The sequence below is a fragment of the Lepidochelys kempii genome, chromosome 1, assembly GCF_965140285.1.
Source record: "Lepidochelys kempii isolate rLepKem1 chromosome 1, rLepKem1.hap1, whole genome shotgun sequence".
NCBI classification, from domain to species: Eukaryota; Metazoa; Chordata; order Testudines; family Cheloniidae; genus Lepidochelys; species Lepidochelys kempii.
In genome coordinates, this window is record NC_136380.1 from 150,854,704 (window position 1) to 150,926,792 (window position 72,089).

General features: G+C 42.0%; 1 protein-coding gene across 1 annotated transcript; it reads right to left on the reverse strand.

Moving 5' to 3' along the window:
- Positions 1-21,392: 21,392 nt before the first annotated feature.
- Positions 21,393-55,113, reverse strand: TMEM47 (transmembrane protein 47). The gene is made up of 3 exons (XM_073358061.2): positions 54,681-55,113; positions 37,460-37,600; positions 21,393-23,098 (listed from the first exon to the last, which is right to left on the reverse strand). Exons 1-3 carry the CDS (start codon positions 54,904-54,906, stop codon positions 22,920-22,922), a joined length of 546 nt encoding a protein of 181 aa, XP_073214162.1. The 5' UTR covers positions 54,907-55,113; the 3' UTR covers positions 21,393-22,919.
- Positions 55,114-72,089: the final 16,976 nt, after the last annotated feature.

Sequence of the window (72,089 nt, forward strand, 5' to 3'; positions counted from 1 at the left end):
CTCCTTCAGTTCTCTTTCAATGGCCTCTTACAATTTTACTGAGTTTCTGCTGCATTTCTTGTGATACAAACTTTCAAACGGACCAAGAGTTGAAGAACAAGGATAATTTTCGTAAAAAGGACAATTCTGCTCTCTGTACAATGCTAGGGCTGATTATGGTGAGCAAGGAAAACCCTACCTGTGGATAGTAATTTCTAAACCTAATCTACATCATGGATGGAAAAAATACCCAAACAAGCCTGAGGATCTGTCAGTGGGAAGAGTTTGAGTGAAATTATAAACTGGGGGAAACACTCACACCACCAGAATATGGAGCATTTTGACATAGCTTCATGTGTACTGGACTCCTTGGTTAAAAGCCTTTTGTCCTCATAAAACCCACAAAGCCATCCAAAATGAAAGCGAGGCTACAGTGACAATCTGGGAGACATGCCTGTGTATGTGGGATCCTGTCTTCATGTACCATACGTACTGTTACTGGGATTTAGGGCCCTTATATTCCTACTGTGAAGTGCAAATCTTTTTTTGGTGAGGTTTTGTTGAAGCTGTTTTAAGGATAGCTGTCTGTGCAGCATACAACTGAGTCTGAGCCCATTACTACTAAGTGACACCAACACTGCTCCTCATACACACCCTCATTAGACTTTGCTACTATGTCGGCAATGGTAGCAGCAAAGATATAGCCATATGAAGCCCAATCTTATTTCCACTGGAGCTGATGCCAAAAGCCTTCATTTACTTCAAAGGTTGCAGGACTGGAACCAGGATAAAAAAACGGGAAGCACATGGAGTTTATTTTTTATACCTACTGAGTAAACTTGGGCAATTGCTCTGAGTAAAGCCTGGTTCCTTCTTCAGAGTCTGATCTGCTCATTTTAGGGACTAAAATAAGTTTGTACTGTGTTAGTCCTGCAGAGTCAACACAGTGCATAGAGAAAATTAGCTTCTTTCCTCCTTGTGCATCTTCAACAGATTTATTTTCTAAATTCAACTCAGCTAAACTGCTGGAGATCTATTCTGTCTATTTAGGTGATTATATGGTCTCCATTATTATAGTATCTGAGCACCTAGCAAATAATGTTTTTAGCCTCACAAAGCCCACATCTTCTCCCTGGAAATAGAAAGGTATAGTCTCATCATCCTTGTTGTACGTATGGAGGAAGCTGAGACACAGAAAGGTTAAGCAACTTGCTCACGGACACACAGGAGGTTTCTGGAAGAGGCAGGATTTTCATGTATGTCCCCTAACTTCAAGTCCAGCACCTTAATCACAAGGCCATCTTCTTCTGTCTTTTGAAAGCAGTGGGTGAAATGTTCAAAGTACCTAAGAGAGTTGCAATGGCTGTTGGGAGTCTAATTCTATTAGGCTCTTTTCAAAATCCCACCCAATCGGGGTTCACAAGTGGGTCTAATTTAGCCTTCAGAATCTTTATTGCAAGTGATATTGTGTGAGAAAGAAAGAGCCTCTCTTAACTCTCATATCCCAGGGTGAGTGTGCCGGTCTGGCAGCTTGGAAAAAAGCATCATTTTTACTTGTAAACCAGGGGTCGGCAACCTTCGGCACATGGCCCATCAGGGAGCTGCAGCTCCCATTGGTCGGGAACGGCGAACCGCGGCCACTGGGAGCTGCGGGGGGGCCGTGTCTGTGGACGGTCAACATAAACAAAATGTCTCATGGCCTGCCAGCGGATTATCCTGATGGGCTGCATGCTGAAGGTTATCGACCCCTGTTGTAAACTAAACAATTTTCATCTGAAATCACTAAGACATAGCAAGCATGGAACCTCACAAGGCCATGTTTACAGAGTCATCTTTCAGAGCACAGCCACACACCACACTTTAAGCATTACTTTCAAGTCACAAGACCAACCAAGGAGTCAGGGGTGCTACCGACTGAATTTCAATGTTACAAAACAACAACAAGGTTTCTTAAATCTGAATTTCAATGGGATGAGTGGGCCAGCAGAGAGGCACATCTCCAAACAAATGTATAAAGCTATATCCCTGCTGCTGTAAAAGATATGAGGAAAACTCTTTACTATGTAATACAAAAAAAAAACCCATCCCCTAGCTGTTGACTGGTAATGATAAATGTTTTGAATGCTTTACTTGGAATAAATTATCTCAACCACCTGATTCCCACAATAAAGTAAAAATTGGATCAGTTTGAAATGTATGCTTGTGGGGGAAGATCGAAATCAGCAAAGTGTGACCACATCTTTAAAAAATGTGTAGGTAGTTCTCATCTTCAAATTATATGGGCTTGCAAAGATTAGATGATGTGCTAGAGTGGTTAGGAGGGGATTGGGAATCCTATCTGCTGTACTTCTTCAACAAGCTCAATTCTCAAGCTAACCTGTTAATAAAGGAAGCCCCTGGACCATGGAGAGAGTTGCTGAGGCATAGCGAGGTGTACTGGCCATGTTCAGCATTAATGCCAATTGTGAATCACCAATTATTCATGACTAGCTGGAAAGGAAAAGGATATTTCTACTGTTAAGTGAGTAGGGGGGTTGTTCATTTGTTGATTGACTCTGCATGACTAAGGGACATTTACTTCTTCCTGTTCAATAATCAGCCAAAGATATAAATTGCTCTTCTGAGCTTACTGATATGAAGCAGCAGACATTTTTCTTAGTAAATATCAAGGAGGCACACTTGAGGAAAATAAATTTTTTAATGTAAGAAAAGGATTTCTTACTGATAAGTCAAGTAAGAGAAAGTTCAAGATTTAGAAGAGGGGGAGAGGAAACTGGACCAAACTGAACAAACTTGAGGGCTGTGGTCTCATTTCTGCAGTACCTGTAGCATCCGTAAGTTATGTGTATGGGGTATGTGTGATGCCAAGTCAAATAATCCATGTGTGAGCCTGTAATCAGTCCCACTTGCATTTATAAAGGCATTTGGCTTCTCCTGCTTGTGACCGGAGGCAAATGAAACATTATAAACCAAAGCAATTTACAACAGTATATTTCAGTTGTGATCTTTACCCAGGAAACAGAACTCCCCTAAAGAGTATGATCTCTGGGTTTCCCAATGCTAATAAATCTGCAAGAATCTGGCCATGTACAAAAAAAGGAATTTGCACCAGAGTTTTATGAAGCCTTATATTCAGCTGTAAGCATGTAAGATAGCAGGGAAGCTGTGGGATAAAGATTTGAAATGGAGTGCACAAAACAGGAAAAGCTACAAAACCCTGGTTAATATACATACAATAATCATTAGTAGGCATTGAATCCTTGGGAAGAAAGCAGATGCACAAGTATTTTTACTGTAGATAAATGAAGTGTGGCTGCTGCTGAACGTAAACCACAAAGGGCAACATTTTCTTCTAACTCTGAGTCATGCTTGATGATTTTTCAGCACTTTTGGATGAGAATGAAGTAGAGATATAATGGAAATTAATGTTTCACCTAGTCCACTCAATCTCATTTTCACGATGGGATGAAGTAAAGCATCTTTGTTGTCTGAGAGGCAGTGAGAAGATGCAGACCTAATGATTTTTGGCCTTTGACTGTGTGAGAAAGTTGTAGAAAAAAATCACACAGAAAACCAGTTACCACAACTGGTGATCAAAATAATAAAAAATAATAGCCATTCCCCAGTTTTCTCTGCTGCAGGCTAGGAATTTCTCAATCACTGTACTTCTGTGATAAACTGAAATACCACAGGGAAGAGTAGACATCTAGCATTTTGAGAGAAAGCAGTCTGAAGCCCATAGTGCCACAAAAACCTACAAAGGAAACACTTCCTGGGGGGACAGGGCTCCGGGTGGAAGTGACAAATATGTCATTTCCAGGACCGCCCACACTGGTCCGCACCCTGCAGCCCACCCGGGCAATTTAAAAGGGCCCAGGGCTCCCAGCCACCGCCACCGGCCCCCAGGCCCTTTTAAATCACCCGGGCCCCAGAGCAATTGCCCCCACTGTTGGTGGGCCTGTGCTGACCTAAATATTTTTGAGACTCTGGACCTAGGAGCCCTGTTTCTCCGACTCTCCCTATCTGATGCCTGACAGATAGGGAAGAGCCCACCGCGAGAACCAAAGGGGATACCACGCATCACCACAAGGTACCCACTCTCTGGATGACCAGTCACCTGTCACCACAGCAGTTACTGTGAGGAACAGCTGCAGGTAGGCGAGTCATCTAGAAATACCCCTGTAAAGTGCACAGAAAGCATGGCAGGCCAAAGATCACTGAAATGGAGGGGAGAAGACTATAGGATTAATTTGGGAGGGCAGGGGTGGGAATGGGAGGAAAAGGATGCATTTAGGACCTGGGAGTGGGGCAGAAGCAAATGGAACACACAGCATCACTGACTGAGGCAGAACAATTCTGAGGGAGCCCGTAGTAAAATATCGGCAGCACATCTCTAGTTATGGATGCTCTTGGAACTTATGAGATAATGTTAGCGTTTGTTGCAGTTCCCATATCTTGATGTGGACAGGAAGCAGGAGAGAGGAGTTCCTTACTATCTTTTTTGTATATATACTGCAGACTGTTTGGTGCAGGGCTGGTTAACAGAATAGCAAACATCTGTTTACACTGTAATAGCTTTGTAAGCACATATTTGCAACAGAAAAAAAAACCAAAAACCCTGACACTTCTAAAAACAATAGCTTAACATGCATAGAATATTCCGGAAGACCATTCAACTTTTCTTTTGGTGCACAATTTTTGCCTGTCAGCGTTAGATTGTTCTTAGGATTGTGTCATGTGTGCATTTCAGTGACCCCATTACAATCTTCTTCATGCAAGTTGTCCTAAGAAGCACTTGATAAGCAGCAGCCCTCTATGGCTATGGGGCTAGGCAAACAGTGTGCAGTGATCCTATGAAGTCTGTAGATTTCATTAGACTGCAAACATCTTAGAAACCTACTGAGCATGCTCCAGAACGTTTTTGTAATCATTTATAAAGTATTTTTAGCTCTCCCCATGAGTACTGAGTCTCATGCCAAGTTCCAAACTTCAGGATCTTTTGTAACTATTCAAGAAAAAGCAGGGTTCAGAACTTTTTTTTAAAGTTTTTTAATCCCCACTCCCCTGTAAATCAAAAGCAACGGAATGTGTTTATATTCGAACTTTACCCAAACACACAAAATCACACTCTTGGACAGAGATCAGCATAGAAGATCGAAGGTGAATGCCTCAGTAACAATTTTGAAAACTTCACTATAGCAATCACTAACAGAGTCCTATAATAACAGCCCTAGTCTTCAGGAAATTCTGGTGTGGGGTGCCTGGGCCAAAAGCACACAGCACCATATAAAATAGCAGGGGAAAGAGAGCGAGACAATTCGGGCAAAAAACAACAACCCCGTGACCCTTTTCTCCCCAAAAGTGCCATACATTCTTTATGCCTGTGCAGAACAGACAGGACCTCAGATTTTAAAGAGGCCCACACAGAGTAAACTGCATGGAACTCAAACTTCCTTGCAAGGATGGAGGAATGAGCTGACTGCACTGGGATTTGGAGCATGCTATAAAAACCTATATAGAATGAAACAGAACCTGTGGTTTCAGAGAGCCTAGGGTATTTAAAAACCTGAGGCTTAAATCACTATGATGTCCCCCTTTGCTTGCTTTAAATACTGCCAGACAAATAAAAAGGTGTACATGTGTGTTAGAATTATAAGACGTTTGGAGCAGAATATATTTCCACTTCACTTAAATCAGGTAAAGGTTGTCTGCAACCAAGTGGAGTGCAATCTGTTCACACACACACACACACCCTTGAAAGGTCTTTCCCCTTTCTTGCAAGTTGTTTTAATTCACTGTGCACAATCCACTTCTCAGAAAACACTTTATGCTTCTACTTTAAACATCGAAATGGCTATTCAGTGTGGGATTGAAAAAAAAAAAGAATTTACTGAATTCAACAGCCTCAAAGCTATTGAAATGTTTCACACTGGAAATAAGTTTTTCCATGCAGGACTTCTTTTCTGTTATATATAGCTAGATTTAAGTCCTTTAGGAAGAACCTACTGGCTTCTCTTTAAGCAATCTTTATTGAAACAATAATTTAAACTGCTTCCAGGTAGGCTTCAGAAATTACACATGACAAAGGTTTCCTTTAGAAATATGTCAACTTAGAAGTGCTTTGTTATACCTTTTTATAGCCCCCCACACTTACACTTTTTTTTAAACAGAAATCCTGTAAGAAATATTCCTTACTTTATGGCAAGCAGCATATAAATAGAAAAAAAATGTGTGAGGGGTGCATATTTCTCTGTTGCTAATCCTTTTACTTATTATCAGATGTTTTTGTAATTAAATAAGCCCTCAACTATGTATTGCACAGAACTAAAACTTCTCACTGAACCCCATTATACTCAGATAAAGTCAGCATTTCATTTTCTCATTCCAGCTTTCTCATTCTGTCGATTCCCAAGCAGCTCATGCTGGTTTCTCTCTTTCCTGTTGATAAGGAAAATAAATAAGAAGCTGAAGAAAAACCAAAACCAAAAACAACCAGTGCAGCAGCATTGATTCTGAAACAAAGCTGGTATAAAGGAAAAACCCTGTAAAGAGTTTTTTAAATAAGCATTTAGAGCGAGGGTGGGCAAATTTTTTGGCCCAAGGGCCACTTCAGGGTGCAAAACTGTATAGAGGGCTGGGTAGGGAAGGTTGTGCCTCCCCAAACAGCCTAGCCCCTGCTCCCTATGCGCCCTCCCACTTCCCGCCCCCTGACTGCCCCCCTCAGAATCCCCGACCTATCCAATGCCCCCTGCTCCTTGTCCTCTGACCGCCCCCTCCTGAGACCCCACTCCCGATCAACCCCCCCTGCTCCCTGTCCCCTGAGTGCCCCAAACCCTATCCACACCCCCACCCCCAGACAGGCCCCCCAGGACTCCCATGCCTATTGAACCACCCCCTGCTCCCTGTCCCCGACTGTCCCCCCCAGAACCTCTGCCCCATCCAACCACCCCCTGCTCCCCGTCCCCTGACTGCCCCGCCCCCTATCCACACCCCCCCGCGACAGCCCCCCTGGGACTCACACGCCTATCCAACACCTCCTGCTCCCTGTTCCCTGACTGCCCCAGGACCCCCTGCCCCTTATCCAACCCCCTGCTCCCCACCCCTTTACCATGCAGCTCAGAGAGGCAGGAGCTCGCCGCCTGCGCTGCCCGGGAGGAGCAGCAGGCCAGAGTGCTGGCAGTGCGGCACGCTGAGGCTGCGGGGGAGGGGGGACAGCAGGGAAGGGGCCGGGGGCTAGCCTCCCAGGCCAGGAGCTCAGGGGCCGGACAGGACGGTTCCACAGGCCAGATGTGGCCGCGGGCCGTAGTTTGCCCACCTCTAATTTAGAGTAATAGAAATGTAGGGCTGGAAGGGGTCTCAAGATGTCATCAAGTCCAGCCCCCTGTGCAGAGGCAGAACCAAGTAAACCTAGACCATCCCTGACAGGTATTTGTCCAACCTTAAAACCCTACAATGATGGGGATTCCACAAGCTTCCTTGAAAGCCATTCCAGTTCTTAACTGGGATGGGGCATGGATCAGCATTCACGTTGCACTCCCCATCACTACCCGGCCCAGGACAGGGAAGCTAATGATCCAGCCAGCAGACCAAATTTAGTGATGAATCCTTGTCATGTGTCACCCGAGGCATGTTGTGCACACTCTAAGAAGTACTTAACTATCCTTATAGAAAGCTTTTCCTAACACCTAATCTCAAGTTCCCTTGCTGAAGATTAAGCTCATTTCCTCTTGTCCTACCTTCAGTGGACATGGAGAACAATTGAACACCGTCTTCTTTATAACAAATACTTGCAGTATTTGAAGTCAGTTATCAGGTCTACCATGAGTTGTCTCAAGACTAAGCATGCCCAGTTTTTTTAAACTTTCCTCATAAATAAGGTCATCTAAACCTTTTCTCATTTTTTGTTGCTCTCCTTTGGACTCTTTCCAATGTGTCCACATCTTTTTTGAAGTGTGGCGCCCAGACCTGGACACAGTGCTCCAGGTGAGGCCTCATCTTTGCCAAGTAGAGCAGGACTATTACTTCCCCGTGTCTTACCTACGACACTCCTGTTAATACACCCCAGAACACTAGCCTTTTTAGCAACTGCATCAGATTGTTGACCCATATTCAATTTGTGGGCCATTATAATCCCAGAACCTTTTCAGCAGCACTATCACCTAGCCAGTTATTCCCCATTTTGTAGTTGTACATTTGATTTTTCCCTCATAAGTGTAGTACTTTGCACTTGTCTTTATTGAATTTCATCTTGTTGAATTCAGACCAATTCTCCAATTAGTCAACATCATTTTGAATCCTAATTCTGTCCTCCAAAATGCTTTCCTCCCCTCCCATCTTGTTGTCATACACAAATTTTATAAGCATACTTTCCACTCCATTAGCTGAGTCATTAATGAAAATACTTACTAGTACCAGACCCAGGACAGACCCCCATGGGACCTCACTCATTAAGTACCCCCAGTTTGACAGCCAACCATTGATAACTGCTCTTTGAGTATAGTCTTTCAACCAATTGTGCACCCACCTTAAAGTAATTTCATCTAGACTGCATTTCCCAAGTTTGCTCATGAAAATGTTATGTGGGACTTAGTCAAAAGTCTTACTAAAATCAAGATCTAACACGTCCAGATCTTCCCCAATCCAGTAGGTCAGTAACCCTGTCAGAGAAGGAAATGAGGTTGGTTTGGTGTGATTTGTTCTTGAAAAATATATGTTGGCTATTATCTCTAGATGCTTACAAATTGATTGTTTAATAATTCACTCTAGTATCTTTACAGGTATTGAAGTTAGGCTGACTGGTCTATAATTTCCTAGGCTCTCTTTATTCCCCATTTTAAAGATAGTACTACATTTGCCCTTCTCCAGTCATCGGGGACTGCACCCGTCCTTCCTGAGTTCTCGAGGATAATCACTAATGGTTCCAAGATTGCTTCAGCTAGTTCCTTAAGTATCCTAAAGTGCATTTCATCAGGCCCTGCCTGCTTAAATATATCTAACTTATCTAATTGAAGATTGAAGGTCTGGAGTAACAGATATCGACCCTGCGTTGCATACGAGAATCTGAGGATTTCCTGGACAAAAGTCAGGATATGCTTCTACGGGCACAAAGCTATAAAGATTTAGAGCAGGTTGCACAGTGGAGCCAAGAGGCCAGTGAAGAAGCTTGGCAACATGTGACCTCCAGAAGAAGAAGGGGGAATGTCCGGGTACCAGCAACGCAGACACAGGTAAGTAACCGTTTTCATGTTCTCTCCACAGGTACCATTGCGGAGAGTGGACCAGATGATACGTCTGGGGGGAGAAAGCAGAAGGAGACTCCGCTGGTTGGAAGGCATGAGATGCGCTGTCCTGAGGTTGGGGGTTCCACGACCACCACTCCCAAGAGAAGGAGGCGGGTGGTGGTGGTCGGGGACTCTCTCCTCAGGGGGACTGAGTCATCTATCTGCCGCCCTGACCGGGAAAACACTGAAGTCTGCTGCTTGCCAGGGACTAAGATTCGCGATGTGACAGAGAGACTGCCGAGTCTCATCAAGCCCTCGGATCGCTACTCCTTCCTGCTTCTCCACGTGGGCACCAATGATACTGCCAAGAATGACCTTGAGTGGATCACTGTGGACTACGTGGCTCTGGGAAGAAGGATAAAGGAGTTTGAGGCACCAGTGGTCTTCTCGTCCATCCTCCCCGTGGAAGGAAAAGGCTGGGGTAGGGACCGTCGAATCATGGAAGTCAACGAATGGCTACGCAGGTGGTGTCGGAGAGAAGGCTTTGGATTCTTTGACCATGGGATGGTGTTCCATGAAGGAGGAGTGCTGGGCAGAGACGGGCTCCATCTTACGAAGAGAGGGAAGAGCATCTTTGCGAGCAGGCTGGCTAACCTAGTGAGGAGGGCTTTAAACTAGGTTCACCGGGGGAAGGAGACCAAAGCCCTGAGGTAAGTGGGCAAGCAGGATACCGGGAGGAAGCACAGCCAGCAACGTCTGTGAGGGGAGGGCTCCTACCTCATACTGAGAATGAGGGGCGATCAGCAGGTTATCTCAAGTGCCTATATACAAATGCACAAAGCCTTGGAAACAAGCAGGGAGAACTGGAGGTCCTGGTGAAGGCAAGGAATTATGACGTGATTGGAATAACAGAGACTTGGTGGGATAACTCACATGACTGGAGTACTGTCATGGATGGTTATAAACTGTTCAGGAAGGACAGGCAGGGCAGAAAAGGTGGGGAGTAGCACTGTATGTAAGGGAGCAGTATGACTGCTCAGAGCTCCGGTACGATACTGCAGAAAAACCTGAGTGTCTCTGGATTAAGTTTAGAAGTGTGAGCAACAAGAGTGATGTCGTGGTGGGAGTCTGCTATAGACCACTGGACCAGGGGGATGAGGTGGATGAGGCTTTCTTTCAGCAACTCGCAGAAGCTACTAGATCGCACGCCCTGGTTCTCATGGGCGACTTTAATCATCCTGATATCTGCTGGGAGAGCACTACAGTTGTGCACAGACAATCCAGGAAGTTTTTGGAAAATGTAGGGGATAATTTCCTGGTGCAAGTGCTGGAGGAGCCAACAAGGGGAGAGCTTTTCTTGACCTGCTGCTCACAAACCGGGAAGAATTAGTAGGGGAAGCAAAAGTGGATGGGAATCTGGGAGGCAGTGACCATGAGTTGGTCGAGTTCAGGATCCTGACACAGGGAAGAAAGGTAAGCAGCAGAATACGGACCCTGGACTTCAGGAAAGCAGACTTCGAGTCCCTCAGGTAACTGATGGGTAGGATCCCCTGGGGGAATAACATGAGGGGGAAAGGAGTCCAGGAGAGCTGGCTGTATTTCAAAGAATCCCTATTGAGGTTACAGGGACAAACCATCCCAATGTGTCGAAAGAATAGTAAATATGACAGGCGACCAGCTTGGCTTAACAGTGAAATCCTTGCGGATCTTAAACATAAAAAAGAAACTTACAAGAAGTGGAAGATTGGACAAATGACCAGGGAAGAGTATAAAAATGTTGCTCGGGCATGCAGGAGTGAAATCAGGAAGGCCAAATCACACCTGGAGCTGCAGCTAGCAGGAGATGTTAAGAGTATCAAGAAGGGTTTCTTCAGGTATGTTGGCAACAAGAAGAAAGCCAAGGAAAGTGTGGGCCCCTTACTGAATGAGGGAGGCAACCTAGTGACAGAGGATGTGGAAAAAGCTAATGTACTCAATGCTTTTTCGCCTCTGTCTTCATGAACAAGGTCAGCTCCCAGACTGCTGCGCTGGGCAACACAGCATGGGGAGTAGGTGGCCAGCCCTCTGTGGAGAAAGAAGTGGTTAGGGACTATTTAGAAAAGCTAGACGTGCACAAGTCCATGTGGCCAGATGCGTTGCATCCGAGAGTACTAAAGGAGCTGGCGGCTGTGATTGCAGAGCCATTGGCCATTATCTTTGAAAACTCATGGCGATCGGGGGAAGTCCCGGACGACTGGAAAAAGGCTAATGTAGTGCCCATCTTTAAAAAAGGGAAGGAGGAGGATCCTGGGAACTACAGGCCAGTCAGCCTCACCTCAGTCCCCGGAAAAATCATGGAGCAGGTCCTCAAGGAATCAATCCTGAAGCACTTACACGAGAGGAAAGTGATCAGGAACAGTCAGCATGGATTCACCAAGGGCAAGTCATGCCTGACTAATCTAATTGCCTTCTATGATGAGATTACTGGTTCTGTGGATGAAGGGAAAGCAGTGGATGTATTGTTTCTTGACTTTAGCAAAGCTTTTGACACGGTCTCCCACAGTATTCTTGTCAGCAAGTTAAAGAAGTATGGGCTGGATGAATGCACTATAAGGTGGGTAGAAAGTTGGCTAGATTGTCGGGCTCAACGGGTAGTGATCAATGGCTCCATGTCTAGATGGCAGCCGGTATCAAGTGGAGTGCCCCAAGGGTCGGTCCTGGAGCCGGTTTTGTTCAATATCTTCATAAATGACCTGGAGGATGGTGTGGATTGCACTTCAGCAAATTTGCGGATGATACTAAACTAGGAGGAGTGGTAGATACGGTGGCAAATAGGGATAAGATACAGAGGGACCTAGACAAATTGGAGGATTGGGCCAAAAGAAATCTGATGAGGTTCAACAAGGATAAGTGCAGGGTCCTGCACTTAGGACGGAAGAATCCAATGCACCGCTACAGACTAGGGATCGAATGGCTAGGCAGCAGTTCTGCGGAAAAGGACCTAGGGTGACAGTGGACGAGAAGCTGGATATGAGTCAACAGTGTGCCCTTGTTGCCAAGAAGGCCAATGGCATTTTGGGATGTATAAGTAGGGGCATAGCCAGCAGATCGAGGGACATGATCGTTCCCCTCTATTCGACATTGGTGAGGCCTCATCTGGAGTACTGTGTCCAGTTTTGGGCCCCACACTACAAAAAGGATGTGGAAAAATTGGAGAGAGTCCAGCGAAGGGCAACAAAAATGATTAGGGGTCTAGAACAAATGACTTATGAGGAGAGGCTGAGGGAACTGGGATTGTTTAGTCTGCAGAAGAGAAGAATGAAGGGGGATTTGATAGCTGCTTTCAACTACCTGAGAGGTGGTTCCAAAGAGGATGGTTCTAGACTATTCTCAGTGGTAGAAGATGACAGGACAAGGAGTAATGGTCTCAAGTTGCAGTGGGGGAGGTTTAGGTTGGATATCAGGAAAAACTTTTTCACTAGGAGGGTGGTGAAACACTGGAATGCGTTACCTAGGGAGGTGGTAGAATCTCCTTCCTTTGAAGTTTTTAAGGTCAGGCTTGACAAAGCCCTGGCTGGGATGATTTAATTGGGGATTGGTCCTGCTTTGAGCAGGGGGTTGGACTAGATGACCTCCTGAGGTCCCTTCCAACCCTGATATTCTATGATTCTAATATTCTTTAACCTGATATTTTCCTCTTTAATGAACTACTATGAGATAAAACAGAAATTGGCCTCAACTACAAGAGATGAAGGCAATGGTTCTGATTTTCCCTCCTGCCACAGCTGTACTCGGCACAGGAATTTACGGTGTTGGGAAAGGTGGGTATTTCATCCCAATCGAAATTAGAGCAGTCTCAGGGCTACTCTAATTTTTCTATTATGAAGATATATACTTACATGGGACAAACACTGTGACATTGACAAACTGCCCAACTTGTGTATGACCTATAATATTTTAACAAGAGGCATTGAAATGTAATCAAGACAATCTACTGGTATGTGAATTTCAAAGAGATGTCCTAGACCAGCAATCATTAACCCATTTATTTGTAGTAATATAAATCAAGGGTAGATGTTAAGTTCATTTGTCTGTGTTTACCCATATCTTGTTAGAAGTTTAACAATGTGATCTAATTAGCTTGTAGATGCTAAAATCCTGTTCCTGTCTTATAATGCTTCATTACTGTATTCTATTGTCTCAAAGGTCAAAGCTGTAAGATTCTACAGGAATTAATATTATTTACATTGTCTTCAGCTTAATTATGTATGTTATAATGAACTGCCTTGATTGTTTGAATGGCTAATTGCATTGTGTTAATGAATACAACTAATTTACCTGAATGCATAGGAAATAGCAACACTCTGCACTGTCTATTCTTCATTGGGGAAAGGTCCTGCTGTGACAATTGCTGTCAAGAAGTTTATCAGCTTGTTAGAAGACTATGAAGAAAAGGCCTGATCCTTTTTATCTCAGGTCTGCTTAAACTAAGACAAGAAAGGTCTCAGGCATGAGACTGAGATCCCCAGGTTTACTCTGGATTTACCCTGGAATTTTCATGGAAAAGCTTGAACAAACATTATACCTAGATTGCCTAGTGGACTAGAACCTTTTACATTGATTCCAGAAAGACTTTTACAAGTCAGCAGCCTCACCATCTCAGCTATGAAACTGACCAGAGGACTTTTTACATATCTGTGTGTATATTGATATCTTAACCACTGCAGTGCTCTTCCTTCTTTTTCCTTTTATTATTAAAACCTTCAGTTACTAAAGGATTGGCATCTGCATGATTATTGGGTAAGATTTGAAACTCATACTGACCTGAGAATCGGTGTCCTGTCCTTTGGGACAGGTGGACCTAACATATGATGAATCTGGTTTTCAAGAACCACTCACTATACTAGACTTGGCTCTCTAGGTGGGGGACAAGAGCTGGCATGCTTAAAGGGGACTGTATTTGGCTTCTTGATAACCAGCGTGGTACTACAGAAGCTATTTTGTTACTGGCTTGGTGAATCTAATTATTGAATAAACCACCAGTTTCGGGATTGTCTGCCCTATTCTTTGCAGTCTGCCCAGAATAGAGCATCCTCAGTGTGGCCCATCCAGTCACCCGCTCTCATACACACACACACCCATCATTGTCATATCTGAGGACTTGTCCATTGTATGGCTTTTTGTATCCAGTCTAGCTACACCAGTGCAAACCCCAGTGTTGATGCACTGCACTGATGTAAAATGAATTTTCGCTGCTGTGACTTATCCCAGTTTAAAATAGTTTAACACTGGTGATGCAGAGACAGAAATTTCTCAGGCATCAGCCCAAGACTGTGGCATGAACTCCAAGAGAAACTAAGACCCATCACAAACTTCGCCACTTTCTGCTCTAAGTGCAAGGTGCATTTCTTTGACTTTGCTTTTTCTACCATAAATATATAGCAACATGTAAATAAAAAATCCAGAACAAGACACTTTACCACACTCTCCTCCCTCTGGGGAGCGGATGAGAACAAACGTGTGACAGATGTTAGTCCCATTGTTTGCTGCAGTACTGAAAGATACACAATACTACAGTGACAAGCACGGCATAAGAACCAATAGAGAATAGAATTGAATCTACACTGGGGGGTTTGTACTGGTGTAAATGTACCTGATATAGACAAGTCTTAAGTGCATCGAACAGATTAATGTATTCATCCTCACAACACTTAGGGTGTCAGAAAATGCTATTATTCCCTACGCTGAAGACGGGAAAATTAAGGCACAGAGAGATTAAGTGACTCACCCAAGATCAACCTGGCAGTCTGCTGCAGAGCCAAAAGGTGAACCCAAGTATGCTGGGTCCCAGTTCACTTCCTTAAACACACCATCTCTCCACCTGTCCTAAAATACGTTACAGCAGCCGAGATTAGGAGCATTCTATCCCCCTCCTCCTGAGCACATGCCATCTGCTGGGGCTGGGAGGATGGGTGATGTAGAGTCAGCTATGCCATCTCTCTGCCTTTGAGGGAAGGCCCTATGCTGGGGATTTTCCCTGGTGGTGACATTGTGGCTCTTCTGGCCCCTTTTCACTATCAGAGCAGCATAAACTCTGCATTGGCCCTAAAGGAGGAGAGAAAAATGAGTCAAAAAAGAAGCACAGTTATAAAATAGGAAATGGGGAGTGTAATTATTATAACATTTAGCTGGAGGGGAAAGTTCTTTGTATCTTTATATTAATTTTTGATAACTCATTCACTCATTATAGGAGATTTAGTTCAATAAAGCTTCATAGGTTTGTCATAAAAACCCCTTGCCCTACCCCATGTCCCCCCACCCAAGAGTGGTATAATTGCCTCATCTGCCTGACACTATACACATTTGTAAAAAGATTGGCACATCTATATCAGAATGGCCCCCTTAGCAGGTCAAAACATTTGTTGGAGCTATTAGTTCCAGAGGAGTGTATGTAGCACTCCTCTGGGAGATAATGCACCCTCCTGTCAAACCTCAGTGCCCCTTTAATTTCCAGTGGCCACTTTGAAGCCAATTTGTTTTTGAAAATAAGTTTCTGACTATTGTATTTCAGTAAATGTGAAGGAAAATGAGAGGAATGAAATAAGAGAGACAGAAGAAAACAACATTCTACTATATACGCAGTCAGAATTTAGAATTTCAGAATTTCCACATCATGAAACATGTTGTGGGGAAGTACTCCCAAAACATATAGAAATAGGTTTTTGAAGTGGCAAATTTTATTTAAAATAATTCTGAAGGGCATTTTTCATCATCCCTTTGGGGTTGGAAGGATTTCACAACCCATAGGATGGAACCTATGCATATCTTCTGTTTCCATGTTCCCATCTCGCACTCTAGCAGCATATATGTTCTTGTTTCTAGTGTACTATTACTACCTTCCTACTACCCCGCGGTCCCTCTCTTCTAAAATTCAAGGTTTCTAAGGCATCCCAGTCCTCCTCTTTTATTGGTCCAGTTTTCTCTTCTGAATTCTTTTCCCACCACTTCATTTCCCCACCCTCTCATGTGCCCAGATGTAGTTCTCATCCATCCATCCATACTCCATAAAAGGTCTGTTGCCTTTCAAATTATTGAGGGCCAGATTATCCACCCCTGTTTTGCTTTGGAGAGCAGTTATTCAGGATATGTCTGCGCTGCATAGTGTACCCTGCTCTGGGCATCCAAGCCCATGAACCTGCACTTGCCAAGCTCACCTCCTAACGTCCACGCTGCAGCCGTATGAATGCCTCACCGTCTCGGAGTGAGGTACAGCTCTGGAACAGTTGATGCACCTGATGTGTGCTGTCATAGCTGTGAATACTCCACACAGACTGGACTTTCTGAAGCAGGGTCACAAGCACAGACTAGTGGGATCTCAGTGTCATGGAGATGTGAGATGACTAAAAGTAGGTCCAGAACTTTTGCATTAGGAAACACACCTTTGTGTAGCTGTGTGAGGAGCATGCACCAACTTCCCCGTGCCAGGAGACACACACGAGGGAGGCCATACCACTCCAGAAGTAGGCTGCTGTGGACATCTGGAAGCTGGCTACCCCAGACTACTACAGACCCCAAGTGAACTGTTTGCGTTATGGAGCCTTGTGATGCAATTAGGACTGTGGTTTACCCAAAAGTGATGGGTAAAACTAATGTGCCCAAAATAACTGCTGGCTTTGTGAGAATAGGCTTCCCAAACTGCACCATGGCTACAATTGCTACACATGTGCCCACAGTTTGCCCTCCACAAGGAGCAAGCAACTATGTCAACTCTTTGGCGCCCAGGCGTGCATAGCAATGGAGTAGTATCCTACAAAGGATCCTTTGTAGGATACTACTCCATTACTATTAGGGATGTAAATGGTTAACCGGTTAACTGGTAAGCATTCGGCTTACTGTTAAGAGGACCCTAGCCGTTAACCCTGGTGACTGGCTGGCGTGACCCCAGCAGCAGTTGCGCCAGGCCAGGCAGGCTGGAGCAACCCTGGTGAGACTCCAGACCCAGGCGGTGGGCTGGAGTGGCCCCGGCCACACTGCTGGGGCTCCGGCTCTGGCTGGTGGGCTGGAGAGGCCCCGGCTTTGGCTACACTGGCGGAGCTCCGGCTTTGGCCACACTGTGCCAGCGGGTGGGCTGCAGCAGCCCCAGCTGCCAGCTGCAGTGGACCGGCAGGGCCCCAGCCCCAGCAGGAGCCCTGCTGCCCCACGCCGTGCTACTGGCGGAATGAAATCAGTTAACAGCTAACCGATCAAATGATATCATTTTAATCCTTTAACCGGTTAACTTTTTTAACCAATATTTACATCCGTAATTGCTATGCAGGCCTTGGCCGACCAAAGGGGCAGGTTTGTGGACACCAGAGCAGGCTGTATTGGCAAGATGCATGATGCCACGGTGCTAAGATCTGGCATTTACCTGTTTGGAGAAGCAGAGACCTTATTTGCTCCAAATGACATGATCATCAACGGGGTCTCTGTGCCCACTAATGACAGTGGACCCTGCTTACACTGTCGTGCCATGGCTCATGAAACCGTACTCTGAGCTCAAAGAACCTGGCAAAAGAAAGCTCAGTAAAATACTTGGCAGTTGCAGGCTGGTGGCTGAGTGCACATTTGGCAGATTCAAAGCAAGATGGTGTTGCCTTCAAAACTGTTTGGATGCAAGCATGGGCAACACTGTCCATCTCTTTGTGGCATGCTGCACACTGCACTATGTTTGCAAGGTGAAACGAGCATTTTCACATGGAGTGCACTCAAGTAGATCTCAGCATATCAGTGTGAGAAAGAGGTTGACAAGCTGTAACCTGAATGTTATGGAGATCATAATACATGTTTTCTTTATTTAAGCTGTGCTTTTTAACACACAGTTCAATACTCCCCTCCAGGTCAAAAGGGAAGAATAGTGTAAAAGATTATTCAAAAAGTGAAAAAGTAACACATACTTCAGGTTCATACAGAAAATAGCACTGTATAATCTGGAAATATGGAAAAGAATACTGAATATCGCAGATTAATTTACCATTGAAGTAGTTGGAGTGGTACATTCTGAATGCCAGTACATTGCTTTTTATTTAATAAGTTAAAGGGCTGTGTCATTCAAAGGTTACAACATATTACATAAAGGCATTTGGGGCTGAATAGTGCCGAGATGTATACCACAGTCAACCCCACAGGATACTAACGAGGGCAGAACTTGGCTCTATTTTTTATAAACCTGCCCTTATTGTGATATCTAAGTGCCAGACAAATTCATTTAAGTAAACACAGACAAAAACAGCGGCAGAACTTTTCAGTGTTTAAATATTCTACACAGGGCAAAAAGAAGTGCATTTTGTTCGGGTAACCTTTTTTTTATTTTAGTTACTTTTTCACATATAACTTCTTGTAAGCTACAAAAGTTGTGAAATGCAAAAATGGTAATAAAACAGCAAACTTAAAACAGCTTAGATAAAAAAACTTGTCTTTTCCCCCTAATAATGACCATTAAAAATGAACCACATTTTGACGGATTCATTCAATAAACATACCATACACTTTCCAAAAATAAACAGAGAACAACATTAGAGAAACTAATACCATCAACAGCATGAAGTATTTAGTTGATTGATTTGTAAAGACAAATGAAATCTCTAGGCACAGTTTTAGGCATTATAGAGGACACACAGGCAACAGGTTAGTGTGCACTGTTCTGTACAAAAATACAGTCTGAATAAATTACATTGCTAGCCATAAGATTAGACTTCACTTACCAGTTAGTTCATTGCATGTTTAATAATATACAGTTACATGCTAATCCATATATCATTCATATTTCAAACACATAGGTCTCTATATTTATGTCTTTAAAATTTACATGTTGAACTTACAAAAGCTAAATGTAGTTGTGCAAGAAATTCAAAAGAGTGGGTTGGTACTTGTTGCACCAGATAGTATACTTTAAGCTTAAAAAATAAAAATAACTAGCCCTGCTTGCAAGTTCATTATATATATCTGGAAGAGAAACAATGGGTTTGTGGTGTGAAAAATTACCTTGCTAGTGAGATAAAGCCAAATATAACTGAAATGATGAAGGCATGACATAAGAATAATATATAAAAATGATAAGTCTATTGTAAATACACTCCAACACAGGAGTGTTTTATTCTATGGGTAGAAAAAATATTTCAGCTTTACATTGTATTTACTTTTAGTTTGGTGCCAAAACATTCAATATTTGGCAATCTTGGCCATGGTAGAGGAAAAAGCAGCAGCATAGGCTAAAATTAGGTGCCTAATTCCATGCTTAGGCCCCTAAATAAAAAGGACCTGATTCTGAGAAGTTTCCCCACACACAAATCCAACTAGTTTCATAGAGTTTAAGGCCAGAAGGGACCATTAGATCAGCTAGACTGATCAATATAACACAGGCCATTAAATTTCACTCAGATGCCTTTGAGTTAGAACAAAACATTTCAGTCCTCAGGAAACTAAACTTTGTCCCACATGCAGAGAACAGAAGAGACCAAGATGCCACCAATGCCCACGGCCGCTGCAATGGCAGGGAACTGATTATGTGATTATGTGCTGATCACTTGTAGATCCCATTATCTTCAATGGAAGTTGTAGGTATTCAGAACCTCTGAAAATCAAGCCCCCCCCCAATTTTTGATGCCTAAATATGGATACAGGATCCTAACTTTAGGCACTCAAGTTTGAAAATTTTTGCCTAAAGGCCTTTTGTGTTATGAATTGTGTTTTCTCCAGTATATGTGCAACTTATGTGTATATGCAATAGCCCACTGAATATCTTCTCTCTAGCTACACAGAAAGAGAAAGAGAGTTTATTAAGATTAGTAGATATGACATAGGTCGAGCATTGTACGGCTTCCTCTCCTTGTACGAAGCAAAATGCTGTGTAACGGTCAGCACCAAACCACCACTCCCCTAAAAAGGAACAGAGATCCACTCACAGTAGGCTTCTTAAAATTAGCCTAATTCCCATTCCATCACACAATGTTCCTAATGCAGCTAAATAAGAGCAGCGTTACGCTGCAGTCCAGAAAGATTTGCAGTTAACCACATGCCAGGCCTCGGCTTTAAGTCACGCAGGAAAAAATGCAGAGTTCCAAAGATTCTCAGCTGCCTGCAAGAAAGTGAAAGGTGCTCTCCTCCTTTCCCTCATGTCCTTTTGCCCTCACTCTTCAGCAGGATGCACAAAAACATTTAAGTGAAGCTATCATTTTGCTCTGTCATCCTAGTCTAGCTAATCATCACTGATCCAGGGAAAAGTGCTGATGTGGACTATTCTCCTGTGATATTACACATTCTCTCCCAGAGAGGCCTATGTTGGCTAAGAACTGGGTCTTGTTTGACAGAAATACTTTTAACAACAGGCTACAAGCAGGTTTACGCTTCTTCTATACCTATTGCTGAATTGCCTCTCTCTGAAAACTGTGGCGAGTACATTTAATACATAGGATGTGGTCCTAATGTTAAGTAATTCTGCAATCCTTTTGCAGAACCAGCAATACATCAACAATACGAAAGCATTTTTACAGCTTCAAAGTCCCTGTTCTTACAGAGGCCCAACTAGGATATATTTTAAATTTCTCAATTAACAAAAATAATTATTTCTAAAGTTGTATATTAGAGTTGTATAAAAATATGTTCACAATTAATTCAAAGTACCCAAATAAGCAAATATTAAACAAAAATAAAAGTTATGCTGTGTAAGTCAATTTAAAAATTCCACCCTAGTTTAATTTGGGTCTCATTTCATTTGTATAGACTCTGGAAGTTTTAAGTGGGAAACATTCAGCAAGTAGTAAATAGACGCATGTCAATCAACCTTTACACTCGGAGAAAAACAAATATTTGAAAAGGTGTACTTGTGGCACCTTAGAGACTAACAAATTTATTGGAGCATAAACTTTCAGGATCTACAGCTCACTTCATCAGATGCATGCAGTGGAAAATACAGTGGGGAGATTTTATAAACACAGAGAGCATGAAACAATGGGTGTTACCATATACACTGTATCGAGAGTGATCAGGTAAGGTGAGCTATTACCAGCAGGAGAGAAAAAAAACACACCTTTTGTAGTGATAATTATTTTCCCCCCTACTGTTCCTCACACGTTCCTGTCAACTGCTGGAAATGGCCCACCTTGATTATCACTGCAAAAGGTTTGTTTGTTTTTTTTTCCTCTCCTGCTGGTAATAGCTCACCTTACCTGATCACTCTCGTTACAGTGTATATGGTAACACCCATTGTTTCATGTTGTTACATTGTTTCATGTTCTCTGTGTATATAAATCTCCCCACTGTATTTTCCACTGAATGCATCCGATGAAGTGGGCTGTAGCTCACAAAAGCTTATGCTCAATAAATTTGTTAGTCTCTAAGGTGCCACAAGTACTCCTGTTCTTTTTGCAGATACAGACTAACACGGCTGCTACTCTGAAACAAATATTTGAGTACATACTGTACTGATAACATTTTTATACTGTACGTAACTGGATCTCAGCTACATTCTTTCAATTAGAGACAGAAACTAACTGGATTTTTAGAAAGTGGTAGTCTCTCTCCATTAAACAGCTTTTTTTTAAAAAAATAAATACTTGTAATAAGTATCAAGCTACTAGCTATTAGATTTAATTCCACCTCAAATGTATATGACCTTTTAGATATTTCCCATCAAAACAGAGCATAAGGGCATACAGAGAAAGCAACCAATTTTAAGATGTTTATTTTGCATTACTGACCCTAAATGGAGATAGCGATCCAAGACTCTTAAGAAGGCATACAAAGTTAGTGCTTTAACCACTGCACCACAGCAAATATTACCATTTTGAGATGTAATGTGTTTCTTCCTCTGCATATGTTTATATATGTTTACATATATATACTCATTTATACTAACAAATGCCTTCTATAAAAATAGTTGGACTTGTTATTCATGTATTTCTACTGCACAGTTTGGAAATTAAAAGGGCATGAAGACAAATGCAGCTCATTTTATTTGCCACAGGGAAATTTGAGGCCCCCGTTACCCCTCGTCCCACCCCACAATACTCAGAGCTGAGACAACTTCCAGCCACATAATTAGAAGCACGTGTCTCCAGGTTTTGACTTCCCTTCAGGGATCTGCCATAGTTGGCAGGGAAGATGTGGCTTGCTAATGCATAAACTCCCGGGTTTTTTTTCAGCAAACTGTCCAATGCAGACATTACGAAATTCATTTATCATTTACATTCACTGCCCCCAACACATGGTCATTTGCAACTAATTTCTCAACAGCTTTTTCTAGCAAGCGACCAGGGCCCAACAGCACTTATCGATATAAGATGGCACCACCTGCTTATCATGACATCTGAATCCTCCACGATATAAGGAAACTTCTAAATAGAGCTTATGCCAGCTGCTCCCCTGCAGGCGATGGCAGATGCAGGCACTGCATTTTCACTCCAGCAACGTCCCTCGCAATGATCGCTGTCATGTAGATCCTTCGCTTGTTGTCAAGAAAAATGACATTAACGTATCAGCAGCTTGCAACGTTTGCCTGTGTAAGATCAGTAATCTTAATTTTTGCAGTTCTCTTAAATGGATGTAAAAGCTAGTTATAGTGTTTGCGGCCAAAAGGCAAAGGCTATTAAATCAACAGAGCGACTGCTTAATGCTCCACAAGTATTCTAAAAAACAGCGAGTTAGAAAAGATGGAGTAACCCTTCTGTTATTCCATTTTTTTTCCCCCAAACTAAAGTGGCACTAGTAGTAGTCTTCATAGATCTTAGGGTTCAGGCAATAAAGGAGGGCACCCCCAAATGAAAATATAGTTGCACCCCAAGCCAGGCCATAGCCCCAGTTGAACTCATGGTATATTTTCAAGTTGACTGTCTCGATGAACTTGACTGGATAAAGGACTAGGCTGCACGCCTGAAGAACAACTGAAAGAGAAATTAACCAAAAGTCAGAAGAGGGTTCTACTCGTTTACATAAAAACACAAACATTACATTACCAACACTCACATTAAAAATGCCTTTGGTTACATGAACCTATTTGAGTTAGCAGCGAAAGAAATAGCAGCCTATCAACACAGAGAGCAATTACATGAATTGGAAGAAATTTGGATCCTGCTTCTTGATACATTTGGGTAAAGAATGTTGAGATAGCTCAAATAATGCTAGACTTCCATTCCACCTCACCTCTCCACTTTTCCCCTCCCTCTGTCCGTCCTCCAATCTCCTCCTTCCTTTTTAAAAAAAAACTGTTACCCCCCCCCCCCCCCAGACACACTCCAACATGTTATTTCTGTGTAATACCATCTGATTTTGTATTGTTTAGTCTTGCAGCTTTAACAAGTTGTTAAGTTGCATAACTGCGTAATTTAATTGGCTAAATGTAGGGTACTTGGTAATATACACAAGCAAGTCATTTACCTTTTTGTATTTTTTAAAAAGTAATTATAAAAATACCTTTGGTCCAATTTTTATTTGTATATTTTGCTCTGCTTGTACATAAAAATAAACTGACACAAACTTTATTTAATCCATAGAGAGTATAGCAACTCCAATATATTCCCCAGGAGATGAACAAATGTTATTGCTATTGGATAATGATATGATTCTATTTGTTCCCTGGAGATTTGAAGTAACACCAATCTCTTCTCAATTTCCTTTTCTCTACCTTTTTAAGTCTGGAGTTTGCATTTTCTCTGTAATAAAACTAAACTGACTAATCAAATGGATACTATAAATAGAACACATCGAAGATGAGGAGGAATAAAGGAACCTGAAGAAATACAGTTCACACTCAACCAATTTATTCTAAACGACGAGCAGTATGCGATATTAATATGTCCAATTACAATATAATTCTTATGGAATTATATATTATGTAGACATCATCTACTATAATCAGGATTAATAATATATTATATGGATTACCAAAGGAATTCATAAAGCTTTGTCACCTATTGTGAAGTCATAAAACTCTAATATGTGGAAAAATATTTGCTGCATACAGTAAATACAGAGAGGAAAAATATGTCTGGCTCTGGCTCAAAACTGATGAAACAGAGAAAATTCTAAGAAGCGAGATGCTTAAAAATCATTATTTTCTATGATACTGTCCCTGAGAGAGTCAGAAGATTTCATACAGCAAGAGGAATATGCTCCAAACACATTTGCAATGGAATTCAATAAACCTGGTTAACTATTGTGTTGTATCCTGACCAAATGGAATATGCTTACAGTGAGAGTGCATTGTGTGTGCATGCATGGATGAAGAACCTAATTTTCTGTTTGGAGAGCTCAGTTTTATAATGGTCCATCCTTCCCTAATGCAGGTACATAACTACCATTAGCATAATTGAGACAACCAGCTATTGGGTTCAATACAAGGATAAATGGGTGAAATGTAATGGCCTGTATTATGCAGGAGGTGAGACCAGATGATCTAATGGTCCCTTCTGACCTTAAACTCTATGAACTGCAAGTGCACAAGAGGAGAAAAGACACCAGAGCAATGTGATTTCCAACCTTTTCTCATCCTAAATACACAATGTGCCCCTGATCTCATGAACATTTAAGTAGATGATTAACTTTGCGCACAGGAGCAGCCCCATGATTTCAGTGGGACTATTCACAACCACAATGATAAGCACATGCTTAAGTAATTGCAGCATTGGGGCATATATCGTTGAAAACACAGAGCTATCTGATATAACACCACATTTTTTTAAACAAAGAAATGTATTAAATGTAATAAAAATAAGAACGCTATTTAGAGATAATCCTCTGTGAGCCCAGTGCCAGATTAAAATTACACTAAAAAAATGACTTTTCTGAATTCCAGAATTCTGTCTGAAGTTACATTGCAAAATTATAGTAAAATGAAATACATCTTAATTGTATTATCCTGGTGTTTAAACATTTATTGCACAAAAATCATTTTCATTTTGCTTTTTAGATCCTCCCTGTGCACTCTTTTCCTCTTTTAAGTAAATGGCTTTAGTGCTACCAAAAGATGCCAATTTGACTGCACTAGAGACTAAAGCCCTCGATTTACTGGCAGAACAGGAAGTGCAACAACAATAGCACAAAATTGTCCTGCCAATGAATCTCAACCCAACACTGTCTCATAGACTTTAAGGCCAGAAGGGACCATCATGATCATCTAGTCTGACCTCCTGCACATTGCAGGCCACAGAATCTCACCAACCCACTCCTGTAATAAACCTATAACTTCTGGCTGAGTTATTCAAGTCCTTAAATCCCACCCACTCCTGTGATAAACCTATAACCTCTGGCTGAGTTATTCAAGTCCTTAAATCATGATTTTAAAGATGTCAAGTTACAAAGAATCGATCATTTACTCTAGTTCAAACTAGCAAATGACGCATGCCCCATGCTGAAAGAAGGTGGTGAAAAAATCCCCAGGGTCTCTGCCAATCAGATCTGGGGAAAAATTCCTTCCTAACCCCAAATACGGTGATCAGTTAGACCCTGCGCATGTCAGCAAGACCCACCAGCCGGACACCTGGGAAAGAATTCTTTGTAGTAACGCAGAGCCCTCATCATCTAATGTCCCATCTCCAACCACTGGAAATATTTGTTACTAGCAGTAACAGTTGGGCGACATGCCATGGTAGGCAATCTCATCATACCATCCCCTCCATAAACTTATCAAGCTTAGTCTTGAAGCCAGTTAGGTTTTTTTTTTTTTGCTCCCATTGCTCTCCTTGGAAGGCTGTTCCAGAACTTCACTCCTCTGATGGTTAGAAACCTTCACCTAATTTCAAGCCTAAAACTTGTTGATGGCCAGTTTATATCCATTTGTTTTTCTGTCAACATTGGTGCTTAACTTAAATAACTCCTCTTCCTCTGTGATATTTACAGAGAGCAATCATATCTCCCCTCAGCCTTTGTTAGGTTAGGCTAAACAAGGCAAGTTCCTCAAGCCTTCTCTCATAAGGTAGGTTTTCCATTCCTCTGATCATCCTTGTAACCCGTCTCTGCACCTATTCCAGTTTGAATTCATCTTTCTTAAAGATGGGAGATCAGAACTGCACACACTATTCCAGATGAGGTCTCACCAGTGCCTTTTATAACGGTACTAACACTTCCCTGTCTCTACTGAAAATACCTCACCTGATGCATCCTAGGACTGCATTAGCTTTTTTCACAGCCACATCACATTGGTGACTCATAGTCATTTTGTGGTCAACCACTACACCCAGGTCTTTCACCTCCTTTGTCGCTTCCAACTGACAAATCACCAGATTATAGCAAACATTTTTGTTCTTAGTCCTGAAATATGTGACCTTGCAATTTACACTATTAAATTTCATCCCATTTCTATTACTCCAATTTATAAGGTTATGCAGATCATCTTGATAGATATTCTGGTCCTCCTCTGTATTGGCTATACCTCCCAACTTTGTGTCATTCTCAAATTTTATTAGCGCACTCCTCCACTTCTTGTGCCAAGGTCATGAATGAAAATATTAAATAAGATTGGTCCCAAGAGCAATCCCTGAGCAACTCTACTAGTAACCTCCCTTCAGCCTGAGAGTTCACCTTTCAGTCTGACGCGTTATAGTCTCCCCTTTAACCAGTTCCTTATCCACCTTTCAATTTTCATACTGATCCCCATCTTCTCCAATTTAACTAATAATTTACCACAGGAACTGTAACAAATGCCTTACTGAAATCCAGGTAGATTAGACCTACTGCATGTCCTTTGCTTAAAAAAAATCAGTTATCTTTTCAAAGAAAGATGAGGTGGGCCTGGCATGATCTACCATTTGTAAAACCATGCTGTATTTTATCCCAGTTACTGTTCACCTCTGTGTTCTTAACTACTTTGTCTTTCAAAATTTGTTCCAAAACCTTGCATACAACTGAGGTCAAACTAACAGGCCTGTAGTTTCCTGGATCACTTTTTTTCCCCCTTTCTTAAAAATAAGAACTATATTAGCAATTCTCCATTTACAGATTCATTAAAAATCCTTGCTATTGGGCTTGCAATTTCATGTGCCAGTTCCTTTAATAATCTTGGATGGAAATTATCTGGGGCCTCCACTTTGATTCCATGAAGCTGTGTGAGTTTGACTTCCACCTCGTATGTGGAAATTTCTACCTCCATATCTTCATTTCTATTAGCCACCCTGTCACTACCACTAAACTCCTCATTACCCATATTAAAAAGTAGGGTAAAGTATTAGTTGAGGTGCTGGGCCATGCCTAGATTATCTTTAATTTCCACCTCATCCTCAGTGCTTAGTGATCCCACTTCTTTCCTTGTTTTCTTTTTATTTATATGGCTACAGAATCTTTTACTATGGTTTTCATTTTCTTAGCTAGGTCCAAGTCTGCTTGGTTTTTGGCAGTTCTCACTTTTTCCCTACATCTTCTGATCTCCAAGAGGGAGCTTTCCTTGCTGATCCTTCCCACCTTCCATTCCTTGTAAGCTTTCTGCTTTCTCAATCACCTGTTTGAGATGCTTGCTCATCCAGTTTGGTCTGCAACCCTTCGCTGTGAACTTTTCCCCCCTGCTTGGGATGCAGTTTTCAGATAGTTTCTACAACTTTGACTTAAAGTAATTCCAAGCCTCCTCCACATTCAGATCCTTGACTTCTTTGGTCCAGTCCACTTCCCTAACTAATTCCCTTAATTTTTTTAAGTTAGCTCTTTTGAAATCAAGGACCTTTGTTGCAGATCTATTTTTGTTTATCCTTCCATTTAGTTTAAACTGAATTAGCTCATGATCACTCAAACCAAGGCTATCCTCTACAATCAGTTCTTCTATGAGGTCCTTACTACTCACCAATACCAAATTTAAAATAGCATCACCTTTTGTTGGTTCGGGGACTATTTGGTGATGAAATCTGTCAGTCATCACATTTCAGGAATTTCTGGGCCCTAACATTATTAGTAGCACTTGTCCTCCAATCTAGATTTGGAAAATTAAAACCTCCCATAATCTTACAATTCCCAGTAGTATTTATTTCATTAAAATATTAAAGAGGTCTCTATTCATATCCAAAACGGATCCCAGTACAGACCCCAAGTACTAACCCAGTGGAGCCTCTGTTGCCTTTCTTCCCACAAAGTGATTCTGACCCAGAAAGACTGTTTTATCCATTCTATCACTTAATTTCTTTAGAGTCTACCTTGTCATTAATATACAATGCTACTGCACCACTTTTACCTTTATTTCTGTCTTTTCTGAACAGCACATATCCTTCAGTACCTGTATTCCAGTCATGACTAGTGTTCTACCATGTTTCTGTTATCCCTATATTTGGTTTCTCTTCTGTGCCAGAAGTTCTACTTCCTCAGTTTTGTTACCGAGGCTCCTTGCATTGGCCTACAGATATCTTAGTTGTTTCTGCTGGGCTTCACCCAGATTGTTTCCCTGATTAGGTATGGTCATTCTACTGCCAGTATCACCTACCTGATTGTTAGTGTCATTGGTACTGGCACTTTCTTTTCTCTTGACGTCCATTCTCCTACCCTATTGTTCCTTTCTCCACTGCTTTCTCCTCTCTTACTTGATTGTCCTCCCACTCAATGTTAGAATCACGTGTGGAGACTGCATTAACATCTCCCAGCCATCTCCCATGAATTCCTAGTTTAAAGCTTTTAACCAGTTGTGCCAACCTCCATCCCAGAAATCTATTTCCCTCCCTACTCAGGTGGAGTCCATCCCAGAAGAACTGTCCTCTGTCCATGAATGCCTCTCAGTGATCAAACATCCCAAAGCCCTCCTTATAGCACCACTGCATGAGCCATCTGTTGATTATCATAATCTTTTCTCTCCTTCATTCTCTTCCTCTAGGGACAGGAAGAATCCCACTGAATATCACCTGAGTCTCTATTTTTAATGGATCTTCCCCATCCTGGCATACTCTCCCTTGATGCATTCCAGCGAGAATCCAGTTGTGTCATTTGTTCTCACATGAAGGACAATCGGTAGATTATTTCCTGCTCCCATATCTTAACTCCCAGCAAACAGCACACCTTTCTGTTTTCCAGATCAGCTCCGGTAACAGGTCCCTCTGTCCTTCTTAGTAGGATGTCCCCAATCACATAGACCTGCCTCTTCCTGATGGTTGCAATTCTCTGGCCTTCCTCCTTCCATTCCTTCTGGCTGCAAGTCTTCGTATCTTTTGTTCTCTCTTGCAGTCTTCTGCAAGTCATCCTCTAGCCTCCTGGGGCTCCGAACTCTGGCTATCTCTATCGACTTTTCCTCTCTTCTTGTAGAACTAGCTGCTCTTTTCTTCCTTGCCCTCCCACAGTCTGTTACTGCCTGCTGTGCCCCTTCATTTTCCAATTCAGCAAACCTGTTCCTGAGCTCTATTTCTCCTTCAGTAGCCAGTCTTTTCCTCTGGCTAGTTCTTGTAATCACATGCTTCCACTGGCCACTTTCCTTATCCAGCAATCTACTCTCAGTTCTCCAGCCCAGCTTGCATCTGCCAGTCCTGAGTTTTCCCTTCAGCCTACTCTCGTCTTCCAGCTATCATCAGCTTAAATCCCCTTCAAAACTCAATCATATTTTCTACCTGAAAATCCAAACCTCAGCACTTCGCTACCATCAGCTCTATCAGGCAGCTCATCATACAAACAAAGCACTGTCCAGGTACCGCTCCAGGATAACATGCATGCCACAGCTTCCATGGTCATCTTCATTATCTCTTCCATTCCTTGAGTCACTACCACTGCTGCTTCTGTAGCTGTGATAGGCTTCCCTCTTAAGCTCCTGTCAAGGAACCACCCGTTCCCCCCCACACACACACAACCACGCAGTCCCTCCCCCAAACTCCCCTTACAACTCCCACTCAAACTCCCGTTTTCAGCTCTGTTTGCTGGCTTCTGTGCTACTGCTCCTGTCTTGCCAATGCATCTCATATCCGACAGAGACCAAAAAGTAAGAGGGGTTTTCTTGGCCAATCAGTCTTTGGCCTCTCTCTCTCTCTCTTTGGCCACCGTAGATACAGATTTCTGTGACATGGATGCCCATCCACTAAGGGATTGTTCTGGGGCCACCAGCTATCAACAGTAAAAATCTTCTGTTTAGGGTGATCACTTTTTCAAAAGACGAAAGTGGAACACATGCAGAAGCCCCACCCCCTCTCTGACCCTGCCCCCTGCTCCTCTTCTTCCCCGAGGCCCTGCCCCTGGCTATGCCAGAAGCCGGAAGGGAGGGGGGCTGGGAGGCCCAACAGTAACCCCCAGCCCATGTCCTCCCCCACCCCCGGGCGCTGCCCAGGGTATGCCTAACAGGGCAGGTGGAGGGTCCAGGGCTACCCACAGTGGCCCGGGCTCCCTGCGCAGCTCTTACGACTGCCTGGCTCTGGCTTTTGGCCTGGCAAGGAGGAGCTAAGGCCCACCTCTGTTCTCCTACATTAGGAGGAGGCTGACACTGCCCCTGAGCACAGAGCAGCACCGCAGGGAATTGGGGACAAATGCTGTCCCAGAGTCATTCAGCCTAGGACTGGGTCTTGAACTCTACATTTCAGGACTGTCCCGCCCAATTCAAGACAGGTAATCACCCTATTTCTGTTGCTCCCAAACCACTGGAACATTGTACAAACAGAACAGTCCATGCATATAGATCCAATTGCTGGATCCAGTCCTTAATTGAAAGCACAGAAGAAAATAAAAGAACCACACTATTCCTTGAACCAACTGGTCTCTCAACATTTAGGACTTGATTGTGATACTGCTACTCACACCGAGTTATTACCACCTACTCTACACTGAAGGCAATGAGAGCATGAGTGAAGTATGGTACTCCACAGCATGAGCAGAATTATCACAGTCATGCTCTTAGCTTTTAAAAGAAAACTATTTCTCACTCTTCTCAAGTTTGCTATTCTAATCTCTCACTTGTTTAATTCACCGACTTCATTAAGTTGCCTTGATTAGTTCTTCAGGAGTTAAACATCTGGCTCCATGGCTACAACTGTAAAAATAGCAGCTTAGAGGTAGGTTTGTAAATCCATATTCAGACCGAGAAACAAGTGACCTAATTTGGAGAAGTGCTGAGCATCCAGCATCTCCCTCTGACTTTGGTTGTCACTAGCTGTGTTTCCAGGTGGTTGTTGCTGCTCTCTTTGATTTAAGAACTGTCTTGATCTATGAGTTTGGGCTGTTTCACTAAGCTTACAATCAGTACATTTAGGAAAGTTTCTGTCATGACTCACAGGCCTCAAACACAGGTCCACAGGGATTACAAGAGCAGCCACACTTTAGCCCTCCACCTGGTGCCTTCTGACAATGTCTGATCCACAACCCACAAAGCCCAGCCCCAGTTAGAGACAGACATCCCATTGGCAGAATCCCAGAGTAGCCAATTGGTCCGCTGACATCACATAAGCCAGCAACAGGCAGCTGTGTGAACAACTGAGATCTATCCTGCTTCTGCTCTTGTTCCCCTGGTCTGACTTCCTGGCATCCTGACCTGGCTTCGCTGATTCGTTCAGTAGCCCAAGAAAAAAAAAACAGCTTAAAATAAATTCTTGCTACTCAAAATGTGCTAGTCCTGGTTACAAACTGAAATATTCAAGTCCAGGCCACCCTGCAGGGCTTGTTTTTATGAAGTATTCTACTGCACTTCCAAGACTTCTCTCCAGGAAGTTGCATTTGAACCAGAATTTTTTATAACACTGTATATGCAGAAGAACAACACTTCTGAAAATAGGAAAAAAGTAATCCACTAGCTTTTTTCATCTTGTTCAAAAATGTTAAGATAAGAAGATTTCGCTGAACAACAGTCAATACAGCCTTCTATTTGGAAAATGTTTATGAAAATGGAGGTACTGCTATATAAATATACTTCTCACCCCCCACCCCCACACACATACTGAGTAATAACTGGTAGGTGCTGTAATTTCAAAGATTAGCAGACATGCAAGATATACGATGTGAAACAACTAAGAACAAAGTCAACCAAATCCTGTGCATCATGCCCTTATAATCACTAGATTTGGATTCTAATGAGCCAAGAAGGGAAGTGAATTTCAAAGACATGGGCCCTTGGAGAGGGAGCGTGTGCCCAGCACACTGTCATGAAGTGTTGAAATGCAGTGTCTGAAAGCAAGCATTTCCTAACTGATCTCCGCTGCCTTGGAATTGTATAAGGAGAGAGAGAAGGGTCTCTCAGCTAGAACTGGTCCCAAACAGTCTGAACAGGGCTTTCGGGTACTATTCAAGGTGTTGGTGATGGCCTTTAAAGAAAATCCCTGACTCAGTCCTAAAACTTATCAACGGGGTGGGATTTCCTGCCAGCTCTCTAGCCAACCATTGTCTGGAAGCAGAAGGCTTACCCTACTTCTTGCTGCCCAATCTCCTCCAACTGGAAGAAGAGATTATGCTGGGTGCAGGAGAAGAATCTGATTTTTGGGCTGGGAGGCAGTCTCTAGGTATGAAACTGTGACAGTGTGTACCCCTACGTCCATGCCTTTTAGAGGATCATGATAAAACTTGTACAAAGTATGAATTGTGAGGGATCATTTGAAAACTCATGACTTGCTGATCATTATTGTCTTGGTAAAATATGTGTGGCCACATAGTATGTAAAGTTATAAGATTCCACTGTGAGATATTACATGTTCCAGCATGTTCTGAAGGGCAGTCACAAACCACTTCCCCAGAAACAAAAGGCTAGCCAACGCCTCAGCCAGGTGTCCACGAGATCAAATGGACCATCACCTGATATAAGTGGCCACTCTTTAGCATGAGAGAAGCTGTGGGCAAAGAATCTGCATTTTGACAAAGAAGCAACTTGAGGTTCCTGTCCACACAGAGTTTCTGTCTCCTGAACCTCAGCTGGAGAGGATTCTTGCACAAGAGAAATAACTACAAGATGAGAGAGCAAATGCCCCAAATCATCTCTTCCTTTCTCTCTACCAATGGCATCCCCAACACCTGAAGAACAAAGGAGCAGCATTGGACTGGGGAGGTATCCTGACTGAAAGATTCAGCCACTAAGACAGGAGGAACTTGTGATGAGAGAGACCTTGGCTTTGAAGTCATTTAGCTTGTTAAGTTAGGTATTAGTTGTGTTTTACTTTTTATTTCTTTGTAACCAATTCTGACTTTTATGCCTCATTACCTGTAATCACTTAAAATCTATCTTTCTGTAAATCTATCTTTCTGTAAAACAGTTAATAAATCTGTTTTATCTAAACCAGTGTGGTTGGACTGAAGTGTTTGGGAAACTTCATTTGGGATAACAGGATTCATGCATATCATTTTCTTTTCATGAAATTACTGACTTTATATGAGCTTGTATTGTCCAAGATGCACATTTCTGGGGGAAAGTCTGGGACTAGGAGTTTTCTGGTGTTTCCCTGCAGTGTCATTGATGAGTGGCTGGCTATAGCACTCATACAGTATAACTTGGAGTAATTTACATGCTAGAACTGTGTGTGAGCAGACCAGCAGTGGTTACTCTCCCGGCAAAGCAATGGAAAAGGTACCCCAGATTGGAGAATTGAGGGGACACAGCTGTCCAACGGTCCAGATTGTATCCTCCGTAATGTCACAGAAACTGTATACAAGAATTGGTCAGAACACAAAGATAAGTAGGAGCCCTGACCAATGTTACCTCTAATTTTTTCCATCCATGTGTGGAATAAATTTTATTATGTGCACCGAGGTACTGTACGCCACGACTAGAAACGAAAAAACCTAGATATAATATATATATTTTAAAAGTTACCATAGAGATAATCACTCCAGCCAGGAAAGGTTAGGCATTTTAGAAGTCACTATTCAAATAATTCAATTTATGTGTAAGAGAAATAAAAATTATGAAATGCATAGACCAGTCAAAAAACTAAAATAACACACTTTGAAAGACTAAAATTACAGAGAATATATGTGCATTGCAGGAAGTACCAAGAAGTAAACAACAATAACACAAGTATGTGTTGGGAGGGGTGTGTGTAGAGACACACAAACTGCATGCGTGCATGAGTGTGAATGAGAAAGGAGAGAGAGAGAGACAGAGACAGACAGAGATTGTATGTGCTGGGGAAGACTCTGAGAGACCGTGCGCTCTCTCTTTAAGGTAAAGGCACTCACTCACCACCTGGAACAGCATTCAGACCTCAGACCCTCCAGGCTGTCCCCTCTCCCCTGCTGGAGTACAGGGGCAGGGGGACACCCTGACATCAGTATCCCCTTCCCCCTTCCCCTCCCCACCCGCTCTGCACAGCCAGCAGGAGCGTCTCAGGAGCAGCCGGGGCTCCAAGGCCGAGGGCAGGAGCAACATGAAGCAGCGGGAGGAGGGGCACCTGAATACATGCTGCCAGCTGGATGCTAGCGGCTCTGCTAATCAACTGCACGGCACTTCAATCAGTCCTGGGTGGTAAGAGTTTGGAACAAATATGATTTAGTTGGGGATTGGTCCTGCTTTGAGCAGGGGCTTGGACTAGATGACCTCCTGGGGTCCCTTCCAACCCTGAGATTCTATGATTCTATGACAAGTAGTTACCCAAGAGGGGAGCTCCTACCAGAGAGTGTAACTCAAAATACAAATGAAATATACATTATTCTAAAACTAGATTGTGCTTACATACTCACAACGAACTCATGCCCTACTATGGAAATCCCTTTGAGGACACGCTTCAAGTTTCAGTTTGTAGCGCTTCTGACACATCCTGAAAACAGGGGGCAGCATTTGCCTGCTCACTTTATTAGTCGTTTCTTATATTGCCCAGTGCTCAAAAGCCACTATCTGGATGAGAGCTCTATTATTACAGGTGTGGCACACAGGAAGAGACAGCCTCTGCCTTCGAGACTATACAAACTAAAAGGCCAAGACATACCAAGGGTAGCGGGATATACAAACAAGCAAAGTGATCAGGGAATGATTGACTAGCATCCTGTTTGCTTCACAGTGTTTTGCAGAAGAGGGGCTTGTTTTTGTTCTTATTTTTTTTAAATATACCTTGTCCTCAGTTGCTCCTCTACTTACCCATTGTTAATTTCAGATGTGTATTAACATGTAAGCTATCCCGATCTGCTGTTCTAGCTTACCTTCTGCCCTGTGTTGGCCCATTCTCAATAATTAGCCAGGGTTGCTTCACTATCTGTTGTGCTTCTGCCTTCCTACTCCCCAAGTATCCTACTACACACACATACTTACTAGCTAAGGCCTTTTGCTGGGAGAAAAAAAATAAACCAAAGTGGTAGTCAATCACAAAAGCCCTCAACAATTGTCCAGAATCTAAAGTCTCTGGAGGCCACCATGTGACATGGGGTGGGCTGATTCCCATCCTTACACATTCTCATCTGCCCCCAGCACACACAGTCTGTGGCTCTAGGCACTTCTTTTGTTCTGCCTGGAGTAGATATCTCCATCTGAAGGGAGAAGGAATAAATTCTTAACCATAATCATGCAGGTTCCTGGAGCTGGGACCCTCCAACCTCTAAAATATTCTGAAATCCACAAAGACAATCTGAATCTAGAGACATCTGCATGGAGGGAAAACACCTCTGTGCTCCAGCCTAGATGTCCTCAATAGCATCACAGGTCTCGCAGGTGCTCCCTGGCCCCTGTCCAACTCCAAAGATAGTTGAAAGAAGAGCTGTGACCCTTCAGAACAAATGACAACGTCAGCATTAAATCCCAAAACTATTTCCCACCGATTTGCCAGGCAACATTGTTGCACAGGGCAGCTCTTCTCAGCCTCACTATATCCCTCCCTCCAACACATTTTGGGCCATGGCTCTTAAATACTAATAACCTAGGGTAAAGGAAACAGGTAAATTATCTTCCACAAGGTAGAGCTTTAATATAGTCATACTGATGTAGGTAAGTGTTAAGAGCAGAATTGTTGTAATAAACAAGCAAATTTACTTTAATCCCAGTGGTACACATTGGGATTCTTTCTCCCCCTGTCTCCATGAAAAGAGAAAGCAAGGCTTTTACAAAAAAAGAAAAAGCTACAAATTTAATAACATATTAATTAAGCAATAAGTCATGATAGGCAGTATATTTCTGGGCAATTACTGCACAGTATTATGAGACTTGGAGTCAAAGGCCAAATGAGAAACCACCAGAGAAGTACAATAATCCCATTTCCCTAGAAATTAACTGCCTGGAGTGTTTTATAATGTTATGGTTGAAGGTGAGTTTAAAAAAAACTAAAAAAGAGACTAGTGCATTCATTTAGTGGGCATGTGTCAGTTTATTCACACACAGATCAAAAAGATCCATTTCTACTCAAAATTTCTGAACCTATTTTGCATTTTCTCAGTAAAAGCAAATGAGAAAGAAAACAGTTATATTACATGCATGCATAAAAGCGTGTCCCTATTCCTGCTAAATTGTAGCAGGCCAACTGTATTAATACATACAGCAGGGGGCAGCAAGATCCTTCCCCAGAGCTTTGTTTCAGCTCTAAATACCCTCCACATTCTGAGGGCCTATCTTTTCATATCCTTGAAAATGGCTTTTTTTAAATCCATCTAGCAGACTAGATGTATCTGTCAGTCTCTTCATTATGGGCTATCAGAGAGGCTTAATCTGTTGGCTCCAGCACAGATATGATTGACAGGATGAAGGGAAGTCATGCTTGGTGGATCTCAGGCGGAGGGAAATATATCGTTTACTGGCCAAGCCGAAAAACACCAGAATGCATAATAGGATAGGATTTGGTATGGCAGTTATTACAGAATTCTTGGGGCCTATTTTTTTTTCAAAGGTCTTTCTTAAGGTCTCCGTGTATCTTTGCATAAACTGTTCCACTTTGGTGCTTTGAAAATCAAAGAAGAGCTTTAAAGTATATGACAACTGTTAAAATTAATAATTAAGAGTTAAACAATGAAATTAATTCCTCTCGTGGTGCAGGAGCAGAAACAAACACCTTTAAAATTTAATCCTATTTATTTTCATCCTTATGGCTTCAAGGGTTCATTCACCCTTATGAATTGATTTTTCAATCTCAAATTTTAAAAAAGAACATTAAAATTTATCAGAATGGGCTTCAAGAAGAATAAAGGGGGACATGAAGCAACACAAAATAACCTCCTCAAAAAGCTGACCTGCAGTCCCTCATGCATCAGGTACTTCAGACAATATTTATTTGCATTGGATTTAGAAGCTGCAAGAATGTAAATGTAAAAATTATTAACATATTACAAAATTGGTATGCTAAATAGTATTAGGTATTTTTGGGATAAGACAAACTAAATGTCTCTGTATGACTACAGTGGACATCTACTGCATGAAAGTAAAGCTGTACGAATAAAATTTTAAACACAGTTCTGGAAGTGATTAATTTATTTACCTGCTGCAAAGAGCATGACCGCTAGTGGTCTGTAGAACCGCCTCCGAGACCCCACACAGATAGAGATCAAACCAATCAGGAAAGCTATGAGAATGATGGTAGCACCGCCCAAAAGCAAAGCGAGAGTCGCTATCTGCCAGTCTAGAAAGAGAAAGAAATAAAAACAATTGCAGCAAAACAACAAACACTTGCCCTACAGAGGAAAAGGAGAACTATAAAGGACAGGTACAGAACATATCAGGACCTGAGGAAACTCACAACCATTTTTTTTTTAAATGAGTACAAATCCTTCAGGAGTTTTTAAATGCTTCATATGATAGATGCAAGTTAAAAGGCAAATCCTGCAATCCTTTCTCAAGATTCAACTGGGGGTTTTGCCTGAGTAACAACTGCTGGAGTTGAGTCTTTGGCTTTCTCCAGTTTAGGGAGAAAGGACAAGGTTAGGTCAGGATTAGTTAACATGTGTTAGCTTAGTCCAATCTAAATCACAGCTTTCCCCTAATGTAGAATAAAGGTTAATACGAGGGTTGTCAATTAATGCGATTAACTAAAACAAAATCACAATTAAAAAAATAATTATAATTAATCGCAGTTTTAATCACATTGTTAAACAACAGAATACCAATTGAAATTTATTAATTTTGATGTTTTTCTACATTTTCAAATATATTGATTTCAATTACAACACAGAATACAAAGTGTACAGTGCTCGTTTTATATTATATTTATTACAAATATTGGCACTGTAAAGATGATAAAAGACACAATATTTTTCAATTCACCTCATACAAGTACTCTAGTGCAATCTCTTTATCGTGAAAGTGCAACTTACAAATGTAGATTTTTTTGGTTACATAAATGCACTCAAAAACAAAACAATGCAAAACTTTAGAGCCTACAAGACCACTCAGTCCTACTTCTCGTTCAGCCAATCACTAAGAAAAAGAAGTTTCTTTATATTTACGAGAGATAATGCTGCCCACTTATTATTTACAATGTCACCAGAAAGTAAGAACAGGCATTTGCATGACACTTTTGTAGCTGTCATTGCAAGGTATTTATGTGCCAGATATGCTAAACATTCGTATGCCCCTTCATGCTTCGGACACCATTCCAGGGGACATGCTTTCATGCTGATGATGCTTGTTAAAAAAATAATGCATTAATTAAATTTGTGACTGAACTCCTTGGGGGAGAAATGTATGTCTCCAGCTCTATTTTACCCACATTCTGCCATATATTTCATGTTATAGCAGTCTCGGATGATGATTCAGCACGTGTTCATTTTAAGAACACTTTCACTGCAGATTTGACAAAACGCAAAGACGGTACCAATGTCAGATTTCTAAAGATAGCTACAGCACTTGACCCAAGGTTTAAGAATCTGAAGCCCAGTGATAATTCACAAACATCTCAGCAGTCTGGAATCATGCATTTCTGTACACTGCAAAATCCACCCCTGTGCGGAGGGCAAGGCAATCCTAATTTGAAGGTTTAATCTAAAATTGAGGGGGCCTTGTGCTGACCATCTGCAAAGAAGCAGATTTCAACCTTAGTCCCACTGCAACAATACAGATCAAGCAAGAGGATCATAGCAACAACTCCAGTCATTCAGAACTAGAAGAGAGATAATCACCAACACAAATCCCTACAATGAGTTAGTGGGACAGAAAGAGCTATGGAAACTTTGGCTCTCTCACTCCTTGGCACATCTAGTGCTGATATTTCAGTTGGAATAGAAAAGCAAAGTGTATGACTGGTACAAAGTTAATAAAGAACTGATTTAGGACCTCATTCTCAGCATGGATTTAGAGATCAAACTTTACCAGAATAAGATCAAATCAAGAAGAATAAATTGCCCAGAACCCTTAACTTTTTTTTTAAAAGGCAAGCAAGCAAAATGTGTTCAAAATTAAGCACATTTGGGTTTCAACAATTAGTTAGAAGGACACCTACAGTATGAATGAAAGAAACTAAGAGTGTAAATACATATTACATAAAAACAATATATACATAGTACACAACCGATTCAAACCCATAAAGTAGACACTCTGCAATAACCTGAAGAGGGACTTACCACCTGCATGACTTAGCCCAGTAAATCACCAGTAAGTCATGTAGGAGTGGAGCATCTCTTCGCTAATGGGTCTTCGCCAGTGTATCTATATAGATGCAGTCACATTAGAGAAATCTGCAGCAATGAAGACAGGTTCTCGGTGACGGAGGTTCATATATTGGACTGCCTATGGATCTGGGAACCAGGAACTCTTCAAGTCTCCTACCCTGACTCAGTATGCAGTTAAAGAAGTTATTTACTCTCTCTCTCTCTCTCTCTCTCTCTCTCTCTCTGTGTTTTACTATTAGTAAAATGGAAATACTGTCTTATCTACCTACAGGAGTGTTACAAGGACTGACTGATTAATGCTGATATGACAAAGAAAATTGTAAATTATTATAATTTTTGTTAAATGATTATTGTTACTGATGTATAAGACACTCTCCCAGTAACAGAGTACTGTACAAAACGAATATATAAACATAGTAACACTACAGATATCAAATGGAGGAGCATCCCACCAGCATGGAACCACATCAGAGAAAACCCTACACTTAAAAATTGCACAGGTACAAAGACAAGACATGTAATTCCTCTAGCCCAGAAAGTAAAGCTCACCCAAGAGTGCAAGTATAAACCAAATTGCATACATATGGAGAAGCTAGGGAATGGAAATTTTAAATGCTTACAAATAATAAGAGATTACATGTTTGTGACGAAGCAGGACTGTTCTTAATGTTTCCTCTGAATATTGTGGGGGTGCCTCAGTTTCCCCTATGCAGTTCTTAAGTATCTAGGTGGTGGGATAAGGATGTATTTTCACTGCAGAGCCCTAGAGGACAGGTGTGTGCAGGGGTCTGGACACAGAGAATGGCCAACACCCTGTTTCCTGGCGACTGATGGCCTGGCCCTTCCCCCCTTGCAAGATGAGAGCTAAAGGGTTGAAGACAAAGAGAACAGGTGACCTCCTGGCCCGGGAAAGGGACAAAGCCCAGAGGAAGAGGCACTGGAGAGAGTCAGTTTGGGGCTGGCTGGGGACATGGAGTGAAGTGCAGACTTGGTTGTCTGGCTCACTGCCCCCCCAAAATGGACCCAGCTGAGGGGTCCTGTTCTCTGCACCTACAAGCTGTTTTAGACCATGTTCCTGTCGTCTAATAAACCTTCCGTTTTACTGGCTGGCTGAGAGTCACGTCTGACTGCGAAGTTGGGGTGCAGAACCCTCTGGCTTCTCCAGGACCCCACCTGGGTGGACTCGCTGTGGGAAGCACACGGAGGGGCAGAGGATGCTCCGAGGTCAGACCCAAGAAGGTGGAAGTTGTGTGAGATGTGTGTCCTGAAGACAGTCTGCTCACAGAAAGGAGACTTCCCCAGAGTCCTGCCTGGCTTCGTAGGGAGCAGTTCCAGAGCATTGCCCGGGGACTCCGTGACAATGTTATCTTCAGGATGATCAGAAGCCAGAATGTCTCCTTAAATAAAGATGTGTGACACTGGAGCTACAAGGTGATGAAAAAATTAAGAATGCTACTGCTTTCCAAAGGGATTGCAAATGGGTAATAGATGAGGCAGGAAGACCAATCAAGTGGTAACAATAGTCCAAGTCCAAGATGAGAACTTGGGCTAACATCTTAGCCACCAGTTCAGACACATTATGGATTTTGGAAAGGTTAAAAACAACGATACCACCATGTTTCATTACTGATGTGGGTGTAAGCAGACAAATCAATGTTGACAAACACCCATTTTCCAAACTAAGAGATTTGGACTAGTCAAGGGGAATGGACTTCCGGGACATGGGGACTGAGAATGTGATGTTGACAATCAGCTCAGAACAGCAGAACTTCAATTTTGTCTATTCATTCCCAAATATTAATTGAGGGACAGTTATTTTAACTACAGGCAGAATTCTGGACTCAAATGTATTGGGGAGAGGTGGAGATTTCCAACAGGGACTGCCTCTTTTGTATCTTGGTTCATAAAGTCTCCACTCACAGGGCCATATAGTAACATCAGTTTTTAAGCAGAACTCCCGACTGGACTCAATAGGGAGTTCTGTTTAAAAACTGATGACACAATATGAAACACAGTCAAATGTTATGTAGTGCACAAAATAATTTTGGGTTGAGATTTGCATAGATGACCAAACGAGAGTGATGCATCAAAATCCCCTTAGAAAAAATCTCAATCCTCAAGTTTTGAAGGCTATTGCAGCTAGTGATAAAGGAGAGCTTAAATGGGACTTAAGTGAACATGGGCCTTCAGAGCTCTCTGTACAGAGGGAAATTTCATCCTACATGCATAATAATATTTTTAAAAGGAATATGCAGACTGTTGGACCGCTTTTATACAGAAAAACAAAAATGGGAATAGATGCCTTTAAAAATGAGAGTTTTATGTAATAAATATATGTTCCGTTTTATAAGGAACTCTTTTTTTATACTACATGTATCTACGGAATTGCAGTGAAATAATTTATAATAAATGGTAACAAAGCAAGAACATCAGTTAACAGCAAGATTTCTTCTCTCTGTTTCTTCTATCTATATCACTAGTACTTAAGAGTTGATGTCACATGAATGCATTACCAGTACAAAATAAAATAGTATAAAATTGCTTCTTTTTAAGCTTAACTATTTCATACCATTTATATATACATGAAATGATTAAGAGTGATGACTCCCTGTATTACACTACAAAGTCTATTTTAGAGACATGCAAAATTTGCTTCCTCAAAGACTTAAAACCCAATCATGCAAACAAGCACAGGAGTTACTTTATATATGTGAGTAGTTCCTTAAATTCAGTGTGATTGCTCACATGTATAAAGTGATGGATGTGACTGAAAGTTTGAAAATTGAGGCCTTATTGACCAGTATTAGTTGTATTGGTTCTGAAACATAATCCACGTACATTGTAATAGTACAGTACATCACAGCAAGATACACAACATTACACATCAACGAACAGAGCAAGACTTTGGTGACTACAACAAAGTTGTTAGAAATTGTGCTAGTTTTTTCATTATGCCTAAATGGTAGATATCTTATATAATTTGGGATTTAAAAGAATGTTCTCCTTAAATTTGAACCCAAATGTAGATACTTAGATTTTGAAAGAATAGCTTTTTAAAAACCTAAACCCACCTGAAATATTTCCAGGGTATTTTTAACACTTAAAAGAAAACAGTTATTTTCACTCATAAAGTGTTTGCAACCCAAATATTGCAACACCCAGAACCTGAAATTGGTCATGAACAAAAGTGAAACTGAATTAACTGATTTTCATTGGACAAGCTGAGAGAAATGAAAAAAGAAAAGTAAATTAGGTTTTAAAATTCTTTCAGTTTTGAAAATCTAAGTTGCTGTTAGTAACAAGTACAGAATTATTACATTAAATGTGTCCTTTAATTCCCACCTGCTTGATCACAATTAACATACCTAGTATATAATTATACATTCCTCATGAAATGCCTCTGGGATAGATATACTAAGCAGGGGGACTACAACTGCCATCAGCCCTCTTCCCACTGCATATCTCCTTTCCCCTGGCCAGGGAATGGGAATGGTGCTGAACCAGGAAACGGCTGGACTCTGTTTGGAAGTGGCAGCTACATGGCCACTGAGGTCAGGGAAGCTGAAGCAGAAGTTGCATGGCTAGCCAGAAGCTGCACAGAAGCTAGATGCAGAGAGGAATCCCCAGGGACTGTACACAGAGCCACCTGTGTCCAGGCTGGGATGCTGGACGATAAAGCCAGGTGTAGGTCTGCATGGTACTTATGGGGGAGAAGCAACAGCTGGGCAGAGAACCAGTCCAGAGAGGCCCCCATAAGATACAGTAACTGAGCCTGGCCTAGAACCCTGCAAGCTTCTATGCGCTCAAATAAAGACTGGACTGGAAAGGGCACCTCAGGCACTAGGCATGAGGAGCCCTGTCTCTCGATTTGACTGCCCCAGAGGCCCAAACAGGAACTTCCATTGCTCACTAGAACTGTAATTGTTTAAGGGCTTGTCTACACTACTGCTTAAGGTGATGTAACTTATGTCACTCAGGGGGGTGAAAAGCTACCCTCTGAGCGATGCAAGTTACATCACCCTAAGCACTGTCCACACCAGCGCTAAGTGGGCAGGAGACACTCTCTCACCGACATAACTTCCTCCTCTGGTTGAGGTGGAGTAATTATGCTGACAGGAGAGCGCTCTCCTGTTGACATATCACATCTTCAGCAGAAGCAGTGCTGATGCACCAATGTAGCATAGTAGCTTAGACTAGCCCCCAGGCTGTGTTCCTCAGCTATCTGCAACCCCTCCCTTTCCTGCCAGTCCTAGTACTTACTGGGACCCGCCAGGGCTAGCACCTGCAAGGCCTAACTACTGAAGCACCAACAGAGCTTGCCCCCAAGTTGTGGTGCACTTGCACGCTGCGTTTGGTGTACTGAGCAGCCCCAATAATTACACTTCTTTCAATGCACAGCTACCCATGTATTTGAAAATCTAGATGTAGATTTGTGCCCTTAAGGGGACACACTATACATGCCATAGGAAACAATCACCCCTACGCTGATCCTGGTGGGTGTTGTTATAACAAAGATTTAGTAATAATTTTATTATTTTAGGGGTATCACAAAATTTGCAAAGTATATATGATTTTTAACCGGAACAATTTCATACATATTTTCATTATCCAGAATATGCCATACAAAACAGAAAATGAGCCTTTAACATATAAATGCTCTTCTCAATTAAATAAAATAAAAATAAGTAGTCCTGGCCCCTTTTACATTAATCACTTACGTGCAACTCATATTTAAGTCTTTGCCTTTTCCTAGCTGAGCATAGCTTCAGTTTCATATCTATTTAGAAATTCTGCCAGTTTCTAAGCTATTTATAAGCACGGTGTTAATTCGACCTTGAAAAGTATCACTCTCCACCCTGCTACCCAGTAAAGTGAAGTGAACCTAAGCAGTCAGCTTAAGTTCTTCATTCTTAATTAAAAATAGTTTTATCTGCTCAATTTCTTTGCCAAAATAATACTTCAGTTTTAGGATAATATCAGCAGAAGTCATAAAAGAAGGATAAAATGTCTCAAATTGCCGAGAATAAAAAAATGTATTTCCTTTTAATAAAGAGGTCATTCATTGTAAATATGTGAAAGAGCCATGCAAATGTTGTGTGTTTCAGTTCTTCAATGTTTTGGGGAATTCCTGAAAAAGAAAATATTTTTCTATCCACAGAACTCTGAATTGAATGTGGTTGTGAAAATACATAATATACTGAATGTTAACATACAGTAGCTCTTTCATATACTGTAAATAAACTTAGTTAATCTCTTTTGGAAAATAGGATGAAGCCAAGGATGGGTCCTTTGATTTGTACAAAAGTTCTCCATTGAGCCCTCTGCTTGTAAGGAATGAAATAAGAGAAATTATTTGTGTCATTGTGACAGTGTTTCTTTCTTCCAATGCTGAACAAGAAGAAACTTTATTAGAATAAGGAAAATAGTATTTTCTCTAACACTATTCTCTGAGCTTCTCAGTCCTAGAACTTATACCTAGGACACATCCCAGCCTCCTCCTGTTTAGCATCCTGCTACAGATTTAAAGTAACAGCACACATCCTCAGAGTTTGTAATACAGAATTTAGATCAAAGAATGATGAACCTGAAAAAATGTGCTAAGTGAAATGAAGAAAAACTATTGACACTCCTACACCAGATGCAAAAGAAATTAAGTATAGCCCACTGAGTGTGAGAGCAAGTAACCAATAAAGCAAATAAGATGAGACATTTCTAATTACTTTAAAATGTCAAGCGATTTGTGCAATTATAAATAGCTATATACCTCTCCTTTTGCTACATTTACAAACCTCCAAAAACAAATTAACCATAAAGAAACAAATCATCATTAAAGCAAAACAAAGTAGAGTATCCTTTCTAAAAAGTTATCTGACCAGCAAACTTGTCATCTCTTTTCTTAAGATTATCCATATGCAAAGACTAACATGCTAGGCCTGATTCTCTTCTCATACCCAAGTAAATTAGGAGTAACTCCATTGAAGTCAGTGGAGTTATTGGTGGAAAAGGAATATCATGACCACCACAAAGCTCTTGTGATGAAATTACTCCACCCACATAGACACCAAGTATCTGGGCTCTGCATGAGTGGCACACAGTACATGCAAAGAATTTCTTGGAAAGGTTATTTGTACTCTCTGCAGGCAGAGTGCAGAGCTGTTAGCAACGTGAAATCCACTTCCATCCTTTCCATCCCCACCAAGCCAGGGCCAGGCCATGGGTCTGCTATGCAGTCCATCTCCCCAGCTATGAGCACAGAATACTGGGGTCATCAAGATCAAAATAAAGATGGATCTGCAGCATCTCTCCTTATGGCTCTCGTCACACAGATCCTTTGCACATCTTGCAGAGGTTCACAGACACCCCCGTGAAGTCACTCCATCAGCAAACCTCCATAGCAGTCCCTTACACAAGCACTCCATACTACTATAGGTGACTTTTCTGTGCTATTTACTTGCTTATATTGTTCCCATCATCATGCATCACTGGTGCTGCCCCTTTTGATCTTTGTATGTTGTAGCAGATTCTTAGGCACTTGGGAATATTTTACCTAAGGCCAATCCTGCCTACATGAAGCCATTGTCTGTGAACCTGCACTATTGTGGCTGTATAAACAGTTTTCTTAGGGTTGAATACAAATACTTTGTTGAGTCATTGCTCTGTTTGTGACATGAAACTGAATTTTGGCACTCAGTACAGCTATCTAAGTCTACAAATGCACTGAAAGCAGCCATTCATGGGAAAAGACAGAAGTATTTTTACAAACCAAATATCTAATACCACCAAGTTCTGCTGCTATCTTAGAACAAGAAAGATATCTGACCGGACACTATCAGGTCCCATTTTCAACAAGACTTTCCAGTCGAAAACCAGGCACTAGGCCACCCAATCTTTAACACCATCAGAAAGACTGTCAAACTAGGGGGTTTTTCCTTGCAAGATTCTCTCCAGCTAAAGGGAAAGAGAATAAGGAATGTTGTTAAAATAAAAGGTCTTATTTTACATTCCAAATGCTTTAATGGGTTTTCCTTATTCATTTCTGTATCTTTAGTAAAACTTTTAAAAGAATTTTAATGGTTTGTTTGCCACAATGCCAAGGTCTCTGCATGCCAAACCCTGGACCATATTTAACATGTTTAATGTTTGACAGTGACTGGGTTACATTAACACTTTTTGCCCATTTATTCCATCTAAATTAATACAACACTGCCCCACATAGGCAGCACCCTGTGTTTATCCGAAATGGCACTGTAATCAGTGGGGGTTTGTGCAAAGATCCATTTGCACAAAGCAGCTTGCAGGACCAGGGCCTAAGACAAGAGGAGTTTCACATAACTCAAACAGAATTTGCAGTACAATTTTCAAGAGCACCTAGATGACTTAGGAGCCTAAGTCCCACTGATTTTCAGTTAGACTTAGGATATGTCTACACTGCAGTCAATGGGTGTGATTGCTGCTTGTTAGGGCAGAGGGATAGCTCAGTGGTTTGAGCATTGGCCTGCTAAACCCAGGGTTGTGAGTTCAATCCTTAAGGGGGCCATTTAGGGATGTGGGGCAAAAATTGGGGATTGTGCCTGCTTTGAGCAGGGGGTTGGACTAGATGACCTCCTGAGGTCCCTTCCAACCCTGATATTCTATGATAAGGCGCTGTGCTGTATGTATCCAGCTAGCTCTAATCATTTACCCTTAGTCTTCATAGAAGAAAGATCAAATCTATCCCAAAGATATTAGCATCTAGTAGTCTGTAAATAATACAGGTTTGCATGTTAAAAAAAAAAAGGAGGGGGGGGGCACCAGGATGCATAAGTTTACAGATGTATGAACAACTTGAGATGTATCATGCACTTGATCATTTGGCCATTGATGTATTGCTTCCAAGCAAAGTAAAACTTAATTTTTATTTAATAAAAAAATCCCCCAAAACAACTGGATACAAAGTTTCCTTTTCAAGCCAGCTGCTCTCACTTTTCCAACCCCACTGAACACAAGCTTCTAAGACCTTGTGGGACTATTCTTTAAGTGATGAGGAAGAAAGTGTTTTCATCAGATGAAAGAAGATATACTTGATGTGAAATGCTTAACACTTTTTTTAAAAGGTGCTATACATCAGACATTACTTTAGCCAACCAATCTTCAGACTACAAGACAAGCACAGTATTACAGGAAATCATGTAATCTATAATTTATTCACCGTGTAATGTATGCCTGGGAATTTTCTGCACCAGATACATGACCTTGCGCTGAGATTCTTATAGAATGTTTACGGTGTTAAAAATAATTGCTGGGCATTCATTCCAATAACTACAGAAAGCTAGAAACCGTAGAATTACATGTGGCTAGTGCAGAGAAAAGGAGGGAGACAAAGACTGAAGACTACTTTTCAAGGTAAAAAGAATCTAATCTCTCCTTTTCTGAGCTCCTATATACACACCACTGCATTTGGCTTGTAATATTTCAACAACTAGAAATGGGGGCGGGGAAGATGAGAGAAATACACTTCACATTGCAGTATGAATGTCATTATTTGCCAGAATTATCATTATTTACCAGAATTACCAGAGTGCTTAAAGTGAACGGGCAATTTTTTTCCTAACATTTGTAAAACTCATTCCAATGTACCCTGTGGAAAAACTATTAGCACTTCAAAATCACGCAAAGAGCATTTTCCATCAAAATGATGGTCTTTATATTACTAATCTGGAGCAAGCAAAAAATGAATGTAGCAATACAACCTGACAGACCCTACTCACTCCTACTTGTTAGATTGGATCCTATGTGATCATCTTTGGCCAATGTTACAGTCCACTTGGTTCTAAATATAACTCTCATCAAATATTTAGCCACTTCTATTATCACTAGCTTTAAGAGCATAAGAGCATCTGGAACCAGATTTTTTTTTCTTTCAAATAAGCACACTTTAATAGAAGAATAAGCATTATCATTGTAAAAGTGATAATGCACAAAAGCAGTGGCAGTAATTTGAAGTAGGTTAGGAGAAACTTTATTGAAAATATTTTTCTTGCTTTAAAAAACACTGTTGGGTGTCTTTCTTTATTCGAACACATGCACACACACCCCATGTGTGTTTGCTTAGTGAGAGTATTGCTGGGTTCCATGTATATACTTCTCACTTAGGTGACCGGAGAACGTTTGCTTATGTCACACCAAAAGGCCTGAAACAGTGTGTTTCACGGTATGCTGTAGTGGGAACATGTGTAGCCTAGAAGAATGAGCATCGGATTTGCTGTGAAAAGGTCCTGAGCTCTAATCCTGGTTCTGTTAGCCAGATCTCGGTCTTGGACAAGTCACTTTGTCAGTTTTCCTACCCATAAAACAGGGAACATATTTACATCATGGGGCTGTTGGGATGATTAATTAGTTAGTGATTCTAATGCACTTCAAATATGTTTCAAGCACTATATAAATACTAATTATTAATTATTATTATTATTAACAGAACTTCATTGGTGGCAGGTTTGAAGTAAGTATTTTACTTTTGTGCTGAGTCCACGTAAACTGCCAATTTAAAAGAGGTGATCTTGTTGAAGGATGGATTAAATAACCCAACAGGCCCCTTAGCTCCAACCTGATCTATTGAATTACTATATGAGGATTAATGTTTCTCTGCCACTGACAGAAAAGAATGCTAAAAATGTTTGTATCCTTATAGGTCAGTATTATTCCTTTGAGGGGTGGGGGAAATGTGTATGTTCTGGAATTATGGAAATCTAAAGAAAAATCACTAAAAATCAATTTTCTCTCAAGGCAGAAAAGAGAAATTGTGTTTTATTTACTTTGGCATATAACTTTTTTTGGATGTACAAAAGTTTTCATGTTAGCAATGGGACTGAGTATTAATTTTCCATTCCTGTTTAACTACCTTTTTTTTTAGACTTAATAAAATTACATTTGTTCTGCTTATGCTACTTTATAGCAAGCCAGAAGAGGATACTGAAGTGACTGCCCATCTTGCTGCAAATATGTGTCAATACCTACTCACTTAACGCAAAGATCCATAGCTTCCAAGGACAAAGTCACTTTTGAGCTAGCAACTTTGCTTTGAAACAATTGATCAGGTTCAAAATAAGCATGCATGTGTCATCCAAGACTATTGACCATGTTAGTTCAGAAATTTTCACCTAGTGTATAATTTAGGTTAAACTCATGCAAGTGATCTGACACCAAACAAGGTCAGTTCTACTTTATTTTTTTAAGAACAGCTTACTACATTAGAATAGGATTTTAAGCATACATCTACAGTTAAATAATTTTTAATATGCACTATGTTCCAAGTTAAGGATGGATTATCATCTTATCTTCAATGACTTCTGAATACTAAATTTAAAGATCTATAAAGACCTTGTTGTATTTATTCCCTTGGGGTTGTTTTGTCTTTTAAACCTTCATGGAAAGTTGTAAAGAGTATAATTTTCTTAAAGGAAATTAAATGTGGCAAATATGTGTATTTAGGTGGTTTACTAAAAAGAATATATATGTGCCCTATAAACCAGAAAGGCTTTACACTTGTTAACTATATTCATAGAGAGTTTTATGTGCATTATTGATGCAATAAGCCATAATGCTCCCCAACGAACCATTTTGGTCTATGAAATACATGTGTCTATATTTAAACCAAAATACACAATGTTTACCTGCTATAAATGGTTCCTTCAGAACTGATCTATTTATCAGTTCATATTTATGTATTTTTGATTTGACAGACTATATTGGCTAAGGTCTACTGTTAAAAAAAAAGCCAAAAAACCCAAGTATCTCATGGTTCTGCAGAACAAGCTATTTAGACATACCATACCATTTTTATATAAGATGCATTTAATTATATAGAAAAGTCATGAAAAATTAAGTGTGCATGGTCAATAACCCCTATTTAAACATGGACTTCTTTTGCCTTAAACACATTACAATTTAAGAAGAGCCTAACCCACATCAGAATAATAATCTGCAAGAGTCTGTTTAAAAATAAAGCCAAAGAAAGCATCCAAATCCTGTAAATCCTTGGTGTTAGTCCCACATATTTAAAAATCAGAAGGATGAATTTTAAAAAAAAATTACAGGCATATTTGCACATAGGCAAAACTCTGCGTGTTAAGTTTTTGCCCCAGACAAAATTTGTATTCCAGCACAACTCCTAAAATACTAAATTGGCATAACCAACTCTTGCAATTGTATTGCAAGTCTTGTGATACTTTGTGACTTTTCCTTAAAGCCCCAGCTTCTGGAGATGTGTGATTAGGTAAGAATATCAACTTTCATTTGAAAACTAAATTAAGGTTCTAGCCCTCAGGGTTGCTGAGAAAAAATTGAAAACATCATCCAAGTGAACCCTAAAGACTCCAAAGCCAGGAGGCAAATACAAAGAACCCTAAAATGTATTTACACTTTGTAAAAATCTCATACTTTTTAAGCCAATCTCGTGATTTTGTTGGCCTGACTCATGATTTTTGAACACATAGGGCTGGCAATACTAGGAAGTATTCACAAAGCTCTAAGTATAACAATGCTAAGAAAGACATGGGGTGCTTGGTTAAAATTATTTAAAAAAAAATCCTCAAGAACAGATGTATACTGTATGCCAAGTGATGGAAGCACTGGCATGGATGAAAACAGGCAAAAGGGATTATTTTCAGCTACAGCCCATGCAATCACTCTCAGTAAATTCCTTGCTATAAACACAACAAAGTTGCTCTTTTGATAGCAGTTGGGAACCCTAAGTCTAGTTATGACAAAAGTTTCCAAACTCTACTGCTTAATATTCTTCGTGTAGTAAGAAATTGCACTTCAAATATTAAGCAAGAACACATGATGTCATGGAATATGGGTCTGATCTAACTCTCACTGAATTCAGCAGGAGCCTTTCCATTGACTTTAATGAGTTGTATCTGGCTCTAAAGAGAAGCGGGGCAGAAAGAACAGCTCAGTTTCTCATATTTCAGGTTCCCTTTGAGAATAGGATCATGTGCCAAACATGAGGAAAGTAAAGGTCTTGTTCTAGTCACCTCAAATAAAACAATCATTCACTTCTTCCCCAGTAGCTTGTGAAACCTGGCTCTCCTTAAAGGAAAATGAGCAAAGCTGTTTCAAAGAACTGGAATAGAATCGAACAGTCAAGAATTTTTGCAAGGGGTGGAGAAAAGGTCAGGCGAGGGCAGCAGATCTGTCCTAATTTTTAACATGCAGTGTCCAGCAAGACTGCATTTGACATCCTAACCCATCCCCCTTTCTCCACCCACCTGCCTCCCTCTGTCTTCCATAAAAATAGAAAAGGTAGATGACTGACAAAGCAATTAGAGACAGATTAACAACCCTCAAATGCTGCTTTGCACTGTCCAGCTTCTTTTAATTCTCCACATTCTTTTGTGCGGAAGGGGCAAACACACAGTGAAAGAAAAGGGGGAGATAAAGCCATCTGAAAAGTCTTTATGCAATCAAGGGGATATTATTTCAAGAGACAGAGAAGGGGCAAAGGATTCACGTTGCTAAGGAGACACTTCGAAGCTGACATTCCTACATAAATTTACATTTATACTGAAGAAAGAAAAGAAAGCTGTCCTCCAAAGTTTGTTTAAATTCCCTGGTAACTGAACCAAGATGACATTTTTGAGAGTAATTTTTGCATTACACAGTCTAAAACAAATAACACTAAACCCCACCAAATGTTACCCCAGACACTGACAATGAATAAAATAATTTAAGACAACCAACGAGGGGAATTCTGTAATATTGTTTTCAAGCAGAGCTTAGATTGGTTCTGAGAACTACAAAAAGATTTCAGAGAAACCAGGAAAAGAAGAAATCCATGCATTAAAAACATACAGTGCAAAACCAGGCAAACAGATGATGATTTCTTCCCTGCATGGTTACCAAAAATCTGAGGGCAAAGACTGACCCAAATGGATGCTTTTGCAGTTTTTTCTGTGCAGGTTTTGATTTAACTTGTAAATGTTTCCATTGGGACTCCAGAAGTTTTTGCAATGAAGCCTAGAAAAACCCATAAGAGAGCAGATTTTTTTAAATGAGTGAAATCTAAGAGGCAGCTTGTTTGTTTCATTCACAGACTGTTTCTGAGTATCCCAAGCAGTTTTTAAGTAGGAAAGGTGTCCCCGCTCCCCCCCATCCATGAACAAAAAGTTGAAGAAACACCAAGAAACCAAAACGAGAGAAGTGATAATAGGGCGAAAGGAGCATGAAAGGAGACAAAAGGCAGGGGTGAAAGTAAAATAAAAGACTTGCAGGTATGGGGGCCTGGCTCCGGGCGGAAGGGGTGGGGCTGGGGGTCAGCCTCCCCCAGACAGCCCTTCTACACTGCCCGGTCCGCGCCAGTCCATCTCTGGCGGTGATTTAAAGGGCGGAGCCCCAGGCCCTTTTAAATCGCCAGCCCCAGGGCAGCTCTCCACTTTGCCCCCGCCCCACGTTGGTGGCCCTTGGGGGGCAAAAGGGGCAGTGACAGCGCATTAACGTTGCTGCCCCTTTTACCCCTCTCCTGTCCGCGGCCCTGCAGGTAGGTAGCTTTCCTGGAAAAGGTTTCAGAGTGGTAGCCGTGTTAGTCTGTATCAGCAAAAAGAACGAGGAGTATTTGTGGCACCTTAGAGAACAACAAATGTATTTGGGCATAAGCTTTCATGCGCTAAAACCCACTTCATCGGATGCATGCAGTGGAAAATACAGTAGGAAGATATATAGCTATAAACAGATAGATAGATAGATAGATATACACACTGGGAAATGAAAAAATGGGTGTTGCCATACACACAATAAGAGAGTGATCACCTTAATTGATCACTCTCCTTACAGTGTGTATGGCAACACCCATTTTTTCATGTTCTCTGTGTGTGTGTGTATATATCTATCTATCTTCCTACTGTATTTTCCACTGCATGCATCCGATGAAGTGGGTTGTAGCCCATGAAAGGTTATGCTCAAATAAATTTGTTCGTCTCTAAGGTGCCACAAGTACTCCTCATTCTTTTTCCTGGAAAAGACATACACTTTCTAAGAAGGGAAGCACATAACCAGGGGGGAAGAGAGGAGCAAAGGGAGGACAGAATCCAGAGGGTGTCTGCTCAGGACAAAGTAAAAAAAAAAAAAAAAGTAAAACTATTTCTTGTAGGCTGATCTAGGGTGATCAGATGTCCTGATTTTATTGGGACAGTCCCAATATTTGGGGCTTTTTTCTTATATAGATGCCTATTACCCCCCATCCCCAGCCCGGTTTTACACACTTGCTATCTGGTCACCCTAGGCTGATCTGCAGATCACTGGGCTGGAAGCCACAACTTTACAGGCAGATCCTGCTGGTCACTTTGGAGGGGAGAAGTGATATAACCCTTGTTCTCCAATAATTGCTCCTTCTTTGGTGAACAACCACCACCGGTCAAAAACCAGAACTAACCAAAACTCAGGACCTTTTGGCATAACAAAGACAAATGCAGCCACCTAGCTGATTTACAGAAACTACCCGTTCTTAATCCGCTCCTGCCTCCCTGACCACAAAATAGAGAAAGGGCATGAGTGGTACATGGGAGCTCTCTGCACATATGCATTATTCACAGATATCACTTTCTATCCATTTGGAACTAGCGAGATGGATGGGGAGGAGGAGAGGTGCAGGACGGGGATGCAGCATGGCCGAGTGGAACCTGGGAGGCAGCGCTAAAGGAGAAGACAAGGGAGACTGGGACGCATCTCTAGAGGGAGGAGAGGGCTGGGACTGGGAGGCAGCAGAGAGGGAGACTGGGATGCAGCCTGGCTGTGGAGGGGGACTGGGATTCGGAGACAATGGTGGCAGATAGGCAGGCAGAGGAGGATAGAGTGCAGGGTGGAAGGACTGGGGTTGCAATGTGGTGCTAGGTCGGAGTGGCGTGGCTAGGATCTAATGGGTGGGAAAGCTGGGTATGGGTGGATATTCTGGACGGCTGCAGGGTGGGGTGCTGGATACGGGTCGATGGAGGGTGGGATGGCGAGGTCGGAGTGACTTGGGGTAGAGGTGCTGGCTGGGTACGGGGGGGCACGGGCGGCTGAAGGGGGGGATCGTGACGGGGAGCTGCCGGGGAGCGGGAAGGCAGGGACGCTGTAGCTCACCGCTGTGCAGGGTGGACTCGCAGAGCCAGCTGTCCAAGTTGCCGGGCTTGCGGCAGGACTCCCACAGGGACAGGTAATACTGGTGGTCGGCCGTGACCCAGGCCGGGCTCAGCACGGCTCCCAGATCCAGGCACAGCGACAGGAAGATGCACATCAGCCCCACCAGCTTGAGCGGGGTCAGCACCGACACGCGCACCTCCTCCATGCCGCTGCCGGCTGAAGCCATGGGGGCCGGGGCAGAGCCGCCGCCGCCGCCCGCTACACCGGCCCGGCAAGAGGGGGAGCCGCGCTGGTGAACTGCAGCCCGCGGCGGGGAGCGGGGCCGGGCGGGAGGCTGGACCCCTGCCCCGAGCCCTCCCCGGTCACCACGCGCAGCAGCGGCCGCGGCAGCAGCAGCTCCCGCCAGTCCCCCGGCTCTCTGAGCGCGCCCAGCCCCGCTCCCCGGCTCTGCCCAGCTCACTCCTCCCCTCCCCTCCCCTCGTCTCGTCTCGGGAAGGCGGGGGGGCGGCGGGGGAGCTTGCACCGGGGCCCCCCTCCGAGCCACGCACGTCACGCCCAGGGCTTCCTCCAGGGAGCGGGGGAAAGAAAGGCGGCGAGCCGCTTGGCCCTGCCCTGCTCTCCGGCACACGCTGGTCTCCCCAACCAATTGTGGGGAGAGTCGCCCCAGCCTGTTCGCCTGGCTCCTGCGAGGGCCGTGGTGGTGGGGAAAGGGGCGGCTGTGCAGGGATGTTAACGCAGATTAACTCCCCCCCCCCCCGCCTCCTGCGCCTGGTTCGCTACGATCCTCTCCCCCCGATAAAGTTTTTGGGAACTTTTAGCTCTTCTCCCCTTCCCCACCCTGGGCAGCCTCCCTGCTCACCCCTCGCTCCCACTCTGCGTCCCCTGCTCCCTTTCTTCTCGGCTGTGCCTGGCAGCCCCTAGAGATCTGCTCCCGGGGGCGATTTGAACCTGAGCAGTTTGGAAATCCATTCGCACCGTTTCCAAATCAATCCCGTTTTCCAATTTACGCCACCTAGGGGTTTTCTTTCTCTCTTTTTAATTTGGTCGGATTCATTTGTTTAACAAGCTGTTCAGACACAAAACAAAACCCTTTCGGGACCATTAAATTCACAAGGTTTCTCTGGGGAAAGTTGCCAGCCCCGCTGAGAGACCGTGCAAATAAGAAAGTACAGCTCCGTGCAGACGAGATCTCCCCTTGCACCCCACCCAGACACCCCATACCCGGAACTCTCCGCTCATAACTTGAGTGGGAGGTGACCTCGATTTACACCTATGATCTCAAGCATCTGTGATGCGTAAAAGTAGATTGTGCAGTTGCTAATCTAGTAGTTAGATTTTTTTTAACCCTAAATTTCATTTCGTGAGAACTAATCCACCACACTTGAAAAGATACCGTCTATCGTGGTTTTTTTAAAGAATGCTGGGGGGGGGGGGTTGTCACAGTCTGGTTCAGATTTGACGATTCCCTCCCCCCCTTTTTTTTTTTCCTATGGACACTAGTCTGAATCATTTTCGGGCAGGGAGGGAAATGAACCCAGCGGACATGCACGAAAACAAGAGTGAGGAGGAATGTCTTTGAAGCTATGTTTGGAAGTAAGGCTAACAGCCCCCAACTGGTAGGCCTACTTCAAACACAATTATTTTGCAAAGTATATTAACAAAGAAATGAAAGAACACTTCTGGTTCAGGATTAGCAGCGAAGGATGTCGACTATAATTCATTCTTTTAAGGATGAAACCCTCTGCCTCTTCTAAACCCCAAAGGGTGTGTTTGTGGCTAGTGTTTTCCATTTCCCTCTCTTTAACTGAATCTCTTACCTCAAATTCAGTCTTAAATTATTGGTACTGTGGGGCAGTTTTGTTTCCATTTGTGTGTGTGTGTAATTAGCATTATAGTGCTGTGAATGTCAAGGGCATATGTTTTTGAGTCATTATTAAACACTGATACTGGTCCTATTCACTTCACTTTCCACATCAACTTACAGGAGAAAGATGGAAACAGCCTGGGAACATTTCTGGTGTCAAGCAAGGATTATTTTTTTAATAAACTGATTAAAGTTCCAGATTTTTAAAAATATATTGATTGTATATCATTATATGTACATTTGAGGTAGGACTATGAAAAATGGGTAGGTAGGAGAAAGCACCTCAAGGAAGCAATAATCAGACTCTCTAAATACAAGGAACTGTTCCCTAGGTCATACTAATTATTTTGCATGCAAGTTATCCATCTTTCTTTAAAGCTCCATTTTTTCTCTAAAAGGCCTCCTCCTGCTTCTTTTGAACTCCATAGGAATTTTGCCAGTGACATAATAGGTAAGAGATCAGAATCTAGATGACAACCTAACCCCTCCCCTCCCAAATTCCTGTTTTCCTCCATTTATATCCTCTTGAGATGTTGCAAAAGCCGTTCAGATCAAAGCACACTACCAAACTTTTAACGTGCAGGGTCCACACAGATACTTAGTGCATGGCAGACTAGTGCGAGTTAGATTTCCTTCCCAGTGTGCTGTGAACTAGGTGTTCCTATACTCAAGCCCAGAGAGAGAGATGGAGGGGCGGGCATCATATTACTTAGATTCTAAATTTTTAGGGGGCAGAAACAGTCTTTTCATTATAGGTCTGAACAGTGCTTAGCACAATGGAGTCTGGTTCTTGACTGGTAACATGTATGTGCATTGCAGTACATATAATTGTCATATTTTGCAACCATTTCTAATTTTCAAGGAGATTCATGGACTCTACAATTTCCCCTGTGCCTCAGCATACCATTATCCATTTCAAAATGCTCAAGGTGAAAACCAAATCATAACAGTAGAATTAAAAGGTTTTTTTTTAAACAGGTTGTTAAGATTTTTATTTCTATGTAGGAGAAATTTGTGTCCTTGTGGAGTACAGCTGAAGCCCATTAATCTCGGCCAGTCATTAATCCCAAGGAAATACCCTGTTTTGAATCATTTTGCTATTTTAGGATGAAGTTGGAAGGGAGTGTGAAATAGGTGTATGGATTTTTTTAATGACTGGGGCAGTTTCAATTAGTAGGTAGAAGTCATTTATACAATAGCCAATCAGCTTGCTTGAACCTCAGCATTACATTCATCTTATAATAATTATTAATTAAAAGAATATGGGAAATATAATTAGAAAATGAGAACAGGATTAAAAATGGATGAAGAGTGTACTTGGGCCAAGCTAGACACACTGTTCCAAACCGGGATGATATGAAGAATCACGGCTCAGTTTTTCCTCCACAATTTCATGAGAGTGTCAGCAAAATGTTAGCAGCACAGGGAAATTGTATGTATTATAGTTGGAGATGGTCATGCTGTCTTTAGTGTTGCCTAGCTCCGGGGTTTTCACAACAATTTTTTTGGTGGGCTCAGAGTGACACTCTTTCCTAAAATACTTAATTAACTTAAGAAAAACAAATATACATGTCCAAATCATCATAATTTATTTATGTAGATTTTCTTTTTGCAAACTCAATAATAAAAATAATGTACAGTTGCCTCTATTCTTTACTGGATCTAAACAGAACAGAAACATATACAAGGTACTTTGCACATTCTTGGTTTTTTTGTTGTTTCTTTTGCTTCTTTGGTTGCCTTTTTAAAAAAGACTTGCTAGTTAGTAAGTCTGCTGCTGTGAAAAGTAATATTTGTTAATATCACTTTTCACAGCAGACTTACTAGCTTGCTGGGAGGCTGTGAAAAGTGATATTAACGAATATACAAATATCAATTTTCACAGCAGATTTACTCAACCCTGGCAAACCAGGGGACAAAGTAAGCCCTGAATGGGGAAGTGGGTAGGGAGACAGCAGGGGCCAGTGGTGATGTGGGGGTGGTGGTGAGCCAAGGGTCAGCACCTGGAGCCCAAAGCCCCTTCCTTGACTGAAGCCTGCCGCCCGCCACCCCAGAGCTGAAGCCCAAAGCTGGAGCCTCACTGCCCCGGAAAGGTGGGAACTCACTGGCTGCCTGCTCCTCCGGTGTTTGTGGCTCCACAAGGGGTCAGGGTCCATTCCCTGCTGGTGGCCCTGAGGGAGGGTCCACTGCTCTCTCCCTGCCCCACCCCATTCTCCCTCCTCCCATCCCCCCCCAAGTCACTGCCCAGGAGGCTGTGGCCACAAGAAAAGCTCCCGGTGGCCGCATTTGCGAAATGTTGGCCTAGCACTTTCCATTGTAAGACCTTCTTTTGAGTTGCTTATAACTTTAACAGCTTGGACTGAACTTTTCCATGTCAGGTGTCTGTTTCAGGCTGCCTTTTTTTTTTTTTTTTTTTTTTTAAAGTTTCAGTTAAAATGGTTAGGCCATTTCCATGAATGAGATTAGTGGGTGAGGGGGGGAATTGGTTTTGCCCATGTTAAAAAAAAAAATCTTATGCCTGTTTCACTGAGAAGCTCCAGCACCTCCATGCATGTGCAGGGACTTGAAATTTCAAAGAGAAATTCTCCCAGGAATGTGCTTTTTATCATCCCCATGAAAATATGGCCGAGTGGTAAGGTTTTTGAAAAGTCCCAGTTTGCACATGCTGCACAGAGACTTGCTAGTGTTTAGCTAAATTCCCTGAAGAGTCCATATGTACTGACTGTACTCCATCCCTCACACCTCCTGTTTCTGACAGGATAGTGTTGTGCATGAACAACTGAGCATGCTCCACCCAGGGCTGCGGGGGGTTCTCCTTTTCCTGCAATCGCCTTTCCTGGCTGCTGTGGTATGGGGCTCTGGAACACAGGGTAGGGAAACTGTCTTCCCCGTACTTCCTATGGGTCCCCCTGAAGTGTCCAGGAGAAGATGGAGGAAACAGACCCACTGGAATTCAAAGGGATGGGGAAAGAAAGGTAGAATAGAAGCAGAGGGGGTACAGGCAGAAAGACAGAAGCTGGTTGGGGGATGGACAGCCGGAGAGGGTGGCAGGAGTTATGATGGGGGAGATAGGAGTTGAAGGGGTGAGAGACAAGCTTGGAGGTGCGGATGGGGGGAGGAAGGAATAAGAATCTAACCATATCACACTCCCACCAGAACCTGGATTTGAGCCCAGGAATCCTAAGTCAATATTCCTCTGCGGTCAGCAAAAAGCTGAAGTGATTTACCCATACACACACTGCAGAGGGAAACTGACAAAGACAGATATTCTTTTCCCATCAAAGTCATAAGCAAAACTCGTATTTACTTCAGGAGAGCAGCACTTGCCAGTTAGTGTCCACTCCAGTAAGGTGCTAAGTGCACTCCATTCCCACTGATCAACATGTTGTATAACGACTGCATGTAAGAAGTAGTCCTGCGAAGGGTCCAGTCTCGCAACTTTTACACAAGTATTGCTCATGCAAGTAGTTCTATTGACTTCAGAGGGGCTACTGGCATAAGAACTGCACAAATGCATAAGGGTTGCAGGACTGGGCCCTAAGACGGTAGTAATAGTTATTCTAACGTAACAGTCTTCCCCTATGTCTGGTGCCATGCATAAAGTGCCTTTGTGTTTCAGTTCAGCACTATTTGTGGCCGACGTTGCTAGCGCTTGTTGTACCACATTAGATTCTTAAGCCAAGGAGCATCATAAAATCACAGGGTTGGAAGGGACCTCAGGAGACCCCCCTCAAGGATTGAGCTCACAACCCTGGGTTGAGCAGGCCAATGCTCAAACCACTGAGCTATCCCTCCCGCTCATCCAAACAGGAGACGTGCTACCAGCTGAAGGAGTGGCATGGTTCTTACCCACGGTGAATCTATCACTGCAGGCTAGACGGGAAGCCCTTTGAGTATTGAATGGTGTCATGAAGAACTACCGCCTTTTTTGCTTATTAAAAAAAAACCCACCACCAGTTTTGGATACTAGTGTCCTACTAGCCATGACATATGAGCAAAAACAGAGTGACTCACCAAGAAGCAGCAGAAATACTGAGAAAGAAGCATAGAAAATTGTTAGCTTAGTATGAGCATGGAAGGCAGTAGAAAAAAATACATAAGGTGAACTGTAACTTGAAGACTATGATGAAGCCAAAGTATGTCTACCTTGTGAAAAGAAGAGATGAAGCATGAACTATCCTATGACCAAAATAGACAGAAGTTGTAGCAAGGATAGGAAATGGTTATGTTGGTGGCTGTGATGGAATGCACCCTTGTATTCACACCCTACACACTATTGTAATAATCTTTGTACAAAACGTGCTTTGTAAGTAGGTTTTCAAGTGATTAAGAAAAATAATCGCACGATTAAAAAATTAATAGTGATTAATTGCACTGTTAAACAATAATAGAATACCATTTATTTAAATATTTTAGATGTTTTCTACATTTTCATATATACTGATATCAATTACAACACAGAATTACAAAGTATACGGTGCTCGTTTTATATTTATTTTTTATTACAAAAGGGGAGGACTGGACAGAGCAGCACAGAACACACATTTTGTGGGGGAAATCTGGGACTGTGAGTGTGTTGGGGTCACCCTGAATGTGGTAACCAAAGCTAATGGAAGCCAGAGTGTGACTGAAGAGTGGCTGGGAAGCTGCACCTACACACAGATACTTAGGGTGTGACTTGCATGCTGGAAGTCTGTTTGTGAGTGGCCTAGATGGGAGCTACATGAGCAAGGAATTGTGAGGCACCCATGGTTGCAGTGCTGAGGTTATCCACCCCCTCACTGGTCTGGATTAAACCCTGGAATGTTATAGTGACACATATTGCAAAGTGAGTATCTATGGTTAGTCCATAATGGGGATGATTGGCACCATTACTATATATTTTGATGTCTTTGTTCTGCAGAAGCTGTGATTATAAGGAGTCTATTATCTCCTGACATATCATCACTCCTTATGGTCAAGTGCATTACCATGAATCCTCATAGTCAGCACATTTAAGAAAGAGCATTTGTTCTGCTTTTTGATTCCTGTTGGAATTTCTTTCACAATGTTTTAAATCTTTTCCCCTAAGTCATTGTCATTTGTATTTCTGACAGAGCACATTTCTTCACTCATATATCAGCACTTCTCATGTGTCTGTAAGCACGAACAAAAATATATTTTTCATTGGCTGAATTGATGTTGGTCTGTTTTTGCCTGTAATTCATTTGTTTTCTGGTGTTCACTTGCTATTAGAGATGGCATGGCTTTTAGAGACTGCACGCTTGTTTATTGTTATTTTTTGTTTTTATAAAAACAATGCCTTCAAATCTGCAAGCTTAGGGTGGTCTAGTAAAGGGCAATGAGAAAAAAAAATTCACAACTTGAATAAAGTACTATGTGGGGACTCACAACTAGAGCTGGTCATTAACTTTTTAAAGTAACTTTGAATTTTTGGTCAAAACCAGAGAGGGAGATCAACCCATCTTAGAATAGCCAATATCCTTGCCAAACGGAATTCTTGTTTCCCAGCCAGCTCTACTCACAAGACATGGATAGAAGCCAGAAGCTTAGAGTTTTGTTCCTGGCTCTGCCAGCTAACCCATTCTATAGCCTTGGACAAGTCCTTCACACTTCTATATCTCAGCCTTTGCATCTGTAAAATGGAAATAAGGAACATACTCCCACTCTTACATCCTAAAATACTCAAGGAGCTGACTGAGGAGACATCTGAGCCATTAGTGATTATCTCTGAAAAGTCATGGAAGATGGGAAAGATTCCAGAGGACTGGAAAATGGTAAATATAGTGCCAATCTATAAAAAGGGAAATAAGGCCAACCTGTGGAATTACAGATCAGTCCAGTTTCAGAGTAGCAGCCGTGTTCGTCTGTATTCGCAAAAAGAAAAGGAGTACTTGTGGCACCTTAGAGACTAACCAATTTAGTCAACTTAACTTCAGTACCCTGGAAGAAAATGGAGCAAATAATTAAGAAATCAATTGCAAATACCTAGAAGATAATCATGCTGACTGTTATTTATCACCTTGATTTGTCAAGAACAAATCAAGCCAAACCAACCTAATAGCTTTCTTTGACAGGGTAACAAGCCTCGTGGATGGGAGGGATGAGGTAGATTTGGTATATCTTGACTTTAGGAAGGCTTCTTATACTGTCTCATCTGACAGGTTTCAGAGTAACAGCTGTGTTAGTCTGTATTCGCAAAAAGAAAATGAGTACTTGTGGCACCTTAGAGACTAACCAATTTATTTGAGCATGAGCTTTCGTGAGTTAAAGCTCACTTCATCGGATGCATGCCGTGGAAACTGCAGCAGACTTTATTTATACACAGAGAATATGAAAAAATACCTCCTCCCACCCCACTGTCCTGCTGGTAATAGCTTATCTAAAGTGATCATAAGGTGGGCCATTTCCAGCACAAATCCAGGTTTTCTCACCCTCCACCCCCCCCACACAAATTCACTCTCCTGCTGGTGATAGCCCATCCAAAGTGACAACTCTTTACACAATGTGCATGATAATAAAGTTGGGCCATTTCCTGCACAAATCCAGGTTCTCTCACCCCCCTCCCAAAAACCACACACACAAACTCACTATCCTGCTGGTAATAGCTCATCCAAAGTGACCATTCTCCCTACAATGTGCATAATTAAGGAGGGCCATTTCCAGCACAATTCCAGGTTTTCTCACATCCCCCCCACCCCCATACACACACAAACTCACTCTCCTGCTGGTAATAGCTCATCCAAATTGACCACTCTCCAAGTTTAAATCCAAGTTAAACCAGAACATCTGGGGGGGGGGGGGGGTAGGAAAAAACAAGAGGAAATAGGCTACCTTGCATAATGACTTAGCCACTCCCAGTCTCTATTTAAGCCTAAATTAATAGTATCCAATTTGCAAATGAATTCCAATTCAGCAGTTTCTCGCTGGAGTCTGGATTTGAAGTTTTTTTGTTTTAAGATAGCGACCTTCATGTCTGTGATTGCGTGACCAGAGAGATTGAAGTGTTCTCCAACTGGTTTATGAATGTTATAATTCTTGACATCAGATTTGTGTCCATTTATTCTTTTACGTAGAGACTGTCCAGTTTGACCAATGTACATGGCAGAGGGGCATTGCTGGCACATGATGGCATATATCACATTGGTGGATGTGCAGGTATACGAGCCTCTGATAGTGTGGCTGATGTTATTAGGCCCTGTGATGGTGTCTCCTGAATAGATATGTGGGCACAATTGGCAACGGGCTTTGTTGCAAGGATAAGTTCCTGGGTTAGTGGTTCTGTTGTGTGGTATGTGGTTGTTGGTGAGTATTTGCTTCAGGTTGCGGGGCTGTCTGTAGGCAAGGACTGGCCTGTCTCCCAAGATTTGTGAGAGTGTTGGGTCATCCTTTAGGATAGGTTGTAGATCCTTAATAATGCGTTGGAGGGGTTTTAGTTGGGGGCTGAAGGTGACGGCTAGTGGTGTTCTGTTATTTTCTTTGTTAGGCCTGTCCTGTAGTAGGTAACTTCTGGGAACTCTTCTGGCTCTATCAATCTGTTTCTTTACTTCAGCAGGTGGGTATTGTAGTTGTAAGAAAGCTTGACAGAGATCTTGTAGGTGTTTGTCTCTGTCTGAGGGGTTGGAGCAAATGCGGTTGTATCGCAGAGCTTGGCTGTAGACGATGGATCGTGTGGTGTGGTCAGGGTGAAAGCTGGAGGCATGCAGGTAGGAATAGCGGTCAGTAGGTTTCCGGTATAGGGTGGTGTTTATGTGACCATTGTTTATTAGCACTGTAGTGTCCAGGAAGTGGATCTCTTGTGTGGACTGGACCAGGCTGAGGTTGGTGGTGGGATGGAAATTGTTGAAATCATGGTGGAATTCCTCAAGGGCTTCTTTTCCATGGGTCCAGATGATGAAGATGTCATCAATATAGCGCAAGTAGAGTAGGGGCTTTAGGGGACGAGAGCTGAGGAAGCGTTGTTCTAAATCAGCCATAAAAATTTTGGCATACTGTGGGGCCATGCGGGTACCCATAGCAGTGCCGCTGACCTGAAGGTATACATTGTCCCCAAATGTGAAATAGTTATGGGTAAGCACAAAGTCACAAAGTCATCTGACTGTCTCATTAAAAAACTGGGGAAATACAAGATAGAGCTACTATAAGGTGGGTGCATGACTGGTTGGAAAACCATTCCCAGAGAGTTATCAGTGGTTCACATTCAAGCTGGAAGGGTATATCGAGTGGGGTCCTGCAAGGATCAGTTCTGGTCAATATCTTCATCAATGATTTAGATAATGGCATACAGAGTACTCTTATAAAGTTTGCGGATGATACCAAACGGGGAAGGGTTGCAAGTGCTTTGGAGGATAGGATTAACATTCAAAATTATCTGTACAAACTGGAGAAATGGTCTGAAGTAAAATGATGAAAATGATGAAATTCAATAAAGACAAATGCAAAGCACTCCACTTGGGAAGAAACAATCAGTTGCACATATACAAAATGGCAAGTGACCGCCTAGGAAGGAGTACTGCAGAAAGGGATCTGCGGGTCATAGTGAATCACAAACTAAATATGAAGTAATTGTTCTGCTCTACCCTGCACTAATTAGGCCTCAGCTGGAGTGTTGTGTCCAGTTCTGGATGCCACATTTCAGGAAAGATGTGGACAAACTGGAGAAAGTCCAGAGGAGAACAACATAAATGATGAAAGGTCTAGAAAACATATCCTATGAGGGAAGATTGAAAAAATTGAGTTTGTTTAGTCTGGAGAAGAGAAGACTGAAAGGGGACATGATAACTGTTTTCACGTACATAAAAGGTTGTTGCAAGGAGGAGAGAGAAAAAATATTCTCCTTAACCTTTGAGGATAGGACAAGAAGCAATGGTCTTAAATTTCAGCCAGGGCAGTTTAGGTTGGATGTTAGGAAAAACTTCCTGACTAGCAGGGGTGTTAAGCACTGGAATAAATTGCCTAAATAGGTTGTGCAATCTCCATCCTGGGAGATTGTTAAGAGCAGGTTAAACAAACATCTATCAGGAATGGTCTAGATAATAGTTAGTCCTGACCTGAGTGCAGGGGACTGGATTAGATGACCTCTCAAGGTCCTTTCCAGCCCTAAGAATCAATGATTCTATAATTCTGTACTGAATGGTTGGAAGGGAAAGCAGCACTTAGGTTTCTTTTTAGAGTACTTTTCCTCTTGTCAGTCTTCCTCTCAGTGTCTTCCTACATTCCCCATCAATCAAGTTCACTTCTGCACACATAGTTATCTTATTCCGAATGTGCAAAGAGTCCTACAACTCTATTTTCTGACTCCTTCCTCTTCCACATGACAGTCATCAAATGTTTTTGACAGAGTCCACAAACGGTAAATTGCATCACTAATTGCTATCCTGTTCATAGTAAGGCTACTAATAAACAAGATTCCACTGGATTCTCTCAGTCATATAAGAAGTGGTAAAAATAAAAGTAAAGGGAAATTTGCAATCATCAGTACAGTGGCTAAAAATCTATGGTGATAAAATTGTAAGATCCTGAAAAATTTCAAATAGAATCAAATACAAAGTTTCAGCAAGTATTGTCTTTAGGGAAATGAGATCACAAAAATGCTTTTTCATCTCTATCTACTTTTTAAGAGCTTTATTACTCATCAGTCTTTTAGAAAGGGCTCTATTTTCAGGGTTAAACATTACCAACAAAATTCAAATTTCAAAATTGGTTTTAAACCAGAAATTAAATGAGTATGAGTCATTTTCCATGTAGCTAGCTACTCAACTTATTTGTGTTGTTTACTGAACAGAGTTCTCCACTGTCCATTTAGGCATGTAGCTCAAATCTCCAGCCATTAGGAGATGGACCATTAGGACTCCAGCTGGCCATGGAGAATCCCCTAGTATCATCAATAAAGCAAAGATACATTTGATCTATCATCAATGAGGATCTATCCCTGTGTTGTATCAATGGAACAGCCACATCAAAAATGCCAAAGACGAGAAGGGGAAATTCATTAATCCTGTAATTATTATTTTAAAGAGGGGATTAGGTAGGGAAAGTAAGTTTGGTGGAACATGTTGCCAAACTTATTCCCCTCTAGCAGTCATAGCCATGTGTTATATGTAAATATTATTGTTTAAAAATTAGCATAGACTTTGAATGAAGCAATATGAGGGAACATGCACTGAAAATGAAACTGATGGCAGTTGTCAACTTGTTCCATTTAGAAATGCATTTTAATCATTTTAGTTCCTTGAAGTGATCACCTTTCCAAACCCCTTAAGATGCAAGTGTAAGCCAGAGACCCCTTGGCAAAGGGTCCCCTGTTCTTTGCAAACAACTCTCATCTGAGACCTGTCAAAATCACTACACCAAACATATCTTGCAGTGTATTTACACATAAAAGATAACATGTAAGTGTGTCGTTCCCCTGATGTTATCTGGACCAGCGATCTGCTAGATCACTCCAATCCTTGACTCTGGGAGCCAGCCTTACCCTGCTCTGCTGTGAGAACCCCTACTCCTGGGCTGTTTACGCACAGCCTCTAGCATGTGAGCTGCTTGGATTGTGCAACCGAATGACACTAGCCAATATCTCCAGTCTCAGACACAACCCCAGGAATCTCTGTCTTGCAGTGTCCAGTTATGCCCACTGGATGCTGCAAGCTTATATGAGTTCATCAATTTAACAAGGAAATTGATATGTACCAGGCTTGTTATCCCAAGGGGAGTCTCTGACATGCTTCAAACCAAACACACTGCTTCAGTAGAATAAACAAACAAATTTATTAACTACAAAAGATAGATTTTAAGTGATTATAAGTCAAAGCACAACAAGTAAAATTTGGTCAAATGAAATAAAAGCAAAATGCATTCTAAGCTGATCTTAACACTTTCAGTGCCCTTACAAACTTAGATGCATCTCACCACAGGCTGGCTGGTTGCCCTTCAGCCAGGCTCTCCCCTTTGATCAGCACTTCAGTCACTTGGTGGTGATGTCAGTACATGGAGGTGGAAGAGAGAGAAAGAGCATGGCAAATGTCTCTCCCTTTTATCATGTTCTTTCTTCCTCTTGGCTTTGGCCCCCCTTTCAGGGTCAGGTAAGCATTACCTCATTGTAGTCCCTGAATGACCAAGGGAAGGGGAGTGACTCACTGGAGAGTCCAAAAGATTCTTTGTTGCTGCCTAGGCCAGGGTCCTTTGTTCCTATGAGACTGGGCTGGGTTTGTCCCATACATGCCCTGATGAGGTGTGAATTGCCCCACTGTTCCTGGAGAGTTTTACCTGGGCTTGTTTTAAGCCACGAGGACACATTTTCAGCCTCCTAACTATATACATGGAATTATAACCTATAACTTTACTATAACAACAATGCTCAGTGCATCATGAGCCCGCTGAAGACACCCGACACGACAAACTTTGCATTGGATACCACACAATCATATTATAAGGATGAACATGGGGGTGGAGGGTGTTCCCCCGAGATACAGAGTGTCACAGTAAGGTATCTACAGAAAGCGTGTAACTTGTCAAGACTCAATCATTGCAAGATGTGGGTATGAGTAATATTTAAGGAATACTACAGCTACACTGAAAAAATATGTTTTATGGTGTTGGATGTAAAAATTAGCCACAGGGCCTATGTCTCAGTGATGGTCCATTCAAGCAGGAGAGAGTTGTCACCCTGTCCTGGTTAGCCAGTGATATAATGCAAGGTTCAATTGTCTAGCTGTGCTCAGTCCCAAGACTATCAGTGGAAAACCATCAGAGACAACTGCAAACAATCAAAACCACTTGGATGTAAACAAACAAACATTAGAACATTAATTGCCCTGTTTATGAATACAGACAAAAGACTGTTTCAGCGTAATACAGAGTGGGAAGAGGCACTCTGTATCCCTTCACTGAGTAAACATCTTCTAGAGTGTGAAAGAACGTACACTGGTTCCTGGGAAGCCAGCTAGATCTGCAACAAACTGATTTTGGGGGGGTGGGGCGGGGGGAGAGAAGGGAGAGGGACAAACCTACTTTATTAGTTAAGAAAGATAACTTAATAAGGTATAGGCCCTAGGTGATGTTTTATGATTTTTTTGGTATTGTAACCATTTTTTCCAGCACACTCTCATTTCAAGTTGAACCTTAATTCTTTCTTAAATAAACCTACTTTGTTTTTTTATAAGTGCTCACATATGCTGTGTGTTGTAAAGGAGCAGTGATTTAAGGTAAAACTGGTAAACTGGGATAGACTGCTCCTTTGAGTAGCCAGTGTCAGGGGCTGGATATCAGACGGGAATGATTCAAGGAGACTCGGGGACTCTGGTGCACCTATTATTAACCTGCAAGGCAAATACAGGGCTTGCATAGCCCAGAGGAGCGTGCTTGAGTGGCTAAAAGGCTGATGTTAGGAAGCTGACACCCAGTTACCACAAGCAAGACTTCCTCATGCTGGAGCCAGGGAGTAACAAGTCAACACAGTCCTGGGTACCTCAAGAACTGTCACAATGAACCCAAGAAATAAAGGGATTCATTCACTGCTGCACTGCTTCAGTTGTACCATGCTCATGTACTCCACTGAAGGCAACCAAGTTGCACTAACATAAAACTGGATTAATGCAGTGATCAATCCAGCCCAACATACTTTCCCCCACCTGCCAAATCTAAAACTGCCAGTGTATTATCACACTAGTTTTTAATCTGCAATCCCAACAAAAGAAAGAAAGTAAGAGAACTTGAGTAATAGTGAACCCTGTGCTTCCATTTCTGGGAGAGGCTGGGATCCAAGTCCAGATCCCAGCTGGGAAGTGCGGAGGAGAAGGGAGGTTCATTTTTGTCCCATGCTCCTCCTTCCACCACAGTTTGCCAAAAACCTTCAACCAGGGCTCTGCAGAGTTCCAGTTCCACTGTTGAGGACAGAGCAGAAGAGGAGAGCCTGGAATTGGGGGCCAGTTAGTGCCATCCCAAATCTGCAGGGAAAAGCAGTCCAAGCAATGACAAACAGGAGGTACTGAAAAGCAGTAATATCTGGGAGAGCCCATGCCTCACAACACAGCTCTTCTGGAAGCCTTGCTGTCAGAGAGCAGCTATGTGGATGCAAGAGCCTTCAGTCAGAAGTCTTTTCTCTCCCCTCTGACTATTCGGGTCTCTCTGGCCTGGGGGGGCTAAACTCCCTGCAGTATGTGGATGTTCAAGCTGCATGCCTCCCAGTACAGAAGTTAGAAGAAAACCCTGAGTGCAACTTGGAATATTTCCTTTTTCCTTCATTTTCTTCCCCAGATAGAGGAACAAAGGGGCCAGGCACAGTCCCTGTCTACTGAGAGAATTCAAAGCACCCTTGGATATCTTCTCCATCATTGTACATTTGTCAAGGTGAACAGTTAGCTGGCTTTTACAGAGCCAGAACACACAATTAGCAAAGAATCTGAAATTAAATGACTAATTTTAGTACAAACCAATTTAAAAGGGGAAATTGCTATGCTCCAGTGCACACATGTATCACAAGACCAGGGCCATGTAACTAATCTGCTTTCAAAGGTGTCACTGGATATACTAAGTTTATGGCAGTCATTGACTGAGAGAAAATTATAGATACATAGAATATATGATAGATTGAAGAAAAATCACTATGACTAGCATGGAAATTAAAGGACATAGATAGGGCCCTGCATTCCTTTCACATCATAAACTCTTATTCATTTAAATAGTTCTGAGCATGCAAGGAATACAGGATCAGGCTCATAGCACAGCATGAAGAGAATATGAAAAGATTTCTACCGTATCATTGCATTTTTTACTTTTGACTCCAAATGACTGGTATTTTTTTTAATATAGAAGGAATCAAATATTCTCTTTAATTTCCAGTCTGCATTGAGTTTGTTCCCTTTCCTTTATCACTTACAGAAATAATATATTTTTAATCCTTAAAACTTTATATCCTTATGGGACTGCACTGGGACCATGGCCAACTGTTGGCACCAGTGTTGCTTGTTTTGCACTCTCTCTCTCGAGTCCTGACCGGAGGCAGTGTATCCAAAGGCATGCTAAGAACAGAAGCCTAAGGTAATCTGTTCATTTTGAAATTAACCCTGGTTATTGATCTTGTGTTCTGTGCTTCAGTGCAACCACACTACTTTGTTTAAAAGCTGTCTGCAGTACAAGAGAGTATGGTGGGAAAGTACAAGCCATTTTATATGGGGCCCTTCAGTGTTACTAAGTAATAGATAATGGAGTTCTATTTCTGCACAGATATCAAAGATCTTAAAGGAAGACAGAGCTACATTCTTATTTACATCCAAGTATCTTTGCACCACTCTGGCAGCTTACAGTGGCGTCAAGGTGCCTGAGGCTATGTCTACACTTATGCTCAAATAAATTGGTTAGTCTCTAAGGTGCCGCAAGTCCTCCTTTTCTTTTTGCAAATACAGACTAACACGGCTGCTACTCTGAAACCTACACCTACAGCAGCGTTTAGATGCTACACCCTGCCCCCAGCAAGGGTATAAATAGCAGTGTAGATGGTGAGGTACTACCTATGTGAGTAGAGAAAAGACATGCCAAAACTTTAGGTATGTAACCTACATGTCTCTCTGCACACCCGAGCAGTGCCTCCCACATAGCAGTGTAGCATCCCACTGTCTCCACGCTGCTCAAGCCTTTCCCCACTGCCTTCCCCCGGCCAGAACTTTTCACTGCCTCATGTAGCGACACACCACAGTGTGAACACAGCCTGCTTTTCACTGTGGCATGAAGCTACACATACCCTACTTGCCACCGCCATGGCCTTAGTAGAAATGAGAATCAAATCCAGAGTCTCCAGTGAATGATAGCCCCTTTTGGCTTTGGGGGAAAGATTTTTATAGTTACCACAGCTAGTAGGAAACGACTGAAAATGTATACCTCCATTCACCAAGGTATTTATAAGAACGTGCCTAAATTAAGTACAAGTAATCCCAGGGAAATTAGTGGGACTGCTTAAAGTTTGACAATCTTAAATGCCTTGGTGAACCAAGTGCAGGTTACCCTGGTTGAACAAATATAAAGTTTCTAGAGAACACTGTGGGAACCAACCAATAGAGTACAAAAATATACATTAGCAAAGAACAGAAACATTTTAGAACTTCAGAATATAGCTTTATCATCACCAATGAAAATAAGCATGAATTTCAAAGTTGTTTTCCATAATTCTTGATTAACATTCTTAAGAATGACACTGTATCTAATATGGAGATCTAAAGCGATCAAGTTTTTAATTTATGAAGTTTTGTAAACTTTTAAAATTTCATTTTATAAAAAATGAATAACCCTGTGTTATCCTGTGAGGCTTGGGATGGATCAAATCCAAGCTGGCTGTGCCATAATTATCTTAAAGCCTCATTGAGCTGTGAGACTTTACCTTAGTGCCGATATTTCTGTTTAGCACATCAGATGGTGCTATGTATGAACAAAGGTAAATGGACATAATAAACTAGCAACTTCATATTTACCTGGAGTCACTCCATGTCCTTGGCTCCAAAACTATGTAAATTAAAGTTTGTCATTTTAAATTTATTTGCTGTGCCCACTCCAGCTGA

Coding starts and splice junctions, on each gene's coding strand:
- TMEM47 (XM_073358061.2), bottom strand. CDS start 54,906: ATGGCTTCAGCCGGCAGCGGCATGGAGGAGGTGCGCGTGTCGGTGCTG. Junction 37,601..54,680: donor CGAGTCCACCCTGCACAGCG/GTGAGCTACAGC, acceptor TTCTCTTTCTAG/ACTGGCAGATAGCGACTCTC. Junction 23,099..37,459: donor GGTCATGCTCTTTGCAGCAG/GTAAATAAATTA, acceptor TTTCTCTTTCAG/TTGTTCTTCAGGCGTGCAGC.